General features: G+C 41.2%; 1 protein-coding gene and 13 non-coding genes across 14 annotated transcripts; 7 read left to right on the top strand and 7 right to left on the bottom strand.

Moving 5' to 3' along the window:
* The first annotated feature begins 950 nt into the window (after window positions 1–950).
* On the top strand, window positions 951–7,742 carry LOC115057493 (uncharacterized). The gene is made up of 10 exons (XM_029524646.1): window positions 951–1,069; window positions 2,199–2,372; window positions 3,299–3,324; window positions 3,871–3,877; window positions 3,975–4,112; window positions 4,883–5,047; window positions 5,140–5,313; window positions 5,950–6,123; window positions 6,201–6,247; window positions 6,616–7,742. Exons 1-10 carry the CDS (start codon window positions 951–953, stop codon window positions 7,161–7,163), a joined length of 1,572 nt encoding a protein of 523 aa, XP_029380506.1. The 3' UTR covers window positions 7,164–7,742.
* An 842-nt stretch (window positions 7,743–8,584) lies between these two features.
* Window positions 8,585–8,656, top strand: trnad-guc (transfer RNA aspartic acid (anticodon GUC)). Its single transcript has one exon. It is a non-coding gene; the product is annotated as a tRNA-Asp (tRNA).
* A 6,548-nt stretch (window positions 8,657–15,204) lies between these two features.
* On the bottom strand, window positions 15,205–15,275 carry trnag-gcc (transfer RNA glycine (anticodon GCC)). Its single transcript has one exon. It is a non-coding gene; the product is annotated as a tRNA-Gly (tRNA).
* Window positions 15,276–41,294: 26,019 nt separating this feature from the next.
* Window positions 41,295–41,366, bottom strand: trnac-gca (transfer RNA cysteine (anticodon GCA)). Its single transcript has one exon. It is a non-coding gene; the product is annotated as a tRNA-Cys (tRNA).
* Window positions 41,367–42,550: 1,184 nt separating this feature from the next.
* trnaa-agc (transfer RNA alanine (anticodon AGC)) lies at window positions 42,551–42,623 on the bottom strand. Its single transcript has one exon. It is a non-coding gene; the product is annotated as a tRNA-Ala (tRNA).
* Window positions 42,624–44,667: 2,044 nt separating this feature from the next.
* On the top strand, window positions 44,668–44,741 carry trnai-aau (transfer RNA isoleucine (anticodon AAU)). The gene has a single exon. It is a non-coding gene; the product is annotated as a tRNA-Ile (tRNA).
* An 875-nt stretch (window positions 44,742–45,616) lies between these two features.
* Window positions 45,617–45,690, bottom strand: trnat-ugu (transfer RNA threonine (anticodon UGU)). Its single transcript has one exon. It is a non-coding gene; the product is annotated as a tRNA-Thr (tRNA).
* A 1,434-nt stretch (window positions 45,691–47,124) lies between these two features.
* Window positions 47,125–47,207, bottom strand: trnal-cag (transfer RNA leucine (anticodon CAG)). The gene has a single exon. It is a non-coding gene; the product is annotated as a tRNA-Leu (tRNA).
* Window positions 47,208–47,734: 527 nt separating this feature from the next.
* On the top strand, window positions 47,735–47,806 carry trnap-ugg (transfer RNA proline (anticodon UGG)). The gene has a single exon. It is a non-coding gene; the product is annotated as a tRNA-Pro (tRNA).
* Window positions 47,807–48,334: 528 nt separating this feature from the next.
* Window positions 48,335–48,406, bottom strand: trnaw-cca (transfer RNA tryptophan (anticodon CCA)). Its single transcript has one exon. It is a non-coding gene; the product is annotated as a tRNA-Trp (tRNA).
* A 1,712-nt stretch (window positions 48,407–50,118) lies between these two features.
* On the top strand, window positions 50,119–50,190 carry trnap-agg (transfer RNA proline (anticodon AGG)). Its single transcript has one exon. It is a non-coding gene; the product is annotated as a tRNA-Pro (tRNA).
* Window positions 50,191–51,067: 877 nt separating this feature from the next.
* trnan-guu (transfer RNA asparagine (anticodon GUU)) lies at window positions 51,068–51,141 on the top strand. The gene has a single exon. It is a non-coding gene; the product is annotated as a tRNA-Asn (tRNA).
* A 487-nt stretch (window positions 51,142–51,628) lies between these two features.
* On the top strand, window positions 51,629–51,700 carry trnad-guc (transfer RNA aspartic acid (anticodon GUC)). The gene has a single exon. It is a non-coding gene; the product is annotated as a tRNA-Asp (tRNA).
* Window positions 51,701–58,061: 6,361 nt separating this feature from the next.
* On the bottom strand, window positions 58,062–58,132 carry trnag-gcc (transfer RNA glycine (anticodon GCC)). The gene has a single exon. It is a non-coding gene; the product is annotated as a tRNA-Gly (tRNA).
* Window positions 58,133–71,540: the final 13,408 nt, after the last annotated feature.

The raw sequence follows: 71,540 nt of genomic DNA, 5'->3' as shown, positions 1-71,540 counted from the left end.
GGGAAACTGCTTCCCTCTGCTCGCCTCTGGATAACCACACGACCTGCAGCAGCCAATCAGATCCCTCCTCAGTGTGTTGACATGGTGACAGAGGTCAGAGGGTTCAATGACCCCCAGAAGGAGGAGTACTTCAGGAAGAGGTTCAGACATGAGGAGCAGGCCAGCAGGATCATCTCCCACATCAAGACCTCACGAAGCCTCCACATTATGTGCCACATCCCAGTCTTCTGCTGGATCACTGCTACAGTTCTGGAGGAGGTGTTGAAGACCAGAGAGGGAGGAGAGCTGCCCAAGACCCTGACTGAGATGTACATCCACTTCCTGGTGGTTCAGTCCAAACTGAAGAAGGTCAAGTACGATGGAGGAGCTGAGTCAGATGCACACTGGAGTCCAGAGACCAGGAAGATGATTGAGTCTCTGGGAAAAGTGGCTTTTGAGCAGCTGCAGAAAGGAAACCTGATCTTCTATGAATCAGACCTGACAGAGTGTGGCATCGATATCAGAGCAGCATCAGTTTACTCAGGAGTGTTGACACAGATCTTCAAAGAGGAGACAGGGCTGTACCAGGACAAGGTCTTCTGCTTCGTCCATCTGAGTGTTCAGGAGTTTCTGGCTGCTCTTCATGTCCATCTGACCTTCATCAACTCTGGAGTCAATCTGGTGTCAGAAGAAGAAACAACTCAAAAGTCTAAACCAATAAGGACTGAATCTAAAGCAACATGTCTCTACCAGAGTGCTGTGAATGAGGCCTTACAGAGTCCACATGGACACCTGGACTTGTTCCTCCGGTTCCTTCTGTGCCATGTGATCCTCAACCACTAGTACTGACGGAGGCGCATGGAGTGGGGCATGTTGGGGCTACACAGATGCAGAGGAATCTGGAAAATTGGTGGCATCCATTTTTGAAAGAAATGTGTAAATATCATGTAAATACTTGTCATGAGTGTACAATGTATAATGCTCGACCAGCAGTCGAACCACATCCTGGACGTTTCCCTCTTGAGACAAAAGCAGGGAAAGAGATCATCATAGACTACACAGATATGGTGAATCCGGCCCAAGGTTACAGGTATATGTTGGTATGTGTGGATGCGTATTCAGGATGGCCAGAAGCCATCCCCACAAAGCGGGAAGACAGTAAGTCTGTGGTAAAGTTTCTGGTGAACCATTACATTCCAAGACATGGTTTTCCAGAAAAGGTCCGGTCGGACAATGGCACTCACTTCAAAAATCACGATCTACAAAAGGTTGAAGAAATGCTCGGGTTAAAACATAACTTCGGTTCTGTTTACAATCCTCAATCACAAGGAAAAGTAGAAAGGATGAATCAGTCTATCAAAGGGAAGATAGGCAAAATTTGTGCTCAGACTAAGATGAATTGGGTAGATGCTTTACCCTTAGCTCTGATGTCAATCAGGAGCTCAGTCAGCTCATTAACAGGGTTTATCCCATATGAGTTGAAAACGGGTCAGCAGTTCCCGGGACCGGGAGCTGGAGTGCAGACCGTAGAGGAGGAAAGGAAAGGTTTGAAATACAAACCATATTATGACCAACTAACAGCTTTGGTGTCAGCTTTTTCCAAACAGGTGACTGAACCGGAGAAAGGTGGAGAGGAAAAGGAGCCCTCAACAGCAGAGTGGGTCCTCCTGAAAGTGCTCAAAAGAAAGTGGTCAGAACCAAGGTGGACTGGCCCCTACAAAGTCGTGGAACGGACGTCCCACGCAGTGAAACTCCAAGGGAAAGGTGACACTTGGTATCATTGGAGTCAGTGTGCCGCAGCAGAACCCCCTGCTCGAACACTGGAAGAGATAGCAAGTTGCAAAGAGTAGAAACTGAAAGACTTGAAAAGGGGGAACAAGTTCTCTTAGCTGTAGCATACAGCTGATACCTTTTAGTTTTTTTTTTTTTTTTTTACTATTAGCAAAGTGCGGACGGTGGTCCTGTGAAAGGTGAGAAGGTTTAAAGCTCCTATAGGTGATTATTCTTGCCTAGAGTATAAGTGAGAAGACAATAGTCCAGGATCTAGAAAGATAGCTTGCATTTACATATACATTCCATTTTAAGTAGATTTAGCGGGATATTAAGATGTTTACTAGATTGAGAATAGAGCCTCATCATGATAAGTGGTGTTGGCTGGGAGTGATTACATTAACAGGTGTGATTGTTGTATCTTTAATGTTTTATGAATCTTCCTTCAGGGACGCAGACCAGACCCCACCACTGAACCACTCCAAACGCAGCACTCAGAGCACAGACTGCATCGACAGATATGGAGGCATAGAATTAAAGTACACAATGGGACAGAACACGGGGTTCCAGTTCGACCTGTGCTCTGTAATAAACTGTGGAAACAAGGAGGCGAACTGGAGGGGGTATGATGTATATTTATGTATGTTAACAAATAAAGGCAGGTGGTGTCCAACCTGGGATTCTGTGCTCACCTGGACGGGTGTTAGTTGGACACCTAGACCCTGCAAGAAAGGGAAGTGGTGTGCGAGAGATAAGGTAAACTTGCAACGACAAACATATCAATCACACCAAGGCTCACACGAGCATAACCCCATATTGCTCAGTGTATATAACCTGACACAGAACCCTCTCCCCCGTGGCCCCTGCAGCACAACAGACGGAACAGCTTATTTTATCTTAGGAGTACATCATCCTGGCACAGACACCAAAGGGTTAATTAAAATCACATTCTTACAACCGCCTCCTCCAAATAAAACTAGTACGACTACACCGCAAACCGACACAGCCTCGACTCCAGCGATGACAGTGCAAAAGGAAGGTATAATTAGCATTGACTACTCTAAATTGACACGCAGTGATATGATTAAAATTGCTACAGGATATGGTGACAGAAACTTATGGCTAGATTGGATTGCCGCTACAGCAAGCTCAATGAATATGTCAAACTGTGTAGCCTGCTCTTCAGCTAGACCTACTATGTTCACCACGCCAGCCCCTTTATTCCCGGAGGAAGATCCAAGAGGATTTAATTGCATGATTAACATGACCATGTTTGCCGAACCTAGTGGATGCCGCACACTTAGCTCAGTATTTCCTGTTGTAAAAAATCACACTGTCCCACCAACCTTTACTCCTAAAAAGAATAACTATACCTGTTTCCACAGAAACCTGTCCTCAGGCCAAGTGACGGACATGGGACATATGCAGATGGATTGGTGCAACCACCTCATCAATATGACCACCTGGGCAAACGCAAGTACAATGATAATAGCCAGAGGAGATCTGTTTTGGTATTGTGGTGATAAGACTCTCCATTTGTCTCTCCCAGCATCCTGGAGTGGCACATGTGCCATGGTGAGACTGGCAGTTCCCCTGGTCCTCCTTGGCAGTAGGGACACAGGGTCTGCACACAATAGAAGAAAGAGAAATACATTCGAAATTGGCACTGGGTCAACCACATACATGGACTCCATAGGCATCCCTAGGGGAGTGCCAGATGAGTATAAACTGGCTGATCAGGTAGCCGCAGGATTTGAAAACATACCCATATTATCCGCCCTATTCCCTATTACTCCTAATAAAAATGTTGACAGAATCAATTATGTTCATTACAATGTCCTTAGACTTGCTAACGCCACTAGAGATGCAGTGAGTGGACTGTCAGAACAGCTGGCAGCTACCTCATTAATGACAGTGCAGAACCGCATTGCCTTAGACATGTTATTGGCAGAAAAAGGGGGCGTATGTTCTATGTTTTAGGGATTGTGCTGTACTTTTATTCCCAACAACACCGCTCCGGACGGTTCGGTGACAAGAGCACTGGAAGGGCTACGCACCCTCTCACAAGAAATGCACGACAACTCAGGTATCAATAACCCAATTGGTGGTGTGTTTGAGCAGTGGTTCGGTAAGTGGAAAAATTTGGTGGTCTCGGTATTGCTCTCCCTGATTGGAATGATTGCTGTATTAGGCTTGTGTGGATGTTGTTGTATCCCATGCATTAGATCTCTTTGTGAACGCATGATAGTAGCAGCAGTGGAGAAGAAGAGTCCTTATCCTCCCCCTCCTTATCAAATGGCTCAGATTGAGACAACTGCTCTACTTGGGAACCCGAGCCAAGACTCTGAGTCGGAGGTCGAGGTGTAAGTGGTCTCATGTTTAATGAGACCAAAAGGGGGACTGTTGGGATATTGTACATATTAAAAGTATGTATTCAGATAACAGTTAATTACCAGTATGCCTTTTTGTATTAAGATGTGTGCTTCCAAGCTTGATGTGTTATGAAGAATATGTAGTTGCTTGGATGGTGGAAAAGTACAGAGTGTCCGTTAGAAATGAACATACAGAAGACACATGGTTTGAAGTAGATGTCCTTGTAAAGTGTGTGCGTCAGAAAATGACAGAGAGTGTGCGTACTTGTGACAGAAAGGAAATATCTCTCACAGACAGACAAAGAGGAGTCAGATAGCAGCGAGGTTAGGTCAATCAGAGAGAAAACAGGTGCACTGCACGCAGATTCATAGCAGACCAATCAGAAGTGGAAGACGACGCGGGGACATCGACAACGGACCAATCAGAAGAGGACAACGGCTTGCGTGCACATTTTATCTGAACTGTTACGTCTTATATACTGGGTCAGGGAAATACAGAGTGTGAGACTTCGTGAACTGACACACATTTGTTGGTGTTAGGGAAAGAAGTTTCGACCCAGAGCTCTGTAAGCTTTATTTCTTCTGCTGGATTAAATAAATACTTGAATTGAGACCGAATATCTTCTCCTATTCTCTTCATAAAAGAACGCGCTGGAGACGGCTCACACATAGAGTACGTTGTTTAGTAGATTGAGCAGACTGTTCTCCAACAGTTTCTTTAATAATTTCTTATTTTTCTGATTCCTCTTCAGTCTGAGTGGCTGTAACCTCTCAGACAGAAGCTGTGAAGCTCTGTCCTCAGTCCTCAGCTCCCAGTCCTCTAGTCTGAGAGATCTGGACCTGAGTAACAACAACCTGCAGGATTCAGGAGTGAAGCTTCTGTCTGATACACTGAAAAGGCCACAGTGTGAACTGAAAGGACTCAAGTTAGTTTATTCATGTTTTGTATTCACATCTAAAATCTCATCTTCCTTAAATTTTGTCAGTAAATAGTTTTTCTTCCTTAATTCCTTTTCAGACTGAGTGGCTGTAACCTCTCAGACAGAAGCTGTGAAGCTCTGTCCTCAGTCCTCAGCTCCCAGTCCTCTAGTCTGACAGATCTGGACCTGAGTAACAACAACCTGCAGGATTCAGGAGTGAAGCTGCTGTCTGCTGGACTGAAGAGTCCACACTGTGAGCTGGAAACTCTCAGGTCAGAATTCATGTTTTTGTCAAGACTTTTGATTTAGTTTATTATTTATTTTATTTAAATAGAGTAAAATTAACTGAAGAGGTTTGTAGATTTGAGAGATTGTCATCAGTATAAAATAATAAAAATCAGTATGGACCTGAATGCTCCATAATGAATCACTGATTTGATTCAACACCTGGAGAACACACTCAGTGAAATCAATCACACACATGTTGCTCAGCCAACAGGTGCATGCTGGGTCATGCTGGTGTCCTCCTGGTGAATTCTCCAGTGGTGTTTTCTATGTTCACTGAGGATCATTTACTTTTAGGGAGGTGGACACAACCTTTCTGCTGCTTTTGGCATCTGTCACAGTTGTGATGATGGAGTTCTCATTCAGGAAAATATTTAAGGGGCTCAAAGACACCAGAGGTTGAGTGGACTGCTGATATGATGCTCTGTAGATGAATGAACCTGGTTGAACACAGAGCAGAATCAATGCATCACTATACTGTGTTTGTGTTACTGTCTTTACTTTAATCAGTGTGTTTGTGGTTCAGCTGTTGTGTTGGTCTGTTGTGGTTTATCTGTGTTTTCTGTCATTGTGTTTCTTTATTCATAGATTGTGTCATAGATTCAAATTTCGTGTGTGTTCAGTCTGTCAGGATGCCTGGTCTCAGAGGAAGGCTGTTCTTCTCTGGCCTCAGCTCTCAGCTCCAACCCCTCCCATCTGAGAGAACTGGACCTGAGCTACAATCATCCAGGAGACTCAGGAGTGAAGCTTCTGTCTGCTGGACTGGAGGATCCAGACTGGAGACTGGACACTCTCAGGTCTGGACAGCTCTGAGGAACTCTGCTTCATGTTTGATGGTGGATCAAGTTGATCCTGACTCTGTTTCTTCCTCCAGGGTGGACCATGGTGGACCACAGAGACTGAGACCTGGTCTGAGGAAGTGTGAGTGTGTTTTCACTTTGATTCATGAAAACTCAGCTGCTCATGTTACACTAGATTTTTACATTTCTGACTGAAGTACAAAGATGAGTTTCATTCAGGATCAACACTTCATGTGTTTATTGATGTGGATCTCCATCAGCCGTCATCTTTGACTCCACAGCAGAAAAACAGCAGAACATTGCTGACATCTTGACTCTCATGTTCAGTAACTGTTGATGTTCTAACTGGATTGTTGGCTTTTCATTTAAATGTAGTCAAACATTGTTCACAGCTGATGAAATGTAAGTTTGAATGATTCACTTTCAGTAAAGTTGTTGATAAATGAACAGATGTTAACTGCAGCTGTTGTTTCTTGTTCTCTGCGTCAGATGTCTGTGAACTGGAACTGGACACAAACACAATCCAGAGAAACCTCCAACTGTCTGACAACAACAGGAAGGTGACACGTGTAGCAGAGGATCAGTCATATCCTGATCATCCAGACAGATTTGATAACTGGTGTCAGCTGTTGTGTAGAAATGGTCTGACTGGTCGCTGTTACTGGGAGGTCGAGTGGAGTGGAGAGGTTTATATCTCAGTGAGCTACAGAAGAATCAGAAGGAAAGGAGGCAGTGCTGACTGTTTGTTTGGATATAATCAGTCCTGGAGTCTGTTCTGCTCTGATGGTGGTTACTCTGTCTGGCACAACAGCAGAAAAAAATCCCTCTCCTCCTCCTCTGTCTCTAACAGAGTAGCAGTGTATGTGGACTGTCCTGCTGGCTCTCTGTCCTTCTACAGAGTCTCCTCTGACTCACTGATCCACCTCCACACCTTCAACACCACATTCACTGAACCTCTCTATCCTGGTTTCTGGATCTGGTCTGGTTCAGTGTCTCTGAGGAAGTTGTATAGAAAGAGACTTGAAACTAGAAACTGAGACACTTCACTGTTGGCTTCACTTCTCAGCTCTGGAGTCTCCGTCAGTTGCAGATTGGAGACAGATCTGGACTTTTCTGTCTAAATCTCTGTGTGTACCTGAAACTCCATCAGCCTGCACACTCATTACTTTTCCTTTGTGTTTTGGTAGTTTTCTGTAACCGAGATTTTTTGCCTTCAGGCTAAAAAGGGATGAAAGCATATGATGGTTCATCATCACAGCAATCAGCTGCTGTTCAAGCCAGTCTGGTTTTTCAAGGGAGCCTGAGATGGTACTTCCCACCCAGAACACTCCAGGATTCATTCAGAGCCTTAATCCAACCCTTTTGGACCAGGCTGCTCCCACAGTGACTGTTTGCTCTGTCACTGAAACAGGAAAAGTCATTTCCACCTCCTGCTTTGGAGCGTTATAACAGCTCTGCAGCAAGCTGAGCTCTCTGATCTGTACATGTGAGTCATGAAGGCCAGCACGTATTTTGGCCTGTGAGCTGTGAAGCATCGGACACAAAGACAAACAAAGACAACACATGATGCCCTGAGAGACGATACCTGAGCAGGAGAACTAATCACTGCATGTACAGCTGCTTCTTATCTGGAGTTTTTTTCTGTCATCTATAATAAAGTAGAAAAGAGACACAGCTCCACAGTAACAGAGGTGTGCTGCTGTAACGCTGAGTGCTGGATTCATGTTCAGTTTATGGTTTTAGAATCAGTGATGCATTCATGTAGAAACATCAGTTTAATGTTGCTGATTTAATCAGTTTATATTCTGCTGACCAGACTGAATCAATAAAGTTTTGTTTCAACACGTCATCGTTTAAATGTTGGTTGTATTTTGCATTTGTCAGCTGAATCCACAGAGTGACTGAAATGATGAAGTAAATCCAGGAAAGGAAAAACATTTGGCTCTGAATCTCAATGTAGATTTGAACAAAGAGCTCCAGCTGAAGAAAACAATGCTGTCTGTTTCCAGATGATGAAGAACTCAGTTCTCAGTTGATGCTCAGTTATCTCCATCTAGTGGACAGATGGTAGAAGTTGATTCCTGAAAAGAGGAAGTGACTTCCTCAGATCAAACTGTTGAAGGAGAACGAGCAGCTTCTTCCTCACTGACTCACTCAACCTCTGTCTCCTGGGTTTGGATTTAGGTCTGGGTCTGGGTCTGGGTCTAAGACCAGGTGGGCCTGCTCAGAGTCTCTGTGTTGGATGTGAGCTGCTGAAATCTCTGAACACCATGACACAGATAATATCAGTCTGATGTGTCATCTGTAATCCAGATGTTGTCAGCAACAAACAGATGTTCCTGACAGAAGCTGTGCTGATGATGATTCTGGATAGAAACTGGGAGGAAATAACTTTATTCTCTCTTTGTTTTTCCACGGAGGAAGTGAAGTTACACCACGTGATGTCGTTCTTTCCAGCTCCTCGTTAGTATAGTGGACAGTATCTCCGCCTGTCACGCGGAAGACCGGGGTTCGATTCCCCGACGGGGAGAGCACGTGTGTTTTTCTTTAATAGCTCAGTGACAGAAGTTAACTCTCTCTGGTCAGCGGCGTCCTGCTCGCAGACAGCAGTTTTATTTTGAAAATCAACCGGATTCTCTTGGCTTTAGAAAGTCCAACTTCCTGCCTGTCTCATGTAAAGACAGAACAGCAGATCTGAGTTAGTTAGATCAACTCGGAAACTACGGTGGCTGGTAAGTGCAAAACAAAATTACTAAGTGCGAAACACTTTTACAAAGCGTGAAACAAATGTACATGTTGGGAAACATTTTTATCTTTTATTCAACAAAATTACATAATAAAAACACTCTTACCACAGACAAAATAAATTTATATTTTAAAAAACAAATTTAAAAGTGGCAGAACACTTGTACAAATCCCGAAACAAATGTCCAAACGACAGAATCTTCCGGAAGGGGAATGTACCAAATGCCGGAAGTGATCCAGAAGAAGATTGACTGTGAGCTCAAAAAGTTTGTATCGGTTTGTGTGGTGGGAAAACTTTGCAGAGTGAAAGTTTATGGCAGCATGGAGTAAATGATGTTTTGGCCGTTTTGTGGAAACAACTTGAGCCAATTTACGCGGTTGTGTTTTCCGTGCGGACGATCTGTAGAATGTTTAACGTTGATGAACGGACCAGACGGAAGGAGCACGCGCACAGGAGACATCTAATAAACAGCCGGAAAATGCTAAACAAGCTAAGTGTAGCATCGCGCTAACTAGCTGAAGCCGCTGTCAGACATGCAGTGAATTAAAGTACACCGTTTCATGGAGGACAGAAAGTCAAAGTCAAAAGAACTGTGGGCCGAAAGGAAACAGGTCCAGGTACGTGTGTGGATATATCTGTAAAATATGGAAGTAAATATGTGTGTGTGTGAAATGAATGATATCTTTTTGTTATTTTAGCAGATAAACATGGATTGATGGCGCCACATGGAGCTGATTTAAAAGCTCAGAGAGGGAAAACACTCCCATTATATACAGATCCGGAGGTAGCAGCACCTGATCTACTGAAGCAAGCTGTCCAAGAAATGAGAACATTTAACAAGAAGATGGATGAAGGAGCAGACCTTCTTTTGTGTCCAGACTGTTTGTTTTTACTACAGAGGTTGATACATCAGACTCTGATTCTGAAATTGTCATCACATCGAGGAGCACAGCTGAATTCAATGCAGCTGACACTGTGGTACGTTCATTTTTACATTTTGTACTTTCAGTTTTTTTATTTATTTATTGATAGGATATGCATTTGGTTTCAAGCATTAAGTCTAAGAACCAAGTCTTGATTATTTGGCATTTACTATTCCAGTCAGACACCCTGATAACCTTTCACCATTGATATATACTGTATGTGGTGAGGGAACAATAATGGAAGCTGTTTAAAGTTGCTGACAATTGTGTGCTTTTCTTCTCAGGTTTTTGAACCAAAAAAACACAGTTCTCCCAAACGCAAACCTGAAGATAAAGGGTAGGTATTAGTTTTTACAAAAGAAGTCATTTGTCTTTAAGTTGTTGATGTGATTGTGATATAATTTATAAGAAAATAATCTCTTATTTATAAATCTTATGGTTCCTCTCTACCTCTAAATGTCACTCAAAGCTCTGTTATACTCTGTATCATAAAGTTCATCAGTTTATCAATTTCATCATGTTTCAGAGATTCATCCACAGCTCAGCCTGGACAGGTATTAAGGCAGATTATGGCAGCCTGATGTTCTTTGCTTTCAGTGTGTTGTTTCAGACATTTTTATTTGTTTTTCAGACAGTAATATCTGACACTGAGGATCTGGATCCACCTGAAACAAATCCAGTCAGGAGGACTTGCTACGGGTAAGTTAAAAAAACAACAGCGACTCACTTAATTTTAATTTTACTTTATTGATTACATGGGAAAGATATTTGCATTTGTAAGATGTTCAACATATTCTGAAACCTGTGACATGCTGGTAAAATTCACAGATGATGCTGTTTTTGAAGAAGGAATTGACACAGGTGGGCCGAGACGAGAGTCTTTAACTCTACTGAAGAAACATCTGAAAGACCGGCCCATTTCTGATGGACCAGAAGGACATCAGTTCTTGGTGTACAATGCAAATGGTATGAACAGGGTTAGATGTAAACAATACTAATGGTTAATGATCATTAACTTTATATATCACATGACATATGCTTTGTTGCTTGAACTATTTTTCAAAAACGTGTTTCATCTCAGATTGAGAATGTTTCTTCAGTGGATGCTCTGTGAGAATGCATCATGAGACGCAGCACAATGTTACAGACAGCAGGCTGTCTGAGACTTGTTGCTACTGTTGAAGAAAAGAAAGAAATCGTGTCAGACTCCCTCTGATGGTACATTATTGACTGCAACCCATCTGGAATTGACAGGTAAGATCATATTTGTAATGATGTGATTTTTATTTTTTTGTATTTAAGATATTTTAGTTTGAAATGCCTCATCATCCCCCTCTGTGGTTTATTAAGAATGTATATTTTTTAGCTCTGAGTCAGTGTGTCAGAATGTGTGCCTTAGTTTAGTATAATTGCTGTGTGATGTCTGTCTCCCCTTCCTCTGTCTTATGCCAATCAAAAGGTGCTCATGTCATTCCAGTCTTGTGTTTGTGTGCGTAATTCTTGCAGTCTGTAGAGTAACAATTACCCTGCCAAGTGCAAAGCAAGACACAGAGTTCTTCTTTAAATCAGTAATGTTCAACACACAACCATTTTTACTCATTTCTATATGTTTGGGTGGATAGTCATTTTAGAAAACATTGAAGTTTCTTTAGGTCATTTAAATGTGAAACAATGTTTGTGGTGACTTTTTAGATTCAAAGATGGTCTTTCAGCTCTTCAGTTTCTGACTGCACTGCAGCAACAGCCTACTTTGCTGGCCCCTGTCCTGTGCCACTCTGAAAAGCCACTCACTGGTCTGGAACTTGAGACTCTTCAAACCTGACCTCAGTCCATCAGGAAGTAACAGGAGACTTAAAGAAAGTCAAACTTTGGGCTACTGGGCCGACTGTGTCTTTGATTGTGAAGGTTTGTAAATCAAATTTTTTTTTAGAATTTGTTGAGAAAATACATTGCCAAGATGTAACTGAAGGTTTTCTTTGCAGAAGGTCAGGCTGCTGTGTCTCTGGAGGATGTTTTGATGTTTGCAGCTGGGCTGACTTCACCTCCCCCGTCCGGATTGGAACCATCGCCAAGAATAGAGTTCCTGGATGACTCTCCATTCCCAGTTCCCAATACATGTTCAAACACATTGAAATTAGCACTCCTAGATTCACACACAGTGTTTAAGTCACACATGAACCTGTAACTGTAACTTGTAATTGGTAACTGGATCACCCCTCGAGACCAGACTCCGAAAAGGTGTTTTTTTTTGTTTTCCCTCACAGTTCAGATTTTCACCGTTAAGTTTCAGACAAAACACATTATTTCAAGAAGTTTTGTATTCCATACTGACAAAAATATAGGACTCATTACTTTGCTATAATTTTTATCAATTCATTTCAAACTCAGCAAAAATGAAGCTGTGACACTTGGTGTTCAGACAGACTGCAGTGTTCCACCACTCCAAATCAGATTTCATAGCTTGTCGTTCACTTTTCCTTGTGATGTTTCCAAATGATTCTGGTACCTGTTCATCTGAAGAAATGAAACAATGGGAATGCAAATGTTATGTTTACAATCAATAAAAAATTGCAAATATTTCCTTCTGATTGCATCTGTGATAGATTGGTTATGAGTTTTTTCCAAACTATTTTAAAACAGGAAAATTGCATGTTTTTCAGTCATGGCAATATTTGATTCAATTCTGTGTTACTTGTCTAATACCAAATCACAGCACAGTCATCTCATGGCTCTTGACATGTATATTTAAAAATTAATTTAAAAATTAAATAAATAAATAAAATAGAAATAGGACAGAAACCCCAATGAGTAAGCACTTGATAATGCAGGAAGGTAAAATTCCCTTTGTCACTGACTCACAGCTGAGCAGTTTCTTTCAGCTTCATGTACAGTTCTGTTGCAGACTCCCAGTTCTCTGGCTTCTGTAGTTGTTTGTGCTCCATAACAAAGTCAAAGTCCTCCTGCATGTTTGAGTCCCCACATGGAGCTATTGACAGGCTCGCCTCTGGAACAGCATCCGAATCAGCTGGTTCAATCTCAAATCCAGTCTGTGGAGCCAAATCTGTGTTAGATAGAATAAATAGCATTTATATTATTTATTTACATTTAAGGGATAAAATAATAAAACCAACATGGAAATATCAATCATCACCAATATTACCTGTGTGGTCAGCAGCACAGTTCATTGGACATGACACTGTTCTGGAAGTGTGAATCCTGTGACTGTTCCACAGTCTCACACACTCATCCAACATCACCATAGCAACATCTCAGAAGGCACTGATGCTCATGGCTCCCGTTGAAGTATCCAGCAAACAACTCCATCCAGAACTAAGACCTGTAGAAATGGATAGAATCGGAAGAATATATATATTATTAGTAGAAGTGGGACTCCATTAAAAAAATCTAATTCATTAAAGGCTTTGTAATGAATGAATTGAAATGAAAAAGTTAAAGTCCCAGCCTCAATTATTATATATGTTTAGAGGAGTTCATCTGAGATAGAACATAAAGATAAAAATCAAATGAAAGGTCAGTCATAATAAAATGACTTCATGAAGGCCACTTACCTTCCCCTTCTAAATATGGCCCACCAGGATTCAACACGCTGCTTATTCGTGGATGAGCCATACATGTGGCTGGACGGCCCAGAGCAGCAGTCATCATGATGGAGGCGTAGGGGAGACTGAATGGCAGCCATAATGCCATTCTCCGTGCCACAATCAGTCCTCAGTCTCATGAGAGGAGATTCTCAGCGATCACTGTTGGCTTCTTGTTATTTGTCGGTCCACATTGGAGCCACAGCACTTTAGGTGAAAAAATCCATCCATGCGTCCTGAGAGAGCCAGTTTATCAGAACCATCTGCATGCCACATACAGTTCGCTCCCATTGAGGAGCAGCTTCTTCTTAGAAACCTTCTGCGTGCTCTCTCATTCATCACATCATCTCTCTTCACTCGAAGATTGGACTTTTGTCTGAGTACCTGCCACATCGTCCGATAGCCAAACAGTTGTCCAGGTCCACGAAGTTCCAACCTGATGGCGTTTGGAGAGGAATCATCCTTTTAAGAGTCCGCAGGCTGATGTTTGCACCGTGTAAACTTCACATCATGCTTCAGTAGATCAGGTGCTGCTACCTCCGGATCTGTATATAATGGGAGTGTTTTCCCTCTCTGAGCTTTTAAATCAGCTCCATGTGGCGCCATCAATCCATGTTTATCTGCTAAAATAACAAAAAGATATCATTCATTTCACACACACACATATTTACTTCCATATTTTACAGATATATCCACACACGTACCTGGACCTGTTTCCTTTCGGCCCACAGTTCTTTTGACTTTGACTTTCTGTCCTCCATGAATTGTTTATATGATGTTCATGGTTGTTCTGCTGGAATGAACGGAGTTCCGTATCAAAACAGAAAGTTAGCAGCAGCTAAAACAATCAGCAACAAATGTGCATTTAGCATAAATATACGCCTAAAATAAAAAAAATAAAAAAACTAGCAACGCATACTAACTAAACGCGTTGCTATTCCGTGAAGACAACGATTGGCTGCAAAATGAAACGGTGCACTTTAATTCACTGCATGTCTGACAGCGGCTTCAGCTAGTTAGCGCGATGCTACACTTAGCTTGTTTAGCATTTTCCGGCTGTTTATTAGATGTCTCCTGTGCGCGTGCTCCTTCCGTCTGGTCCGTTCATCAACGTTAAACATTCTACAGATCGTCCGCACGGAAAACACAACCGCGTAAATTGGCTCAAGTTGTTTCCACAAAACGGCCAAAACATCATTTACTCCATGCTGCCACAAACTTTCACTCTGCAAAGTTTTCCCGGCACACAAACCGATACAAACATTTTGAGCTCACAGTCAATTTTCTTCTGGATCACTTCCGGCATTTGGTACATTCCCCTTCCGGAAGATTTCTTTTGGAAATTTGTTTTCTAAAATGTGAATTTGTTTTGTCCGGGGTAAAAGTGTTTTTCTTATGTAATTTTGTTTAACAAAATGTAAAAATATTTCCCAACATGTAAATTAGTTTCACGCTTTGTAAAAGTGTTTGGCACTTTGTAATTTAGTTTTGCACTTACCGGCCACCGTATCAAACAGAGCAGGAACACTAAAGTAAGGGGCGGGGGGTGAAAACGACAGGAGGGTTAAAGAGCAGATTCTCTCTGAGGGGACGGATGTTGCCACAATACACAGTGTGTGTGCCATCACATGTGGAAGATGTGTGCAGACTGAAGCCTTGGTCTGCCACCAGCTCAGAGGGGCTGCACTTCTACTGACCACCAGGGGGCTCCACTGGTTGTTTCACAAAGTCACAGTGTGTTGGAGTCTATCAGGGTATTTTCCAAGCAGCATTGTGTTTCTAACATCTGGATGTTGGTAAAGAGTTACTCTGCATTGGCCGGGAATCGAACCCGGGCCTCCTGCGTGGCAGGCGAGAATTCTACCACTGAACCACCAATGCTTATTTATTGAGTTTCACCATGACGTCACGATTCTCCAGGCATCAGCAGCCTTCAACACTTGCTGCATGTTCAGAAGTACTTCCTGCATTTTATAACGTGGCAACTAACCCGATCAGGGGGAGTCTTATTTTTTCTGTTTTTCTCACACAGGTTCAAAAACAAGCTCCTCCGCTGAGTGAGACGGCAACATTTTTTTTTCCAGATGATTATTGTAATTTCTGTGTTTATGTCCAACAATGTATTTACATTAAAGCTGATATCTTTCTATAATAATCCATCATGGACTGCTGGACACTTTCATATCAGTAAATCCACCGTGTTTTAAAGAAGTTCAGAGTGTTTCAGAGTTTCTGACATGATACAGACAGACAGATCCAACAAAGCATTTAAATGAACTGAGAGCTCAGACCAGCAGAGAGAGCACACACACACACACACACACACACACACACACACACACACACAGTGGACGAGGTGCGCGATTCCAAAAATGAGCGAAAGCTGGAAAAGAAGCATTTTAATAAGAAGGGAAAACAGACATCTGAGTATGTGGGAGGAACAAACCAACCGATTTGATTTTAGTTCAATTTAACGCCACTTATTTGTCTCACAGCTGATTTGTGTTTCACTTCATTCGTTCGCGAGACAAGCGTGAGCATCTTTGTGCGCATGCGCCGTTCCGTCTGGCTCTTTGACGCTTCCGTCTTTGATCTCCAGTGACGTCACACAGCCTCATAGAGGTGAGCAAACAGTTGTTGATGTTGTCAGTGAAACATTCATTCATCCTCAGAGTCATCTGCTTCTACCGATCTCCATTTTCATTTCCAGCCACTCAGAGAGACAAGAACACACACAGACACACTCTGACTAACCAAACCATTCCAGGAACAATCAGGATGATTCTGGCTCAGGGTGTGACAGGTCCGGGGTTCAAATCCCAGATGAGCCCTTTGTCAGCTGTTGTAAGAAGTGAAAAAGCCTCCTAAATGTGGAGGGAGGCCGACTCTGTCAGAGAGCAGTGTGCATTCTAGCTTCCTTTAGCTGTCAGCCTCTGATCATCAACTCTTCAGCTTCTATGACTTCAACAATTCCTTCTGAATGCAGTCTGAGGCAGTGATTGTGAAACTTTCATTCAGACAGAGATCCCACATTCAGAAGAAAACAGCCACACACAAACAAAGTCATCATGAACAGCCTACATGGAGCCTAAATGAAAAGAAGCAGGAACTAAAGTGTGAAAATAATGATGAACAAAGTGTCACACAGAGAGGCTGCAGCCTGGTGTGGACTATAACGTCAGAAAATGGATCAGTCTGTGACACGGAGCACTAAAGTTGGAAGGCTGAGTTCAGCTTCAGCTTCTTTCATGTTCTCCCTGTGAAAGAAAGAAGGTGAACATGAGCTTGATATGAGAACACAGCAGTGTGCATCATGGTGCTCATGTTCATATAGAAAGAAGGAGGAAAAGCAGCAGCTCTGGTTTGCTGTTTCACTCCCTTTCCCTCCCCGCTATGAGCTGTCACTCACCCACAGCACATACTGTAGACTGGTTCACAGTCAGACTCATGATTCATGACTCATTGGTTCAGAGTGGAACTCATGAGTCCCAGTTCAGCAGCAGCACATTCACACACTGAGCTGAGAGTCTGCTGCACGACTCCGCTAGAACATTATTGGACTGTATTATATCACTATATCAGTCATTCAATTAACCAACCAACGAATCAATCCTTACTTTAAACTTTAGTTTATTTATACAGCCCCTTTCGAACAAAAAACAACGTTCCACAAAGTGCTTCACACATTAAAAAAATAATAATCAGGATGAGACCCCCAAACAGGCCACATCATCATCCACACACACATAAATACATACACACAGACATTCAGATTAAAACAGGATGTTATGTTTGTCTCCTAAAAATAATTTAGTACACTGATTAAAAATTGTCCTTTCCAAAGATGAACTACGCTACTGCAGTGTCCTCTCTTGAGTTCTGCCCTTTCAGCATACTTTTATTTACTGACAAAAATTTTTTGCCATATGTGGATTAAAAAAAAAATATATATTTTAGATAAGAACACAAAAAATATATATGCTTCATTTTAATGAAGGAAAGAAAACACAGATTTAAAAAGTGCTGACTGACAGTCACATGTTTCACAACAAAATGACATCTTTTATATAGTAATGCTTCTAGAAATGTTCCCAAAGCAGCCCAAAGGGTCCAGAAGAAGCTGAACCTAAACCCCAGGTGGAGTTTGGAGGAGCTGGCTGAGAGGAGAGGAGGACTTGAGGAGTCTCTGGGATCATGGTGGACTGGACTCTGTTCTCAGACCAGTTCTGATTCCTCTGTCAGTCTCTGCTGGATGAAGCTCTCCTCTCCACCTCCCAGGAACATGGTCCAGAGTCTGGACAAGCTGCTGCTGCAACATCTGGATCATCAGGAAGCAGCTGATCCTCCATCAACACACAACTTCCTCTTCACAGCCACCACTTCCACCTGTGTAGAGAAGAAGAGAGCAGATCCATCAGTGTTTCCTGACTCTGTCCATCAGCTGTCAGTCAGTGATGCAGATCCAGCATAAAGACCTGCAGGGACTTCAGTCCTGTTCAGTCCAGATGTGCAGCAGCTGCTTCCTCTCAGCTCATGTTAACGTGTTGGAGTGAACACACTGAGCTGGAAACTCACAGACCTCAAGTCTGCTGACTCAGCACATTTCTCTGAGTCCACAGTGGAGATAAAGAGCTGAGTCATGAAGGTTCATCACTTTACTGATGATTTACTGAAGGTCCATTTAAACTGAGAGACTCAGACTGACAGACAGACAGACAGACAGACAGACAGACAGACAGGATTCTGGTCTGCAGAAAGACCACATGGTGACAGTGTGATGAAAGAAGATCAGTGATGTGCAGCTTTCAGTCAGACTGATCTCAGAGCTGTGACTGATGAACCTGATCAGAGAACAAACAGTCTCAGCTCAGATCTGACAGTTTGATGGACGAGGACCAGAATCTGAACATCTCTGAGTTCTTCAGCTGGAATCTGCTTCATTTGATGGTCACATGATCACAACAGTCCTCTGACTGATCTGATTGGCTGACTGTTTTCTCTCTGTCTTTCTGTCTAATTCTGAAATCTTTTTCTGTTCTCCTCTCACAGCTTCACTGAGGAGTTTGAAGGTTCACAGGAAACAGGAACCTGTGACCTTCTTATTGTGGGGTGACAGCATGAACCACTAAGCTGCAGTGCTTCCAGATTCAGAATCTGAACGTCTCTGAGTTCTCTCATGATCACAATAGCTGTTTGACTGATCTGATTGGCTGACTGTTTTCTCTCTGTTTTTCTGTCTAATTCTGAAATCTATTTGTTCTCCGCTCACAGCTGCACAGGAAACAGAGTCTTTGCTCAGATACTGGATTTAAACAATATTACTGAAAGGAAGATGAACTGAGTCCAACTCTACTGACCTCAGAGTCTCCAGTCTGAAGTCTGGACTCTCCACAAGATCAGACAGATCCTCCAGGTCTGAATCCTTCAGGTTGTTTTGACTCAGGTCCAGTTCTCTGAGATGGGAGGGGTTGGACTTCAGAGCTGAGACCAGAGAAGAACAGCTGATCTCTGACAAATTGCAGCTCTCCAACCTGAGTGAAGAAGAAAAGATGTGACTTTAGGAGACAAAGTTCCTGCTTGAAAGTGTTTTGTCATCTGTTCAGAGCGAATTATGTTTTAGTGAAGGGACTTGTGGAAGGTGATTTTATTTCTGTGGTTTGGGAAAGAAGGCAAAATACTTTTTTTGGTTGATTGTTTTGTTTAAAATGTACCATTATGACTTGAGAAAAGGAAAATAATGTATCTGTGTATGTATATATACAGATATGAGAGTTTAGGTTGTTACAACAGCCACTGGATGATTAAATATGTCTTATAAATCCATGTGGTTTGGACATTTTTATGAATGACTAACATACAAATATATATGAATATATGATGTCCCCTTTCAAAAATACAAGACAGTGATAAACTGCATGCAATTAAAAAGTCTTCAATTTAATAAAAATCTGTTTTCCAAAGTTAAAACTGCAAACTGCAGTTCTCCAACCGAAGTAAAGAATAAAAGATGTGACTTTAGGAGACAAAGTTCCTGCTAGAAAGTGTTCAATGTTTCATCAAATCAACACATGATTCACAACATCTGGAACATTTTCACTTAATTCAGCAGTGACCACGTTTAACATGCTGAGTTTGGTCTGAATCTTTCAGTCTGCTTGAGTCACATGACTTTGTAGTTGTGTTGGAACAGGAAAACACTGAATATTAGTGCTGTACACAAAGAAAAAAAAACAAAACAAAAAACTCATTTACTATGATTCAGAATCAATTCAAAATGTCCCAAAATCAATTTAAAAAATAAAACAATGCTGACAAAGACGCTGTCTGACGTCACCACGGAGCTGGTTCTGGAACATACACATGCACCAAAACAAGGAGGAAACTACAATAATGGAGGAAAGAGAGATTCAACAGGCCCCGTCCTCGTTGCAGGCAAAGATTCTGACTCATTTTGGTTTTTACCGAGCTTGACATGACTTATTTTATAGCTTGCTGCTCAGAGTAGCAGTTTTGGTCCACACACATTTGAAAAGGCACTTTCCTTAAAATTTAAAAGGCAGCATGTTTAACTGCTCTTTTTTTTTTTAAAGAGACACTTTTATTTTTGCTATTAAAGCAATATGTGATATTGTATTAAACAACAGTTACAACAATTCCATCTGAGCATGGATAAATGTTTAAAACTTAATAAATGTGAAAAAGAAACTTTAATGTCTCCATTCGTCATTTTGTCTTGCAAAGCAGACTGGAGCAGATCATGAGGATCCTTTGCACATCTATAGATTCAAGCAGATATCATTATGAATCAAATTGTTTTGAATCAAAAATCATTTTGAATAAAGAATCAATTTTGAATCGAATCAAAGCCCCAAAAATCCAAATCGAATCAAATTATTTGAGAGTGAATGATTCCGACCCCACTGAATATATATTTGTCCATGTAAGTGAAGAAAAATAGTCATTGTAATACAATATTCATTGAAACACTGAAAGACTTATTATTTATTTTTTTTAAGTTTTAAATCTGTAGTTCAACATTTCTCTGCCACACTGACTGGACTAAACCAGAGAAGAAGAAAACAGACGTCAGCATGAAGATCCTCAGTGTGGATCAGTATAATATCAGCCTGATGTCTGCAGGTCAGAGTCACCACAACTGTAACATCATATTAATCTGAGAGCAGAAATAAAACATGAGTCTGACCTCAGAGTCTCCAGTCTACAGTGAGGACTCTTCAGAAAACCACACAGATCCTTCAGTCCTGAATCCTTCAGGTTGTTCTCACTCAGGTCCAGTTCTGTGAGATGGGAGGGGTTGGACTTCAGAGCTGAGACCAGAGAAGAACAGCTGATCTTTGACAAACTGCAGTTCTCCAACCTGAGTAAATAATAAAAGATGTGACTTTTGGAAACAAAGTTCCTGCTTGCAAGCGTTCAATGTTTCATCATTCTTTTCAGAACTGAATGTTTAGAAAGGAGAAGTTGAGAAAATGAAATTCAAACAGCTGAACCAACAGGAAGCAGCTTCACAACAGTCAAATACAAACAGTGACAAGATTTAATGAGAAAATGAAACAACACTGTAAAGAACCTGAACTGACTCAAACTGTCAACATTGTGAATATAAACTGTGTGAAATTCAAAATGTTATGTTCAAATGAGTGAAATTCCGTTTTCAAAAGTTATTTTCAACCATTTAACAGTTTAAATGTTAAAACCTGAAGAGGATTTTCCCTCATAAATATAAACCTGTCTGCAGGTCAGAGTCACCACAACTGTAACATCATATTAATCTGAGAGCAGAAATAAAACATGAGTCTGACCTCAGAGTCTCCAGTCTGCAGTGAGGACTCTCCAGAAAACCACACAGATCCTTCAGTCCTGAATCCTTCAGGTCGTTGTTGTGACTCAGGTCCAGTTCTCTGAGATGGGAGGGGTTGGACTTCAGAGCTGAGACCAGAGAAGAACAGCCGATCTCTGACAAACTGCAGCTCTTCAACCGAAGTAAAGAATAAAAGATGTGACTTTAGGAGACAAAGTTCCTGCTGGAAAGTGTTCAATGTTTCATCAAATCAACACATGATTCACAACATCTGGAACATTTTCACTTAATTCAGCAGTGACCACGTTTAACATGCTGAGTTTGGTCTGAATCTTTCAGTCTGCTTGAGTCACATGACTTTATAGTCGTGTTGGAACAGGAAAACACTGAATATTAGTGCTGTACCCAAAGAAAAAAAACAAAAAACGATTAATATAAGAATCACAATTCTCATTTACTATGATTCAGAATCCATTAAAAATTTCTCAAAATCGATTTAAAAAATAAAACAATGCTGACAAAGACGCTGTCTGACGTCACCACAGAGCTGGTTCTGGAACATACACATGCACCAAAACAAGGAGGAAACTACAATAATGGAGGAAAGAGAGATTGAACAGGCCCCGTCCTCGTTGCAGGCAAAGATTCTGACTCATTTTGGTTTTTACTGAGCTTGACATGACTTATTTTATAGCTTGCTGCTCAGAGTAGCAGTTGTGGTCCACACACATTTGAAAAGGCACTTTCCTTAAAATTTAAAAAGGCAGCATGTTTAAGAGCTTTTTTTTTTTTTTTTTTTTTTTAAAGAGACACTTATTTTTGCTATTAAAGCAATATGTGATATTGTATTAAACAACAGTTACAACAATTCCATCTGAGCATGGATAAATGTTTAAAACTTAATAAATGTGAAAAAGACACTTTAATGTCTCCATTCATCATTTTGTCTTGCAAAGCAGACTGGAGTAGATCATGAGGATCCTTTGCACACCTATAGATTGAAGCAGAAATTACTATGAATGGAAGTTGTTTTGAATCGAAAATCATTTTGAATAAAGAATCAATTTACAATCGAATCATAGCCCCAAAAATCCAAATCGAATCGAATATTTGGAGAGTGAATGATTCTGACCCCACTGAATATATATTTGTCCATTTCAGTGAGGAAAAATATTTCCTGTCATTGAAACACTGAAGGATTTTTATTATTATTTTTAGTTTTAAATCTGTAGTTCAACACTTCTCTGCCACACTGACTGGACTAAACCAGAGAAGAAGAAAACAGACGTCAGCATGAAGATCCTCAGTGAGGATCAGTATAATATCAGCCTGATGTCTGCAGGTCAGAGTCACCACAACTGTAACATCATATTAATCTGAGAGCAGAAATAAAACATGAGTCTGACCTCAGAGTCTCCAGTCTGCAGTGAGGACTCTTCAGAAAACCACACAGATCTTTCAGTCCTGAATCCTTCAGGTTGTTGTTGTGACTCAGGTCCAGTTCTCTGAGATGGGAGGGGTTGGACTTCAGAGCTGAGACCAGAGAAGAACAGCTGATCTCTGACAAACTGCAGTTCATCAACCTGAGTGAAGAATAAAAGATGTGACTTTAGCAGCAGAGAGAGGAGGGCAATCAAAAACATACATTTGATTGACAGCTTTACCAGCCAATGGTGACGTTTGTTGGAGGCTGAAGTGTGCGACTTAAGTTTGACTGGAGCCCCCATCTGTTAGCTCTGGCAGGTAAGTCCACTCTAAAACCAGTCAAACTGTCAACTACACAACCTCCAAAAGTTCTACACACAAAACATAACTCATCATTAATGATATATTTGAAGAAACATGAATAGCTGAATGTGGAAATCATACTCAAATATGCAGAATCTATTCTGATCTATGTCATCTTTAATGGAGTATAAGGATGGGTTCAAAATTAAATATATAAATAAATTGTTGATTTTCCCGATTCTGACTGATCTTCATTTGAATGATCTGATATCAGTCCACAAAATCCTGAGACTGATATTTAACATAGCTGGGAGATCAGCGAGGCAGACGGAGCAAACATGTTTCCTGCAGCAGAGAGAGGAGGGCAACGGGGCAACTGCTCCCCCAGCAGACCAGCCCTTAGAGCCAATCCTTATCTTAGTGTGGAACCAAACCACTGCAGCTGATTGGACTAAAGCTTTGCTACACAATCACAGCAAAATGGATGTTTTCCTGAGGTGGTGATGTTTACATTAGGTATGTTTGGAGCCACCTTATTTCCACTGCTGCAGTGTGTTGGTCATGCACATTCATGTAACTGCTTTGGGGTCAGTGGTTAATGTAAACATTATTATTCTAATAATGGACCAGGTGGGAAGGTTCCTTGGAAAATGAAAGCATTAGTTCTGACAATCTGTTTGATATTCAAACTAAATTGGCATTATGACTGAAATATTCCAAACTCAACCAACAGAGCCATGTTACATGTGGATGCAATTAATATTCTATATTTATAATTTCTCTGATATTTTCATTCATCAATGATGTGATATTACAGATATTATAAACAAACTGTTCCTAAAGCAGAGAGATAAACGGTCTCTGGATGTTTGGAGGAAGCCAAAATGAAGAACCTACTGTCTTAATAAGAACACTTACAGTGTGGAAGCTTACATTAAGAATAAGTGAACTAAAAGACAAAGATCATTATGGACAGTTGTGTTCAGGAACACTTCCATTAGTCCCAGAAACAGGGAGCTTTAATGCCACACCTGAGGAAGACCGGATTTGTTCACTATGCAAACTGGATGAAGTAGAAAGTCAGATCCATGTTTTGTTTTTGTCATAGTCCACTCCTGGTTCTCCCCTCCACCACCCACTCTACCTGCCTGCTTACCTCTCTTAATCAGGATAAACAGACTCATCTGTTCCTCCCAGACTCCCCTTAACCAGCTCCTCCACTCTGCCTCTCTGCCAGATTGTCTTTGCATTACGCTCAGCTTTCCCGACGGACCTCCTGGGGCCTAACCTGCCTTCGGCCCCAGACCACTACTCCTCATCTCTGCCCCGGTAACCTGACCTGCTGCCTGTCTGTAGACTCTGCCTCTGCCTGCCGTCTGTTTGGGCTATTGCACGTAGTCAATAAAGTTCTCAGCTGTTCCAGTCTAGACTTGTGCCATTCTTGGGTGAGAGAGCGAACCCATCACAGTTTTGTTGTTCTGTGTATGAGCACCTCAGAGTTGTTTTTGTTGGCAAAAGGGTTTATATTTGTGTTGATTTCTTTGATTTTGGATGATTCTAAGAAACATTGAAATATGATTTTAATATTTAAAATGAATATACGATGTCCCCTTTCAAAAACATTACATTAATGTTTTCCATTCCAATGTTATTTTGAATTAAACTTTTTCAAAAAATATTTTCAACCATTTAACAGTTAAATGTCTAAAACCTGAAGAGGATTTTCTCTCATAAATATAAACCTGTCTGCAGGTCAGAGTCACCACAACTGTAACATCATATTAATCTGAGAGCAGAAATAAAATACGAGTCTGACCTCAGAGTCTCCAGTCTACAGTGAGGACTCTCCAGAAAACCACACAGATCCTTCAGTCCTGAATCCTTCAGCTTGTTCCAACTCAGGTCCAGTTCTCTGAGATGGGAGGGGTTGGACTTCAGAGCTGAGACCAGAGAAGAACAGCTGATCTCTGACAAACTGCAGTTCTTCAACCTGAGTAAAGAATAAAAGATGTGACTTTAGGAGACAAAGTTCCTGCTTGAAAGTGTTCAATGTTTCATCATCTGTTCAGAGCTGAAGGTTTAGAAAGTAGAAGTTTAGAAAATGAAAGTCAAACAGCTGAACCAACAGGAAGCAGCTTCACAACAGTCAAATACAAACAGTGACAAGATTTAATGAGAAAATGAAACAACACCTGAAAGAACCTGAACTGACTCAAACTGTCAACATTGTGATTTGAACACATCAGAAATAACCAAACAGCAGTCAGCCAAACTTTATTTCTATCTCTGATTCTGCCACATATGATCTCTTGTATAACGCAGAGATGATCTTCTGGTCAGGGATGGAATTTTGGGTGGAGGCATTTCCCTTGCACTTTTTTGTATGGAGTCAGAACAATCTCATAATGAATGAACTCTCGTGGGGGCTTTTGTACTCATATTTTGCAGTGTCGTAGTCGTATTTCAGTTTTGTACTCGTATTTTGGACTTCACAAATGTTATGTTGAGGCACACTTGTAAGATAAATTTACGGAGCACTCAAATTGCTGAATGTGCAGTTATGAAATCTGTGTGTTGAATTTTGAGACTGATCTGACGTTGCAGTTCAACCAACATCACCATTGGCTGATAAAGCTGTCGATCAATCGCATGGAGAGACTCAACCTCAACCTGTCAGTAACATTTATCTGACTATCCCCTTGTTGTAAATCATGCAATGTCACTGAATAAGTGGAAGCATCCAGCTTAGCAAAGTTAAATGTTTGAATGAACATAAACTATGTGACCGTATGTTACATGCCACTTTTGTGAAAGGTGTTGTTTATTGTTGCCATAGTGACGACGGTCGCCAACGGTTTAAGTGTGGAGAAATGTAAGGGGCCACATGAATGGCTGATGAATCTGTCAATCAAAAACATACATTTGATTGACAGCTTTACCAGCCAATGGTGACGTTTGTTGGACGCTGAAGTGTGCGACTTAAGTTTGACTGGAGCCTCCATCTGTTAGCTCTGGCAGGTAAGTCCACTCTAAAACCAGTCAAACTGTCAACTACACAACCTCCAAAAGTTCTACACAGAAAACATAACTCATCATTAATGATATATTTGAAGAAACATGAATAGATGAATGTGGAAATCATACTTAAATATGCAGAATCTATTCTGATCTATGTCATCTTTAATGGATTATAAGGATGGGTTCAAAATTAAATATATAAATAAATTGCTGATTTTCCCGATTCTGACTGATCTTCATTTGAATGATCTGATATCAGTCCACAGAATCCTGAGACTGATATTTAACATAGCTGGGAGATCAGCGAGGCAGACGGAGCAAACATGTTTCCTGCAGCAGAGAGAGGAGGGCAACGGGGCAACTGCTCCCCCAGCAGACCAGCCCTTAGAGCCAATCCTTATCTTAGTGTGGAACCAAACCACTGCAGCTGATTGGACTAAAGCTTTGCTACACAATCACAGCAAAATGGATGTTTTCCTGAGGTGCTGATGTTTACATTAGGTATGTTTGGAGCCACCTTATTTCCACTGCTGCAGTGTGTTGGTCATGCACATTCATGTAACTGCTTTGGGGTCAGTGGTTCATGTAAACATTATTATTCTAATAATGGACCAGGTGGGAGGGTTCCTTGGAAAATGAAAGCATTAGTTCTGACAATCTGTTTGATATTCAAACTAAATTGGCTTTATGACTGAAATATCCCAAACTAAACCAACAGAGCCATGTTACATGTGGATGAAATTAATATTCTATATTTGTGATTTCTCTGATATTTTCATTCAGAAATGATGTTGTGATATTACAGATATTATAAACAAACTGTTCCTAAAGCAGAGAGATAAACGGTCTCTGGATGTTTGGAGGAAGCCAAAATGAAGAACCTACTGTCTTAATAAGAACACTTACAGTGTGGAACCTTACATTAAGAATAAGTGAACTAAAAGACAAAGATCATTATGGACAGTTGTGTTCAGGAACACTTCCATTAGTCCCAGAAACAGGGAGCGTTAATGCCACACCTGAGGAAGACCGGATTTGTTCACTCTGCAAACTGGATGAAGTAGAAAGTCAGATCCATGTTTTGTTTTTGTCATAGTCCACTCCTGGTTCTCCCCTCCACCACCCACTCTACCTGCCTGCTTACCTCTCTTAATCAGGATAAACAGACTCATCTGTTCCTCCCAGACTCCCCTTAACCAGCTCCTCCACTCTGCCTCTCTGCCAGATTGTCTTTGCATTACGCTCAGCTTTCCCGACGGACCTCCTGGGGCCTAACCTGCCTTCGGCCCCAGACCACTACTCCTCATCTCTGCCCCGGTAACCTGACCTGCTGCCTGTCTCTAGACTCTGCCTCTGCCTGCCGTCTGTTTGGGCTGCTGCACGTAGTCAATAAAGTTCTCAGCTGTTCTAGTCTAGACTTGTGCCATTGTTGGGTGACAGAGTGAACCCATTACAGTTTTGTTGTTCTGTGTATGAGCACCTCAGAGGTGTTTTTGTTGGCAAAAGGGTTTATGTTTGTGTTGATTTCTTTGATTTTGGATGATTTTAAGAAACATTGAAATAAGATTTTAATATATCAAATTAATATACGATGTCCCCTTTCAAAAACATTAGATTAATGTTTTCCATTCCAATGTCATTTTGAAATAAACTTTTCAAAAGCTATTCTCATCCATTTAACAGTTTAAATGTTAAAAACCTGAAGAAGATTTTCCCTCATAAATATAAACCTGTCTGCAGGTCAGAGTCACCACAACTGTAACATCATATTAATCTGAGAGCAGAAATAAAACATGAGTCTGACCTCAGAGTCTTCAGTTTACAGTGAAGACTCTTCAGAAAACCACACAGATCCTTCAGTGCTGAATCCTTCAGGTCGTTCTCTTTCAGCTCCAGTTCTCTGAGATGGGAGGGGTTGGACTTCAGAGCTGAGACCAGAGAAGAACAGCTGATCTCTGACAAACTGGAGTTGTCAAATCTGAATAAGGAACAAAAGATGCAGATAAAATCATTGATAATCAGTCAGATATGTTCAGAAGACTTTAAATGAAATTTCCACCACATTCTGTCTGGATGTTTGAAGTGTTTCTTTAGTGTAATTGTCATTTCAGCCACTGGAGGCTGAAGTTCAGCAGCTCCTCACTCTAAAACAAATTGATTCCCTCAGCTGACCTGCGGCTGCAGTGGAATACAGGACATACTTGTGTGTAGGAATACAGCAGATGGCTGCTTCATAAATATGTGGCAGCAAAGGAAAGTTCTGCTTTGATGTGAAGATGAAGCTGTAAAATCTTCTAAATGAAGAACATTTCAACATGTGTGGGACTGTTTGTTTTCAAAGTGTGTAGAAGAGCTTTTTGATGTTGACTCCGTCCACAGCAGCTCATCACTCAGCTTCTGTACCGCTGCTCTGAACTCCATCTACTGCAGTAACACACTGACTGAGTATGACCACACCACAAAGAAACACAACTATCACTGTGCTGCACATGAACTGTGCTCAGTGCAGGGAAACCTGTGGTGGAGCTCCAATCCTTTGGAAATAACAGCTTTCAGAGCACAGGGGGGCCATGGCCACGTGTCTGAAAGCCCCATGAGGGCTGGAGTCTCAACAACACAACTGACTCTGGTCCTCAGCTCCACACCCTCCAAGTCTGAAGACATTTATTAGGACATTAGATTCAGCGGTGGATTAAAGATCTACCACAGTGGACTGACCTCAGAGTCTCCAGTCTACAGTCTGGACTCTCCACAAGATCACGCAGCTCCTTCACATCTGGATCCTGCAGGAGGTTTCCTCTCAGGTCCAGTTCTCTGAGATGGGAGGGGTTGGACTTCAGAGCTGAGGCCAGAGAAGAACAGCTGATCTCTGACAACCAACAGCATCTCACCCTGAAAAAGAACAAATCATGGAGATCAGATGACTGATAATCAGCATACCTTTCAAGTATCCCGTTTTGGCCGGGATTTTCCCGTATTTGAGCCTCCTTTTTCAGCCCCCTCTGGTTTTAGTATTTTCCCGTAAATGTCCTGTATTTAACCTGCATTTATTAGAAATAATAATAATAATAATACTCCGCCCATTCCCAGTCTGACCTCTGCCACCTGCTACACTAACCTACTGCATGTACTGTAGGTGTCGCAAGGTTAGTGTGACATTGTCAGACTAGAGGGACAACAATGCGAGAGAAAAAAAAATAACGGCAGGGAAAAACAAAGATAAGGCAGAAAACCAGCTCCTTTGTTTCCTGTCTGCCATTATTGGACATACTGATTAATCCAGGTGTGACTGACCTCAGTAGTCATAACAACAATGGTCAGACACACCTGGATTAATCAATATGTCCAATAATAAAAAACAGGAAACAAAGGAGCTGGCTGACGTTCAGGACATAGTGGAGCTGCATAAAGCCAGTTGCAGTTTGTAGGTGGTTGACAAGTGGTGATTTTAGCTTTCTTTGTCCATCTGTCTTAAAATGTACGGGATACTGGAGCTTAGTTGGGGTTGTGGGACGTCTCGCAGCAGGTGCCGGAAAATATCCCTTATTTTCAAATCCAAAACATGACAGGTATGAATCAGTCAGAAATGTCTTCATCCAGAACATCTCCATCTTCTCAAACTCATCACCCACTTTAACATCTCAAATGTTGCTGGTCCACATCAGACCTTGTTCCAATACAAAGACCAAGAGCAAGATTTTAAGATCCAGACAGAAACCAAGACTAAGGTCTCCCTTGGTCCTGGTTTCTGTCTGGAGATCAAACATGTGAAACCAACTCTTTGGTTCTTGGAAGACTTTTCCTAATTAATATATTGAAGTAAATTAAAGTTTTGGAAAAGACTGACAACTTTTATTATTATCAATAGAACAACTGGAAACATGAAACAACAGCTATTTTTAATAAAAGTGAATACATTAAAGTTAAATGTGAATATAAATTCTGGATGAAACAAATCTACAACAACTGAACAGACCTCAGAGTCTCCAGTTTACAATCTGGACTCTCCAGAAAACCACACAGATCCTTCAGTCCTGAATCCTGCAGGTCATTGTTGTGACTCAGGTCCAGTTCTCTGAGATGGGAGGGGTTGGACTTCAGAGCTGAGACCAGAGAACAACAACTGATCTCTGACAAACTGCAGTTCTCCAACCTGAGTAAAGAATAAAAGATGTGACTTTAGGAGACAACGTTCCTGCTTGAAAATGGTCAGCGTTTCATCATCTGTTCAGACCTGAAGGTTTAGAAAGTAGGAGTTTAGAAAATGAAAGTCCAACAGCTGAAACACCTAGAATTGAGCTCCGGCAGATAAGTCCACTCTAAAACCAGTCAAAACAGTCCGCAAACAAGCTTCAAAAGTTCTACACAGAAAACCAAACTTATCATGAATGACATATGGGAAGATGACATTTCTTGGCCTGACTTTGGACCAACACATGACATTTAACCCAGCTGTCAGTGTTTTAGCTCAGTCTGCAGGTAGAGCCCTGAACAAGTCTGAACACTGTGCTCATCTGGGAGTTCATACTTTCACTCTGTTCTATAATGTGTGTGTGTGTGTGTGTGTGTGTGTGTGTGTGTGTGTGTGTGTGTCGGACGATGCTTCTGCTGTCTGGGGATTCTGTGAATATTCTCTTTGTAATACTCAGCATCATAGAGCTATTGGTTATCTTACAGCAGTACACAGATTGACCTCAGTGTTGGCTCTTCATGGTGATTTGGGTTGGGAGCCCTCGAGTATCAGACATAAGAGACAAATGCTCCAGCTGTGGAACAGATCTGTGAAGCTGCCTGATCATAGAATTACTAAAAAGATATTTCATTCTGACACTTTGGCCCAATCCCAATGTTCACCCTATTCACTCCCACCAGTCCTCACCCCCCACCCCTTAACCTTCAAAAGGAAGTCACAAGGGGTATAGCTTTGCTTTTTCCCCAAGGAATTGGGACACCACTTACTATGTCACTGCACAATTTACATTCAAGCACGCAAGCGACTGGGTATTCCCAGCAGCGAGAGTGAGGGGAACAAAGAAAAGCTGTCCAGGTTCATTCAACTCTGCCTGCTAATCAAAGAAATGTTGGGAAAATAGGAAAGCAGTAACATGAGGAAGAGAACCAGCTGGATTCACTGGAGGTTTGGAAACCCATGAGGAGTGGTGATGATCCCAGGAGTACCAACGAGGAAAAAGGTGCCTGTATACTGGGACTCCATACCTGCCTGGGCTGGAGGAGCCCCACAACAGAGCTAACACAGTCCATCACTGTCCCCTCAACCATTTAACACACTGATCCACCATACGTCCACTCACACACACTGAACCCCGGAGGAAGTGGAACCAGCTGGGGGCGGGGACACACACACACACACACACTTTTTAGGGCATTGATGATTTAAGTTTTGTGTTGCCATGATTTGTGATAACTGGGTGAACTGTGTACTGTGATATGTTGTTTATGTCTGCCGATTAACCTTACGAGCAAATATTGCTTTGAGAGATTTTGATTTGTAGTGTGTATATTGGGTTACACATTACAGGTGCTTTTTTTTTTTTTAAATGAACCTCAATTTGATTTCTGTATTAAAACCACCTTTGATTTAGACTTAGCCTTGACATTCTCTACACACATATTATTTTGTAGGTAGGAGTAACAGCTAGCCGGTGAATTTCTTTAGGTTACCCACACACCTAAATGATGACATCAAATCTGACAGGACAATAGTGTCTTTTGATCCAGCTCCTGTCTCCTGTCTGCTGCCCAACTACAGAGTGTGTTTGTAACCATTTCTAGACCCGAAGCTAGAATGTTCATTCATCCACAGATCATCATATCAGCAGTCCACTCAACCTCTGGTGTCTTTGAGTCCCTTAAATATTTTCCTGAATGAGAACTCCATCATCACAACTGTGACAGATGTCAAAAGCAGCAGAAAGGTTGTGTCCACCTCCCTAAAAGTAAATGATCTTCAGTGAACATAGATGACATCACTACAAACCTATTCAGTTATAATTTAAATAAAATTGTATCAAAAAATTAAATCCAGTTTTAGTATTCACACAAACATGAACTCTGACCTGAGAGCTTCCAGCTCACACTGTGGACTCTTCAGTCCAGCAGACAGCTGCTTCACTCCTGAATCCTGCAGGTTGTTGTTACTCAGGTCCAGATCTCTCAGACTGGAGGACTGGGAGCTGAGGACTGAGGACAGAGCTATACAGCTTCTGTCTGAGAGGTTACAGAAACTCAGCCTGAGGAGGAATCAGCAAAACAAGTGATTAAAGAAACATGTTTTTGATTCTCAACTAAAAAAAAGATCCAGTTGATCTAGATGGATTTATTTTTACATACAGAACTTTGTTGGAGGCTTTGACCACTGGCAGCAGCCTCAGAAGAGCCTCCTCTGAAGCAGAGTATTTCTTCAGGTCAAACACGTCCAGATCTTTTTCTGATGACAGTAAGATGAAGACCAGAGCTGACCATTGAGCAGGAGACAGTTTATCTGTGTAGAGACGTCCTGATCTCAGGGACTGTTGGATCTCCTCCACCAGAGAACCATCATTCAGTTCATTCAGACAGTGAAACAGGTTGATACTTTTCTCTGGAGACAGATCCTCACTGATCTTTGTCTTGATGTACTGGACTGTTTTCTGATTGGTCTCTGAGCTACTTCCTGTCTGTGTCACCAGGCCTCGTAGGAGAGTTTGGTTGGTCTGCAGTGAAAGACCCAGAAGGAACCGGAGGAACAAGTCCAGGTGTCCATTTGGACTCTGTAAGGCCTTATCCACAGCACTCTGGTAGAAAATTAAAGGTTCAGGTTTGTTCCTAAACAGTTTTGATCGCAGGGAGGTTGTTTTTTTTTCTGACATCAGATTGACTCCAGAGTTGATGAAGGTCAGATGGACATGAAGAGCAGCCAGAAACTCCTGAACACTCAGATGGACGAAGCAGAAGACCTTGTCCTGGTACAGTCCTGTCTCCTCTTTGAAGATCTGTGTCAACACTCCTGAGTAAACTGATGCTGCTCTGATATCGATGCCACACTCTGTCAGGTCTGATTCATAGAAGATCAGGTTTCCTTTCTGCAGCTGCTCAAAAGCCACTTCTCCCAGAGACTCAATCATCTTCCTGGTCTCTGGACTCCAGTGTGGATCTGACTCAGCTCCTCCATCGTACTTGACCTTCTTCAGTTTGGACTGAACCACCAGGAAGTGGATGTACATCTCAGTCAGGGTCTTGGGCAGCTCTCCTCCCTCTCTGGTCTTCAACACCTCCTCCAGAACTGTAGCAGTGATCCAGCAGAAGACTGGGATGTGGCACATGATGTGGAGGCTTCGTGAGGTCTTGATGTGGGAGATGATCCTGCTGGCCTGCTCCTCATGTCTGAACCTCTTCCTGAAGTACTCCTCCTTCTGGGGGTCATTGAACCCTCTGACCTCTGTCACCATGTCAACACACTGAGGAGGGATCTGATTGGCTGCTGCAGGTCGTGTGGTTATCCAGAGGCGAGCAGAGGGAAGCAGTTTCCCCCTGATGAGGTTTGTCAGCAGCACGTCCACTGAGGTGGACTCTGTAGGATCAGTCAGGACCTCAGTGTTGTGGAAGTCCAGAGGAAGTCGACACTCATCCAGACCGTCAAAGATGAACACAACCTGGAAGTGATCAAAGCTGCAGATTCCTGCTTCTTTGGTTTCAGTGAAGAAGAGATGAACAAGTTCCACCAAGCTGAACTTCTTCTCTTTCAGCACATTCAGCTCTCTGAAGGTGAAGGGGAATGTGAACTCTATGTCCTGGTTGGCTTTGTCTTCAGCCCAGTCCAGAGTGAACTTCTGTGTTAAGACGGTTTTCCCAATGCCAGCCACTCCCTTTGTCATCACTGTTCTGATTGGTTGGTCTCTTCCAGGTGGGGGTTTAAAGATGTCTTCTTGTCTGATGGTTGTTTCTGCTCTGTCCTGTTTCCTGGATGCTGTTTCAATCTGTCTGACCTCATGTTCCTCATTGACCTCTCCAGTCCCTCCCTCTGTGATGTAGAGCTCTGTGTAGATCTGATTCAGAAGGGTTGGGTTTCCTGCTTTAGAGATCCCCTCAAACACACACTGGAACTTCTTCTTCAGGCCAGATTTGAGTTTACGTTGACAAACTTGAACATGACTTTCTGAATGAACAAAAACAAATTAAATTAAAAAAATTCAAACTACAAGGTTGATGTTTACTTAGGGAATAAGGAATAAGAGTATGATCATATTTCTCTCCGTCTCCTCAGACTTTAGTAAATGTCTAATTGATCCATCATGTTAAATCCTCTTACTGCTCAGACAGTCAGCCAGCTCCTCCTGCTTCATCCTCCTCAGGAAGTTCACTGTGATCTTCAGAAATGCCTCTCTGCTCCTCCTCTGCTCTTCATCCACCTCATCATCCTCATTCTTGATGAATTGTGGGTAATTTGGACTCAGACTCCTTTTGATTTTCTTCAGCTCGTTCTTCACAAAACAGACGATGTTCTCCTCCAGCAGCTGGAACACAATAACATCCTGTGTAAAGTTCACTCTCAGTATAAACTGATGGATCAAAGCATCAGATCATCAGTCAGCAGAGTTCAACTTTAGCTGCTGCTGTATCATCTGCTGCCACGTCTCTTTCCAGAGCTACACAGAAAGATTCAGACCTGCTGACTTCACTAAACTAACTTCACTGGTGTAACTTACTAAGTTTGACTTTAGATTCTGACAACACAGAGATCCTGATCATCACATGAAGACCAAACTGATACATCCCTTAAACAGATCAACTTAGGAAGTTTTCTAGCTAAGTTGATGGTCAAAGGAAGACTTTTCTTTAGGATTCACTGTAGATGAAAAAAAAAAGGAGCAGAAATGTTTTGTAAAAGTCTCCAACAGACCGTATTCATACAGAACATATCTGTTGAGGCTGATGGATTATTGCTCTGTGGTAAACTACAACTCCCAGTCCTCTCCCACCCCAAACCTGTTCAATCCCAATTCAACTCCTGTCTGTCACAGAGTAAAGCTCTACTGGTCTAAAGAGTGCAGCTTCAAACTCAAGTCTTTGTTGGTGTCTGTTGTAGTCACTGGATGAACATTTACACACCATAAATATGGAGTCCAGGTCTGTGTGATGATGTTTGTCAGACTGAACTCTGAGGAGAAAAGACACAAACACACAGTTTGTTCCAGAAGTTTTCTATGAACACCAGAGAAACTGATGGACAAACTTTGATACCTTTAATGAGTCAAACAACAACAAATGATCAGCTTTTACCTTTTTTCTTTGATAAAGTCATCCATAGACTGATCACTCTTCATGGACACACAGCTGGATACAGCAGACTGTTGTCTATCCTTAAAGTCAATAGGACGATCCATAGACCGATCACTCTTCATGGACACACAGCTCAGTTCAGGAGAATCTGGTCTTAACTTCTGGTAGCTAGAAGAAACAGAGTTGACATTAAAAGTATTAACCAAATAAATGGGCAGAAAATTATCAGTTTAAAATAAATCAGCCAAGTCCAGCTTTCACGAAAGTGAAGTATTTTGCATAGAGTATTACTGACATGTGCAAGTCAAATAATAATAATAATAATAATAATAATAATAACAATAATAAGAAGAAGAAGAAGACGACGACGACGTCAAATATAAGAAGAAATATATCTCTACATGCAGGCAGCACAGCAGCATTATGGTTAGTGCTGTTACTCCACAACAGCCATGTCCGTATGTCTGAGTGTGAGAGTGGCAGATTGTTTGTCTCTGTCTGTATCTGTGTGTTGGTCCTGTGATGGACTGGTGAATATGAATGAACGAATCTCCACATCCTGGTTGAGCTCCCAATGGAGATAAGGATAAAAAAACTGAAGCAGTAAAAAATGTAAGTGACAGTGAGAGTGAATAATGATGGAGCAGTGATCTGAGTGCTGAGCTCTGACAGATGGACAGTTAGAGATCCTCATCTCACCTCTGAGCTTTGGTCTGACTCTCATGTTCCCCACACAGAGTGGTTTTAGAGGGAGGGGCTCCCTCCTCTCTGTCCTCACACTGATTCATAGCTGAGCCTCCACCTTCACACAAACACAACAAAAAGATTCATTACAACAGGATTTACATAACAGGACACATAATCAGCATTACTGTCACTAATGTGTCATTAACTTAAGACTTTTACTCCCACCAACAAACTGTTTGACTTTTCTTTCTCTGTTATGATTTCAGTCAGATTGTGTTATAAACAGAGAACATTCCTGATTCATGTTAATCCCGATCTTCAATGTTATACATTGGCATTAACACTAAATTTCAAACAAACTCAGATCACCATTTACTTTTAGCAGTGCAAGTTGAATAGTTATTGAACCTTGACATAGTTGTGATCACCATAGCTTGGCACATTTGAATCTTCAGAATTTTAATGAAATACATTTTTGAGGGCCAAATGATTCCTTCCGAAGTCAAAAAAATAAAAAATAAAAACAAACAAACGTTACAACTAAACCAGTCTGTCCTGTCAGGAAACCCCAGATCAGGGGAGATGGTTCTCTCATCTGATGAAAACGATAAACCCTAAACATTTGTTTCTTTTACACATTATTTAAATACTGTGCCTCCACAACGTCACATAGAAATCAGTCTGATCTGTCAGTAATCTGAAAGTTTCAGAGAAATGTATCTCAGGTCTGATGGTGCTTCTTCTCTCTGTCCACTAGATGGTGGTATCTGACTGTAGGATGGGTTGATGGAGCTGATTTAATTCATGTCACCTTATTGAGCAAATAACTTGTGACAATGTAAAGATTTACCTCAATTGATTCCCAACAATAAAAACAAACCTTCAGTGCATTCACTGTATCTGGAAATGCTCAGACATTAACAGGAAGAGTTCAGTTTACTCATCCAAGTTCATCCAAAGTATCAGACCAGCTCTGACATGTTTGTTCTGTCATGGCTCAGCTAGGAAATAAAATTCAGCCGTATCAAGAAAGTTGATAAAAGTTTCTGCTTCACTTAAGATTAATTTGTGGTGACCACTTAAACACCTTTAAAAAAAAAATCTGTTTTAACTCTGGTGATTTAAAATCTTGAGTTTACTAAGTCTAAGAATCTTACTTTATATCAGAGCAAGAACAAAGTGAAGGAACTATTCACTGTTAATTCCAGATAAAATATTGATAGATTCAGTCTGTAAATAGGAAGAAAGGAAGGAAGGTAAATAAACAGCTCAGTGTGATCACTGTGATCCTGTTCACACATTTACAGATTCTCACCTGCTGAACTCACTTCAGGGAGACTTTCTGACACTTTCCAGCTTCATGTGAAGAGAAGAAGCTGCTTGTTCTCCCTCATCAGTCCTGGTGTCTGTTTGAGCTGAGGAAAAGTCACATCCTCATAACTTCAGGGTTCAATTATTAAAAGCTTTAGTGAGGTGAAAACTGTTCACCAAACCAAATCAGTGCCAGAGGACTCTTTGGGATGGTGGTGTGATTCTGCAACAACACCTCTAAAGTCCTGACCCTCAACTCAGCAGACGAAGATGTAAATGTGCTGCAACAATGTGAATTTCTAAGCATGGATAACATTTTTAAATATCAGTAAGCAGTTAAGAGTCTGCGTGGTTTCCTCTGGGTACTCTGGTTTCCTCCCGTTGTCCAAAGACATGCATGTACAGGTTAACTGGCGATGTTAAATTCACCGCAGGTGTGAGTGGTTGTTTGTCTCTGTTTGTCCTTATGTGTTGTCCCTGCAATGGACTGGTGACCTGTCCCCTTGCCCAATGTGAGCTGGGATTGGCTCCAGCAGTGCAGCAACCCGGATACGGATAAAAGCGGATGACGATGAATGAGAGTGAGTGAGAAAACAAATCATTCAGAGCCAACAACAACAACTATGTCATCCTGAGTTCAACCAACAGATGGAGCCATCAGAAATCTGAATTTCTTCATTACTTCAATCTCAATATTTGTATATATTTGTATATATAATTGTATATAATTGTCAAAGAGGACAATAACATGTAATGAAGAGGAAAATTATGTAAAAACAAGACAAAACATAAATGTCCAGGGGCAAGTGTTTCCTATTTTTTTGTATTTTGTTGTTTGCTTCAACTTTAAACCAACATCTCCTTTCATCATCACCTTCTTCTCTGCTGTCATCAGTTTAAAAAAACTCTTCACTTCCATGTCTTTTGGTTTTGTTATTAAAAAGCAACAGAGCTGAGACAATGCTTTCAGGAGACATAGACTTGAATATTACATGTTTTCAATCAGTGTTCTCATGGATTAAAGTGATAAACAATAAAAAATATCTTCCTAAGAAATTATTGTTGGCTCATCTTTGCTCTGGAACAATATGGAAAGATTTTACATCAGTGTTATTGAACCAGTTTTCTTCTTCATTACAGGAAACAAACATGATGTGATGAAGTTCTACTATCTGTCCACTAGATGGTGATAAACAATGTGGGAACATTTTACATTAAATCAGTCACAGTGTGGAGAAATCAAACAGTTTCTGCTGAACAAACTGGTCATATTAAAGTGCTGCCTTTGTTTCTTATTGTTTCTAAATGTATTGGAAGACAAATGAACCGAGGAAACTGAAGTCAAACTGAGTTCAGAGGCCTCTTAGCCAGCTGACCAGTTCTGAGGAACCTCCATCAATAAACTCAGATTATAATCAAACTGCTGCCAAAACTAACATAAACTCTAAATCAACAAGTACAATGTGATCACAGTGATCCTGCTGATCAGAAATATACAGATTCTCACCTGCTGAACTCACTTCAGGTTGATTTACACACATTCCAGCTTTGTGTGTTCAGAAAACATGTGGCTGCTCGTTCTTCACTTCATTACTCAACTTTTCTTCCGCCTTATAAAAAACAAACAGGACGTGATGAAGTTCTACTATCTGTCCACAACATGGTGATAACCACCACACATCAATTGACTGGTTTGCATTTAGTTTAGTATTTTTCTTTAGGAAAAATTTCATGATTGTATAAGTAAGCCAAAAAGTAAAAGCTCAATTTTACTGAAGAGGAAACAATGATTGATCAAACTGACAAAAGAAAACACACATTTTTTGAAAGCCCAAGTTCTGACCTAAATGAAACAAGATGAATGGCAGAAATAAAACTTTAGAAGAGAACACTGTTAGTCCTAAGAGACAGATTGTCGGGGAAATAAAAAAGAAGCGCAGGTTTCTGTTTATTTCTATAATGATCCTTATCATCGTTATAATTATTCAAGTGTATAGTGACTATCTTCCTGTCTTTTTGTCATGTTCTTCAACTCTTCAACAGCCCATCTCAGTTAGTAACTCTTCTTTATATATCTGAGAAGGTAGCTGGTTGAAAATGATCATCATGGTCTCAGATATGAGCATCAAACTGTCAGTTTTCAAATAAAATTTGTAAATATCAATTGCTAAAAAATAGGTTTTCAAAAGTTGTTGATCCAAACACAGTCTGAGCTCTCTGTGGAAAACTGAATATGACTTACAGTAAAATCTGATTCCAGAGCAGCTCTGAACTTTCTGTATCAGGTAGATCCTTCATCCTTTGATACTATCAGACATTACGGTCTGTTCTCAGCTCAGCTGGAGTTTTTCTCTGTTCGTCAAAGTGAACTCTGACCTCCATGTCTCAGTGTCTCAGTGTTACAGAAGTCCACTGTGAGTCTTCGTCCCTCCACAGTCCACAGGGACAAACTGACAGTGAAATAATAATAATGTTAACACTCACCGGCCTCAGCCTTCAGTTTCCCTGCTTCTGCTCCGAAAGCTTCAAAATGGAGGCTGAACTCTGAACACTTCTCCTCTCAGCTGCTGCGGTTACAGGAAGTCACACAACCCTGCATGGGAATGCGTGTGTTTGTTTCCTCTGATATGGGTGTTACGGTGCCTCATATTTCCCTTCTTCACTGAGTCTCCATTTCAACTTGTGTCCAAAGTGAGGTCTTCAAACTATATACTGTTTTTAAACCTGACTGGTAGGCCGAGTAATAAACAATCTGCATCATTCTTTATGCTCTTTCCTGAATGTTGTTGTCCCGTTCAGTAAAAAAAGGGAAGCGCTCACAAGCAGAAAGAAACATGGCGCCCCCTTTCCTATTGGTGGAAAAATGCACCACGTCAGCCAATCAAAAAATTATTAGGCAGGACGCAACAGTTGGTTGCTAAGGAGAGGAGAAAGATGTTGGAGTGACAGCAGTAAAACGATGGACAGAGATATCGACAGTGAGTTTTTAGATAAAAATAATAAATTGTGCAGCACCTCATTGTGAAATCTGATTGGTTTGTAAATATTTGTAGATCGATGTTCAAAGACCGCCTGAGACATTGTCTGAAATTTAACATCAATGGTTGTAAATAACTGACGTTTTCACAATTTATATTTACATTCTAAGTTATAAAAATGGTTTGTTAAACATGTCATGAAATAGCATGAGCATTAAGAAAGAAAAAGGAGAAATAATATAATATAAATAAAACATATGGTAGATATATATTCAAAACAATAAAATTTTTCAGAATCCATGATTTCATCCATTTTTATTTCTTATGGTGTTATTTATATGTTGCTAACGTTGATGTTAAAATTGTGAAGAATATACAGCCAGAGTAAATAATACGAATTGGTCATTTGTGTTTATGTCTAGGTTGATTGTGCATTGATTGTGCAGACGAGTGAAGGTGAGAGCTGTGTGTGTTTCTTCGTCCCTGTCAACTCAATATTTTCCTGTTTAAGGGCACAACAGCAGCATCCAGCTTCTCTGTCGGAGAGCAATGAAGTTCTACAGATCCGTCCAGTTCCTGAACTTTCAGAAGAGAAGATACCAAACAGCAGAATTTTTAATAACGTCTTTCTGATTCTGATCATCTCCGTTAGAGCATCATTGTGTAATTCAGTGTATGTGCAGTTTGGGACACTTTCATAAAACAGGGCAGAACCAGCAGATACATACATATACATCTCACTGCAGCACAATAAAGTCCTCTGTGAGTATTGTGACTCCCACAGTGTACATGACATCTGAGCAGCAATACTTCCACCTGCTGGAGATTTATTGTTACTACAGCTGTAAAATAAATCTATCAGAACATGAACTCAGTCTGTAGAATCCAGAAGATTAATGACACACTTTGTCCTGCTGTTATGGAATCAAATCCTACTTTAGGTTTTCTATATTTTAAACTAATGGGCATTGTTGGGAACAAACAGAAAAAGACAAAGGCAAGATTTTTCTTTTCTTTTAAAGATTTTTCTTTTTCTTTGTGCTTGCGTATGAAAGCATGTAGTCTCATGGTGGTGGCAGGGGGCACCCAGACTTGAACTGGGGACCTCTTGATCTGCAGTCAAATGCTCTACCACTGAGCTACACCCCCCATAAACACACACAGCCCATCACTGCAGATCAGCAGGTCTGACTGAAAACATACTGTAAAGTATGAACCACAGGGGTCAGACTGAGACTTCTGAAATGTTTCATAAATAGACTGAACAGGTGAGGGCTTTGGGACGGGGCTCACTGCAGCATCTGCTGTTGATAGCTGCAGAGTGATGTGCGCTTTCCTGTCAGTTCCTCCACAAAAGTCTCCATTAACTCCAGGAACAGTCGCTAAATTTAATTAAAAGGACACAAAGGCCACACTGTTGACACTGATCGAAGATTATGTTACAGCTTCAGCTGGTGTCTTCACTGTGACAAGTGTCTTGTCAGGATACTTCAAGTAACACAGACATCAAACTTCACACAGCTACAGGTGGTTCCATGGTGTCATCATGAGCACTCTGGACTCTAAATCTGTCATTCACAACAGTTTTAGATTTAACTAAACTCTTCATGATTGTACCACACAGCTTGGACAACTGGCAGTGGTGGGAGTCAAACCCACGCCTCTGAAGAGACTGGAACCTAAATCCAGCACCTTGGACCGCATAACCACATAACTTCACCCGTTTCACTGCAATAATGCCACATGTCTCACATTGTCTAACTTCTCAAAGTTGTGACTTTGGATGAAAGATACACTGTTACATGGATCAAAGGCAGCAGCTCTTCAGACTCACACATCATTCAAACCTTCAAGGAAGTGACACACTACGTTTGTCTTTGGAGCTTCATTAACAGAGTGCACTCTATTGTGGAGGTCATGAGAAAAAAATGGGAGGAGTCTTTGATCTCTGTGATGTCATTAGAATCTTTGTGACATCACAGAATCAGCATCTCCTTTGATGGAACAGGAAAAGGTCAGACCTTGATATAATCTTGTGAACCCACAAGCTTGCCTTTTTTCTTTGTGTATTTGTGTCAGACTTTCCTTCCTTTATTGTAGATACCTAACATTCTGGATCGATGCCCACATTCGTCACAAATCCATGTATGTGGTGTTATTAGCACCACGCTCTAACTTGATGAAGATTTGATACAACCATTTTGTGGACTGAACTTCCATCAAAGGCTTGCAGAGAAACAACACGGTAAAGCAAAGCACAAAACTGTCCTGAGGATCTGTCCCACATCGGTAACTCAAAGTGATGGTGGCCATTGGTGCAACTAAAAGTCTTGTGGAGAATGTGGGCATCGATCCCACTACCTCTCACATGCTAAGCGAGCGCTCTACCATTTGAGCTAATTCCCCTGTATTAGCATACGAGCATGCAAGCTAAGCTTTGGGAAAAGGCCCTTTAACATCATTCACCGGTGAAATCATTCACAGCCTTAAAGGCAGATATTTAGGATAATTCTAGCTGGAATAGCAGGCTACAACAGGAAAAGATCTGCATGTCTCTGTCTCGTGATGGGCTAATTTTTCAGCAAATTTTTCGGCTATTGTTGCGGTGTTATATTTACGGGGAAACATGTTCTCATCCTCTCCATGGGCCTGCTTTCAGACCTCCAACTCCGCTGGGTTGAAATAACTGGATCTCCATTGATGATGGCTTTTTATAGAGGTTATGATGCTGAGCTGCTTAAAGTGTCTGTCTTATAAACAGGACATCCTGCATCCAAACCCCAGCAGTGCTTCACTCTCGGTGGAGTTCCTGCTCATCACTTCCTGTATTACAGCTTTTGCTTGCAGTTTCTGGACAAGACAAAGTGGTTGTTGCTGTGTTGAGCAGATGCAAATGTGGTGATTGACCGCTTTTCATAGGAGACAAACTTTGGGAAGAGTCATGATGGTCAGGCACTGATATTGGCGACATAACACTCAGGGCTTGTCTTTGAACCCGGGACCTCTCACACCCGAAGCGAGAATCATACCCCCAGGACCAACGAGCCATTAGCTGCAATGCCTTAAAGGTGCTAAAGTGCATTCTGGTCTGGACTCCTGACAGTGTTTTGTAAAATTTGTTAACCAAACTCTTCCAAAGTGGATGAAAAATCTGTATAAAATGTGAATTTGACTTTTTCACAATCAAGGGGTTAGGACTGAAAACACTAAAGCCTGTGGCTCCCTGTGGTAGGAATGGACAGCAGTTGTTGGACTAAAGATAACTCAGCTGTTACTGAATCATCTGTAGCTCAGTCAGTGGAGCATCAGAAAGGAGCAGCTGCTTCGCTCTCAGTGGAGTTCCTCCTCATCACCTCAACAAAGCAGAAGGGTCATCTCTGCAGTTGTTCTCTGAAACCGTCTGTATCTGTATCGTAGAAGAAGTAAAAACAAATGGGAAAATAACACACAGTAACATTTATGTTTGTATGTGTTGTCCCCCTTCAGCAGGAAGTTTCTGTGGTCTTAGTAAAAGTTTGAAGAACAAAATGATCCTCTTAGATTCATGAGGATGAATGGACACAGTTCAGTCCATTCATCTGTAATACACAGCTCCCCAACCACGAAGGGACTCCAACCCTCAGTCTTCTGATCCGAAGTCAGACGCCTTGTCCATTAGGCCACGTGGTCACTGGGCCATGTTAATGTCCCATTGACAGTCAGTCAGCTCTGCCTGGATACAACAGTGGTCAGGGCTGTATGATGTATGTTTATACTGAAACTCTGACAGCACTCCTCCAGCTCACTTTTTTACTTTCTCTGGGTTCCAGGCCTCGTAGGCAGCGTTTCAGTCACATAATCTGACCAATAATCTGACCAATCTTTTTCTCAGTAGGACACAGAGGGCTGCTGTACCACCCCAGTGGAATCAATTTTTCATTAAGGATTTGTATTATAAAAAAAAAAAAATGCTGGTTTGGTTCGCAAGTGTTGTCAGATCTTGCTACAGTCTGCAGAGCCAAGCAGGATCTGACAGGAATCGTCCTACTCGTTGTCTATTCCTTTTTCTAGGAAGGTGAAAGGCAGATTGGAGTTTGTGCTCCAGTGCTTTTGATCCAGTGAGACATTTATAAGCAGTTAGAGCACATTGAGTTGAGGAGGTGAAACCAAGCAAAGATCCAGATAGCAGATACCAGGTCCATCCACAGCTAATGATCAGCTGAAAGCTAAAGGAAACAGTCAAAGTATGGAACAGTCAAAGCTCCATACACAGCAACTGTCCTGCTTCTGTTTAACGAGATTAAACCAAGATTAAACCAAGAGATTAAACCAAACCAGATACTATCCAACAAAAACAGCTGAGGACAGTGCTGTGGACTTGAGCCGGTAACAGGCTGAATAATTTCACAGCCAATGCTGTCAGCTGGTTAAAGATTTGTAAAAATAAGCCAAAAAAAAACACTTTCACACAGGCCGGTTAGCTCAGCTGGTTAGAGTGTGGTGCTAATAACGCCAAGGTCATGGGTTCAATCCCCATACTGGCCACATGCAGTCTCTCAGACCTTGATGTTGTTTTGTAGACTTCAATGCAGCCTGAAGTCTTTTTCCAACCAGTGGAACTGCCCCCTGGTGGTCATTAGAAGTGCAGCTTAACTTATCAGATACAACAATAACACAAAGTTACAATGATCAGAGCAAAGACTGCAGATTGATCATTTCCTTTGTAACAGTTTAGTGATTAGTTTCCAGCTGGCATTGTGCACCATGCAGGGGATGTAGCTCAGTGGTAGAGTGCATGCTTTGCATGTATGAGGCCCTGCGTTCAATCCCCGCCATCTTCAGCGTTGATAATGAAGCACAGGAAGTACTTATCTTGCGCAACACCCTGATCTCTCAACTATCCACTCAGCTTGGCGCAATTTATCCTGTGTAGTCATCCTACCAAATTACCAAAGTGAACACAAGTGTACATGTGATGGCAAAACAGCAGCCATTGAAGTCCACTTAAAAGCAAACTCCGAATGCTTTGGCCTCTTTTTTTAAACTCACGTCAAAACATCATTATGAAGTTACGTCAAGTACATATAGAGCAGGTCTAGACTGCTCTGCCTTGAGTGGCCTTTTGCACAGGAAGTGCTTATCATGTGCAACACTCTGATCTCTCAAATATCCACTCAGCTTGGAGTGATTTATCCTGTGTAGTCATCCTACCAAATTACTGACTGAACACAAATGTACATGTGATGACAAAAAACAGCCATTGGGGGAAGAAGCTGCATCGCCTGAACAGGGACTTGAACCCTGGATCCTCTTTGATAGGACAGTGTCAGCTCTCTCTCTCCCTCTCTCATGAAATATGGCACCTCACATCTGATTGTCCAGGCAGGAAAAGGAAAAGCCTTCTTTTATCTAAAAGATCAAGGTACTGCTGGGATTTGAACCCAGGAGCTCCTGTTTACAAGACAGGAGCTTTGACCAGCTAAGCCACAGCACCACACTGATGTACATAAGAGGATCTGGTGATGGAAGTGCAATGTGTAAAATGCAGTTGAGGTTGATGGTAAAGTAGCTTGTTTTAATGTAGGTTAATGGGAAAATGGGAAAGACACTTATTGACACCATTGTTGTTTCCATCATCCACCTCTGGGTTTTGGGCCCAGCACTCTTCCACTGCTCCACTGCTGCTTCACACTCAGCTGTGAACCGAACCAATGAGATCCCCGGCATCTCCAGCGGTGATAATGAAGCACATTGTCAGGAGGGACACGTCACAGGCTCCAGTGGAGCGGTAATTGAGGGATCAGAGTGTTGGAGAGCAGAACTCTTTCCTGTGCTTCAGATACACTGTTTGCTTCTGAGCTGAACATTAATAATCAACAAATGAATGATCAATAAGCTTCACAGCTGTTCTGAAGTGTAGCAGACTTTGTGTTTACATCTGAATCACATGTGATTTTGGAAATTCTTTGAAGCAGCTTCAAAGGAGGAGTTTCATTCTGTGAGTATTGTGACATCATCAGGTGACGTATCAAAGGCAGCAGCTCTTCAGACTCACATCACAATAAGTTTTGTGTCTTATTTGGCAGAAACTGCAAGCAAAAGCTGTAATACAGGAAGTGATGAGCAGGAACTCCACTGAGAGTGAAGCACTGCTGGGGTTTGAATGCAGGATGTCCTGTTTACAAGACAGACACTTTAAGCAGCTCAGCATCATAACCTCTATAAAAAGCCATCATCAATGGAGATCCAGTTATTTCAACCCAGGGGAGTTGGAGGTCTGAAAGCAGGCCCATGGAGAGGATGAGAACATGTTTCCCCGTAAATATAACACCGCTGCAGCAGCAAAGGAGAAACAGCATGAGAAGCATTTACTACTCAAGTCAACGTGTAAGTTTGGATGTACTCTTCAATTGATTTTACATTTAACTTTAAGAGATCGTAGTTTACAGTTATAAATATAAATGGGAATAAAATCAGATTTTCATTTCATCATCAAGAGGATGACTCTACATGCACACTTGTTCTTGGTGTTTTCACTAATTGTTAAATAAAAAAATACTATTTCATTCATCCAAGCATAATTAGTTGTTATGTAATATATATTTTCTGTGTGGCTTAGTCTTAAAATTATAATGGTTGTGTGATCAACTCCTGCCTGAAATTTGCTTAAAAATTTGCCCATCAAAGTGAGTCCACAATACTCAAAGACTGCCTGATTAGATCGCACAGAGGCTCAAAATTTGCATTTCCTCATACGTGTGGAGTGGACAAAACCAGGTTGTTTCAATTTTCCAAGGACAAAATGGCAATATTTCGACATGTCAAAGGAATTTTGGTCTTTTAAAAGTTTGGGCGGTCAAAAGTAGACCAAAAGAAATTTGTCCCCAAACACACCTTGCTGCAGTTGAGGTGAAAGAAAAGTGGTCTCTGTCAGAAGTGGGATTTGAACCCACACCTCCAGGGGAGACTGCGACCTGAACGCAGCGCCTTAGACCGCTCGGCCATTCTGACAACAGAAGCTGCAACAATAGCCGAAAAATTTGCTGAAAAATTAGTCCATCTCGAGACAGAGACATGCAGAACTTTTCCTGTTGCAGCCTGCTATTCCAGCTAGAATTATCCTAAATATCTGCCTTTAAGGCCATGAATGATTTCTAAATATCTTTGAAACCTGTTGATGGTGAACTCAGAGGTTGTTAAAGGGCCTTTTCCCAAAGCTTAGCTTGCATGCTAGTATGCCAATACAGGGGAATTAGCTCAAATCGTAGAGCGCTCGCTTAGCATGTCAGAGGTAGAGGGATCGATGCCCACATTCTCCAAAAGACTTTAAGTTGCACCAATGGCCACCATCACTTTGAGTTACTGATGTGGAATAAATCCTCAGGACAGTTTTGTGCTTTGCTTTACCGTGTTGTTCAGTCCACAAAATGGTTGTATCAAATCTTCATCAAGTTAGAGCGTTGTGCTAATAACACCACAGTCATGGATTTGTGACGAATGTGGGCATCGATCCAGCTACCTCTCACATGCGTGTCAAGGGCTCGTTGGTCTAGGGGTATGATTCTCACTTTGGGTGCGAGAGGTCCGGCGTTCAAATCGCGGACGAGCCCTTCACATAATGTGTCCAATAACCTGCACCCCTATTCAACTATCGTAAGTATAGTATTAGGCAGAATGTTAGGTATCTACAATTAAGGAAGAAAGTCTGACCCAAATACACAAAGAAAAAAGGCAAGATTTTGGGTTCACAAGATTATATCAGGGTCTGACCTTTTCCTGTTACATCAAAGGAGATGCTGATTCTGTGATGTCACAAAGGTTCTAATGACATCACAGAGATCAAAGACTCCTCCCATTTTTTTCTCATGACCTCCACAATAGAGTGCACAATGTTAATGAAGCTCCAAAGACAAACGTAGTGTGTCACTTCCTTGAAGGTTTGAATGATGTGTGAGTCTGAAGAGCTGCTGCCTTTGATCCATGTAACAGTGTATCTTTCATCCAAAGTCACAACTTTGAGAAGTTAGACAATGTGAGACATGTGGCATTATTGCAGTGAAACGGAAAAACATCAGAAAAACACGTCCCGCTGCACCACAGAGGATGTGAACGTTTACCAAAAGTGCAAACAGATGAGCTGACCCTGACGTGAGTTGAACACGCAACCTTCTGATCTGGAGTCAGACGCGCTACCATTGCGCCACAGAGTCTCTCAGAAGCGCACAACTGTAGGAGTTGAAACGCAGCAAAACATATTAAATGACCAAAATAAAGATTTGAAGAAGGAAATACACATAACAGTCTGTGTTTTTTGTCAATTTTTTGGAGGATTTTTTGCAGTTCCTCATCAGAGACTGGCAGCTGGACACACATGTCAGGATGGCTCAGTGGTCTTTTGGAGCCCACTGAGAGACGTGCTGTGTTTAATCTACTTTCTCTTATCCAGCATACATCGACCAACAATGACTGCTAGAGTCAAATATTCTAACATCAGTTTGAACCAACATGAAACTAGCTGAGGTTTAAATAGTGTAACTACAGCTGCTGGTCATTAAGTCTCTGTGGGGCAATGAAGTCCCAGTCTTCCACAAGACAGGCAGAGATCCTGTCCACAAAGGAGTTTAAACAAAGAACATCCCTGGGTGGGCTTGAACCACCATCCTTTCAGATAACAGCCAAACACATTATACATTGCACCACAGAGACATGTTGAGAAAATGAAAGTGATGAACTGTGGATGGCAGCCTGGCATTGTGCATCAATTTGGAGAGCAGCAGCGGTCAGGTGGACAGGTTTCCTTCAGCAGTTCTGCCCTCTGTGAATACACCTGTTTGGTCACACCCTGTGTTGTTATTGTTTTCACCAGCTTGAGGAATTGGTTGTCACATTTGTTGCTGCTAACAACCTTTTCAAAAGAAAAGCTGTCACAAAAAGAACAACAGCATCAAACGCACGAGTGTTGAGCACAGAGACTTTCGATTTGCAAAGTTTAACAGGCTGTTGATGGTTTCCGTTTTTAACAGATGCCCCTTGACAAGCAGAGAGATAAGAACTCATCTTCCTTTCTTTTGGCTGGAACTACAAAGCCTCTTCAGTTTTCAACAGCATTGTCATCCATTGGAGGACTGTTTGGAGCTTCATCAGCCTCCTCACCAGGGTGAGCATTCTGGGAAGTAGTGGAGTCAGGGTCAGGTCCTATGACAGTTGTTGCATCAGCTACATCATCCATTTAACGTTTTTGTTTTGCAGAACGAATCCTCATGTTTCCCTCAATGAAGGAAAGATTGGTTGGCACGAATGGGGAGGTTTTCATGGCTGAAAAGCCAATTTTTCATGTTTTTGAACTCTGCTTCAACAGCAGCAGAACTTCCACTGATGCTGGTGATTCAGAAGAGTCAGAGTCAGTCGCGATGGTACGTAGAAGTTGTTTTGCATGTTCCACAGATTGTGACTTAAGAAGCTGTGCTATTGACCTCACAAAGAAATCTTTAACACCATGTGTTTTATTTTTCAGGCCGTCTCACTGGCAGATCATCTTGATGCAGTGTGCAACATCTACCCTGACAGAACATGGGGGCAGTTTTGAAGGTTGATTCCCAAGCAAGACGTTAAACCTATTCAGATCAGCCAAATCAGAAAAGCCAATTTAGATTATTTTATTTGTATCTTTAGTTCAGATGTAGCAAAGCGCAACAATGCTGTCAATAAGGATCTTTCCCATTTGGGTTACTTGAAGTGATGGTGGCCACTGATGCAACACTCCGTAGCAGCACCACTCTGATGTATAGTGATGTAAAGTGATTAAAATACCCCCAACCCCATCAAAGGAGATGCTGATTCTGTGATGTCACAACAGTTCTAATGACATCAAAGGGATGAAAGAATCCTCCCACTTTTTTGTCATGAACTTCACAGCCAGCATGGCTCGTTGGTCTAGGGGTATGATTCTCGCTTAGGGTGCGAGAGGTCCTGGGTTCAAATCCCGGACGAGCCCGTCTGTTGCCTTTCAGTCAATAAGGGTGCTAACTGTTACACTACGGAGCTGTATTTTCAGATCCTCTGTACATCTTTGTGGTGCTGACATAACATGATGTTCTATCCCTGATGTACAGGGATGTATTTTGGATCTGAAAATACCCCCAACATACGTGGCTGACCATCATGAGTCTGAACAAGGTTTCTTTAGCATATAATAAACTGTCACATTAATGTCCTGAATGTGCTGTGTGTAAATAATGAGATTCACAAGATTATATCGGGATCTGACCTTTTCCTGTTCCATCAGTAACCATCAAAGGAGATGCTGATTCTGTGATGTCACAAAGGTTCTAATGACATCACAGAGATCAAAGACTCCTCCCACTTTTTCTCATGAACTCCACCATAGAGTGCTGCCTGGAACTCCCCGTGCAGGTTCAAATCCTGCCAGCAACAGTTTGTTTTTTTTAATGGACCAAGCTTCCCATTTGGGGAGAGATGCAGCATGTTTGAGAATCTCTGTTATCTGCACAGCCTTAAAATATAACACAGCTGAGTGCTGTTGTTCGGACTCTAAGAGGATGAGAGCACTCACTGGTGCTCAGTTATCATTATCAAGACCGGTGATAGGGACACACCTTTAGTTCCACTTCCAGGTCATGGAAGCAATAATGAGAAGTCATTTCTACTGTGTTCTGTGCTGAAATAGCTCATTTGGGGGAGCGAACAAAAGGACGCACAACAGCTGCTGAAACCCAGGATTGAAACAGGGACCTTTAAATCTTTAATGTAACGCTCTCCCAAACAGGCAGGATCTCTGTGAGACACAAAAGGAGCAACATTTAGGATAATTATAGCTGGAACAGCAGGCTGTAACAGGAACTGGTCATCATGTCTCTGTGGCGCAATCGGTCAGCGCGTTCGGCTGTTAACCGAAAGGATGGTGGTTCGAGCCCACCCAGGGATGATCTTTGTTTAATTCACTGGTATTATAGTTCACACATGGAAGAACGGAGGGTTTTTAAGTTGATGCTCAGTTATCTCCATCTAGTGGACAGATGGTAGAAGTTGATTCCTGAAAAGAGGAAGTGACTTTTCCTCAGATCAAACTGTTGAAGGAGAACGAGCAGCTTCTTCCTCACTGACTCACTCAACCTCTGTCTCCTGGGTTTGGATTTAGGTCTGGGTCTGGGTCTGGGTCTAAGACCAGGTGGGCCTGCTCAGAGTCTCTGTGTTGGATGTGAGCTGCTGAAATCTCTGAACACCATGACACAGATAATATCAGTCTGATGTGTCATCTGTAATCCAGATGTTGTCAGCAACAAACAGATGTTCCTGACAGAAGCTGTGCTGATGATGATTCTGGATAGAAACTGGGAGGAAATAACTTTATTCTCTCTTTGTTTTTCCACGGAGGAAGTGAAGTTACACCACGTGATGTTTCTCCGTCCAGCTCCTCGTTAGTATAGTGGACAGTATCTCCGCCTGTCACGCGGAAGACCGGGGTTCGATTCCCCGACGGGGAGAACACGTGCATTTTTTTCTATAATTTTCTTTAATAGCTCAGTGACAGAAGTTAACTCTCTCTGCTCAGCGGCGTCTCGCTAGCAGACAGCAGTTTTATTTTGAAAATCAACCGGATTCTCTTTGCTTTAGAAAGTCCAACTTCCTGCCTGTCTCATGTAAAGACAGAACAGCAGATCTGAGTTAGTTAGATCAACTCGGAGTAGTTAAGTGCGTGCACCCCAACTCTAAACTACGGTGGCCGGTAAGTGCAAAACAAAATTACAAAGGGGGAACAAGTTTACAAGTTTGAGAAACATTTTTACATTTTATTAAATAAAATTACATCAGAAAAAAACTTTTACCACAGACAACATTAATTTATATATATATAAAAGACTAATTTACAAGTGGCAGAACACTTGTACAAATCCCGAAACAATTTACATTTTAGAAATCAAATTCACAAATTGCGAAACAAATTTCCAAACGACAGAATCTTCCGGAAGGGGAATGTACCAAATACCGGAAGTGATCCAGAAGAAGATTGACTGTGAGCTCAAAAAGTTTGTATCGGTTTGTGTGGCGGGAAAACTTTGCGGAGTGAAAGTTTATGGCAGCATGGAGTAAATGATGTTTTGGCCGTTTTGTGGAAACAACTTGAGCCAATTTACGCGGTTGTGTTTTCCGTGCGGACGATCTGTAGAATGTTTAACGTTGATGAACGGACCAGACGGAAGGAGCACGCGCACAGGAGACATCTAATAAACAGCCGGAAAATGCTAAACAAGCTAAGTGTAGCATCGCGCTAACTAGCTGAAGCCGCTGTCAGACATGCAGTGAATTAAAGTGCACCGTTTCATTTAGCAGCCAATCGTTGTCTTCACGGAATAGCGACGCGTTTAGTTAGTATGCGTTGCTAGTTTTTATTTATTTTATTTTAGGCTGAGAGTTATGCTAAATGCACAATTGTTGCTGATTGTTTTAGCTGCTGCTAACTTTCTGTTTTGATACGGAACTCCGTTCATTCCAGCAGAACAACCATGAACATCATATAAACAATTCATGGAGGACAGAAAGTCAAAGTCAAAAGAACTGTGGGCCGAAAGGAAACAGGTCCAGGTACGTGTGTGGATATATCTGTAAAATATGGAAGTAAATATGTGTGTGTGTGAAATGAATGATATCTTTTTGTTATTTTAGCAGATAAACATGGATTGATGGCGCCACATGGAGCTGATTTAAAAGCTCAGAGAGGGAAAACACTCCCATTATATACAGATCCGGAGGTAGCAGCACCTGATCTACTGAAGCAAGCTGTCCAAGAAATGAGAACATTTAACAAGAAGATGGATGAAGGAGCAGACCTTCTTTTGTATCCAGACTGTTCAGAGGTGCTCCATGTGCCTGGGTCAGAATGCCCATTCAAACTGGCAGAATATAAAAAGGAAATAGGAAAGGCACTTTTTTCATTTGCCTAGAAACACACTTTAGAGGAGGTTTGTGGATCTCTTCATTCAATATTTTTACATATTTATTTACTCTGATGTAGCATAATTAATAATGTGTTGTTTGTTTTTACTACAGAGGTTGATACATCAGACTCTGATTCTGAAATTGTCATCACATCGAGGAGCACAGCTGAATTCAATGCAGCTGAAACTGTGGTACGCTCATTTTTACATTTTGTACTTTAATTCCGTTTTTTTTTTTTTTTATTTATTGACAGGATATGCATTTGGTTTAAAGTGTTAAGTCTAAGAACCAAGTCTTGATTATTTGGCATTTACTATTCCAATCAGACACCCTGATAACCTTTCACCACTGATATATACTGTATGTGGTGAGGGAACAATAATGGAAGCTGTTTAAAGTTGCTGACAATTGTGTGCTTTTCTTCTCAGGTTTTTGTAACAAAACAACACAGTTCTCCCAAACGCAAACCTGAAGATAAAGGGTAGGTATTAGTTTTTACAAAAGCAGTAATTTGTCTTTAAGTTGTTGATGTGATTGTGATGAACATGTGGGAGAAAATACCATACATGTAATATCATTTATAACAAAATAATCTCTTATTTATAAATCTTATGGTTCCTCTCTACCTCTAAATGTTACTCAAAGCTCTGTTATACTCTGTATCATAAAGTTCATCAGTTTATCATGTTTCAGAGATTCATCCACAGCTCAGCCTGGACAGGTATTAAGGCAGATTATGGCAGCCTGATGTTCTTTGCTTTCAGTGTGTTGTTTCAGACATTTTCATTTGTTTTTCAGACAGTAATATCTGACACTGAGGATCTGGATCCACCTGAAACAAATCCAGTCAGGAGTACTTGCTACGGGTAAGTAAAAAAAACAACAGTGATTCACTTAATTTTAATATTAATTTATTGATTACATGGGAAAGATATTTGCATTTGTAAGATGTTCAACATATTCTGAAACCTGTGACATGTTGGTAAAATTCACAGATGATGCTGGTTTGGAAGAAGGAATTGACACAGGTGGGCCGAGACAAGAGTTTTTAACTCTACTGATGAAACATCTGAAAGACCGGCCCATTTCTGATGGACCAGAAGGACATCAGTTCTTGGTGTACAATGCAAATGGTATGAACAGGGTTAGATGTAAACAACACTAATGGTTAATGATCATTAACTTTATATATCACATGACATACGCTTTGTTGCTTGAACTATTTTTCAAAAACATTTACCTTGCCAAGTGCAAAGCAAGACAGAGTTCTTCTTTAAATCAGTAATGTTCAACACACAACCATTTTTACTCATTTCTATATGTTTGGGTGGATAGTCATTTTAGAAAACATTGAAGTTTCTTTAGGTCATTTAAATGTGAAACAATGTTTGTGGTGACTTTTTAGATTCAAAGATGGTCTTTCAGCTCTTCAGTTTCTGACTGCACTGCAGCAACAGCCTACTTTGCTGGCCCCTGTCCTGTGCCACTCTGAAAAGCCACTCACTGGTCTGGAACTTGAGACTCTTCAAACCTGACCTCAGTCCATCAGGAAGTAACAGGAGACTTAAAGAAAGTCAAACTTTGGGCTACTGGGCGGACTGTGTCTCTGATTGTGAAGGTTTGTAAATAACATTTTTATTTTTTATGATTTGTTGAGAAAATACATTGCCAAGATGTAACTGAAGGTTTTTCTTTGCAGAAGGTCAGGCTGCTGTGTCTCTGGAGGATGTTTTGATGTTTGCAGCTGGGCTGACTTCACCTCCCCCATCCGGATTGGAACCATCGCCAAGAATAGAGTTCCTGGATGACTCTCCATTCCCAGTTCCCAATACATGTTCAAACACATTGAAATTAGCACTCCTAGATTCACACACTGTGTTATGGACTTGTAACTGTAACTTGTAATTGGTAACTAGATCACCCCTTGAGACCAGACAAACGAAAAGGTGTTTTTTTTTTTTTTTTCTCTCCACACAGTTAAGATTTTCACTGTTAAGTTTTAGACAAAACAAATTTCAAGAAGTTTTGTATTCCATACTTACAAAAATATAGGACTCATTACTTTGCTATAATTTTTATCAACTGATTTCAAATTCAGCAAAAATGAAGCTGTGACACTTGGTGTTCAGACAGACTGCAGTGTTCCACCACTCCAGATCAGATTTCTTAGCTTGTCATTCACTTTTCCTTGTGATGTTTCCAAATGATTCTGGTACCTGTTCATCTGAAGAAATGAAACAATAGGCATGCAAATGTTATGTTTACAAACAATAAAAAAATTGCAAATATTTCCTTCTGATTGCATCTGTGATAGATTGGTTATGAGTTTTTTCCAAACTATTTTAAAACAGAAAAATTGCATGTTTTTCAGTCATGGCAATATTTGATTCAGTTCTGTGTTACTTGTCTAATACCAAATCACAGCACAGTCATCTCCTGGCTCTTGACATGTATATTAAAAAATTAATTAATTTAAAAAATAAATAAAAAAATAGAAATAGGACAGAAACCCCAATGAGTAAGCACTTGATAATGTGTAAAGGGAAAATTCCCTTTCTCACTGACTCACAGCTGAGCAGTTTCTTTCAGCTTCATGTACAGTTCTGTTGCAGACTCCCAGTTCTCTGGCTTCTGTAGTTGTTTGTGCTCCATAACAAAGTCAAAGTCCTCCTGCATGTTTGAGTCCCCACATGGAGCTATTGACAGGCTCGCCTCTGGAACAGCATCCAAATCAGCTGGTTCAATCTCAAATCCAGTCTGTGGAGCCAAATCTGTGTTAGATACAATAAATAGCATTTATATTATTTATTTACATTTCAGCAATAAAATAATAAAACAAACATGGAAATATCAATCCATCACCAATATTACCTGTTTGGTCAGCAGTACAGTTCATTAGACATGACGCTGTTCTAGAAGTGTGAATCCTGTGACTGTTCCACAGTCTCACACATTCATCCAACATCACCATAGCAACATCTCAGAAGGCACTGATGCTCATGGCTCCCGTTGAAGTATCCAGCAAACAACTCCATCCAGAACTGAGACCTGTAGAAATGGATAGAATCAGAAGTAATATAGATTATTATTAGAAGTGGAACTCCATCAAAAAATATCAATTAAAGGCTTTGATATGAACGCGTTCAAGTCACAGCCTCAATTATTATATATGTTTAGAGGAGTTAATCTGCGATAGAACATAAAGATAAAAATCAAATGAAAGGTTCGTCATAATAAAATGACTTCATGAAGGCCACTTACCTTCCCCTTCTAAATATGGCCCACCAGGATTCAACACGCTGCTTATTCGTGGATGAGCCATACATGTGGCTGGACGGCCCAGAGCAGCAGTCATCATGATGGAGGCGTAGGGGAGACTGAATGGCAGCCATAATGCCATTCTCCGTGCCACAATCAGTCCTCAGTCTCATGAGAGGAGATTCTCAGCGATCACTGTTGGCTTCTTGTTATTTGTCGGTCCACATTGGAGCCACAGCACTTTAGGTGAAAAAATCCATCCATGCGTCCTGAGAGAGCCAGTTTATCAGAACCATCTGCATGCCACATACAGTTCGCTCCCATTGAGTAGCAGCTTCTTCTTAGAAACCTTCTGCGTGCTCTCTCATTCATCACATCATCTCTCTTCACTCGAAGATTGGACTTTTGTCTGAGTACCTGCCACATCGTCCGATAGCCAAACAGTTGTCCAGGTCCACGAAGTTCCAACCTGATGGCGTTTGGAGAGGAATCATCCTTTTAAGAGTCCGCAGGCTGATGTTTGCACCGTGTAAACTTCACATCATGCTTCAGTAGATCAGGTGCTGCTACCTCCGGATCTGTATATAATGGGAGTGTTTTCCCTCTCTGAGCTTTTAAATCAGCTCCATGTGGCGCCATCAATCCATGTTTATCTGCTAAAGTAACAAAAAGATATCATTCATTTCACACACACACATATTGACTTCCATATTTTACAGATATATCCACACACGTACCTGGACCTGTTTCCTTTCGGCCCACAGTTCTTTTGACTTTGACTTTCTGTCCTCCATGAAACGGTGCACTTTAATTCACTGCATGTCTGACAGCGGCTTCAGCTAGTTAGCGCGATGCTACACTTAGCTTGTTTAGCATTTTCCGGCTGTTTATTAGATGTCTCCTGTGCGCGTGCTCCTTCCGTCTGGTCCGTTCATCAACGTTAAACATTCTACAGATCGTCCGCACGGAAAACACAACCGCGTAAATTGGCTCAAGTTGTTTCCACAAAACGGCCAAAACTCCATGCTGCCATAAACTTTCACTCCGCAAAGTTTTCCCGCCACACAAACCGATACAAACTTTTGAGTTCACAGTCAATCTTCTTCTGGATCACTTCCGGCATTTGGTACATTCCCCTTCCGGAAGATTCTGTCGTTTGGAAATTTGTTTCGCAACTTGTACATTTGTTTTCTAAAATGTAAATTTGTTTTGTCCGTTGTAAACGTGTTTTTCTTGTGTAATTTTGTTGAATAAAATGTAAAAATGTTTCCCAACATGTAAATTAGTTTCACGCTTTGTAAAAGTGTTTGGTACTTTGTAATTTAGTTTTGCACTTACCGGCCACCGTATCAAACAGAGCAGGAACACTAAAGTAAGGGGCGGGGGGTGAAAACGACAGGAGGGTTAAAGAGCAGATTCTCTCTGAGGGGACGGATGTTGCCACAATACACAGTGTGTGTGCCATCACATGTGGAAGATGTGTGCAGACTGAAGCCTTGGTCTGCCACCAGCTCAGAGGGGCTGCACTTCTACTGACCACCAGGGGGCTCCACTGGTTGTTTCACAAAGTCACAGTGTGTTGGAGTCTATCAGGGTATTTTCCAAGCAGCACTGTGTTTTTAACATCTGGATGTTGGTAAAGAGTTACTCTGCATTGGCCGGGAATCGAACCCGGCCCTCCCGCATGGCAGGCGAGAATTCTACCACTGAACCACCAATGCTTGTTTAACGATTGAATGGTTACATGGTTATGGTTACCACGTCACGAATCTCCAGGCTTCAGCAGCCTTCAATACTTGCTGGCATGTTCAGAAGTACTTCCTGCATTTTATAACACTTTCATATCAGTAAATCCAGCGTGTTTTAAAGAAGTTCAGTGTTTCAGAGTTTCTGACATGATACAGACAGACAGATCCAACAAAGCATTTAAATGAACATTAAACGAAGTAGAAGGCAGAACAGACATCTCAGTATGTGGGAGGAACAAACTGTGAAATTGACAGTTTTGATTTTTATTTCAATTTAATGGCACTTATTATTCTAATAACAGTTGATGTTTCACTTCATTCGTTCACGAGATGAATCGTATGCTTCTTTGTACACATGCGCCTTTCCGTATAAATCGAACACGAAAGAATTATTTGTTGTTGTTGCGTGGGAGAGCTATGAAGGACAGGAAATGCCTCCATGATCTCCAGTGACATCACACAGTCACGTTTTGAGGTGAGTAAACGGCTGTTAATGTTGTCAGTGAAACATTCATTCATCCTCAGAGTCATCTGCTTCTACCGATCTCCATTTTCATTTCCAACCACTCAGAGAGACAAGAACACACACAGACACACTCTGACTAACCAAACCATTCCAGGAACAATCAGGATGATTCTGGCTCAGGGTGTGACAGGTCCGGGGTTCAAATCCCAGATGAGCCCTTTGTCAGCTGTTGTAAGAAGTGAAAAAGCCTCCTAAATGTGGAGGGAGGCCGACTCTGTCAGAGAGCAGTGTGCATTCTAGCTTCCTTTAGCTGTCAGCCTCTGATCATCAACTCTTCAGCTTCTATGACTTCAACAATTCCTTCTGAATGCAGTCTGAGGCAGTGATTGTGAAACTTTCATTCAGACAGAGATCCCACATTCAGAAGAAAACAGCCACACACAAACAAAGTCATCATGAACAGCCTACATGGAGCCTAAATGAAAAGAAGCAGGAACTAAAGTGTGAAAATAATGATGAACAAAGTGTCACACAGAGAGGCTGCAGCCTGGTGTGGACTATAACGTCAGAAAATGGATCAGTCTGTGACACGGAGCACTAAAGTTGGAAGGCTGAGTTCAGCTTCAGCTTCTTTCATGTTCTCCCTGTGAAAGAAAGAAGGTGAAGCTGAACCTAAACCCCAGGTGGAGTTTGGAGGAGCTGGCTGAGAGGAGAGGAGGACTTGAGGAGTCTCTGGGATCATGGTGGACTGGACTCTGTTCTCAGACCAGTTCTGATTCCTCTGTCAGTCTCTGCTGGATGAAGCTCTCCTCTCCACCTCCCAGGAACATGGTCCAGAGTCTGGACAAGCTGCTGCTGCAACATCTGGATCATCAGGAAGCAGCTGATCCTCCATCAACACACACCTTCCTCTTCACCACCACCACCTCCTGTGTAGAGAAGAAGAAGAGAGCAGATCCATCAGTGTTTCCTGACTCTGTCCATCAGCTGTCAGTCAGTGATGCAGATCCAGCATAAAGACCTGCAGGGACTTCAGTCCTGTTCAGTCCAGATGTGCAGCAGCTGCTTCCTCTCAGCTCATGTTAACGTGTTGGAGTGAACACACTGAGCTGGAAACTCACAGACCTCAAGTCTGCTGACTCAGCACATTTCTCTGAGTCCACAGTGGAGATAAAGAGCTGAGTCATGAAGGTTCATCACTTTACTGATGATTTACTGAAGGTCTATTTAAACTGAGAGACTCTGACTGACAGGCAGACAGACAGACAGACAGACAGGCAGATTCTGGTCTGCAGAAAGACCACATGGTGACAGTGTGATGAAAGAAGATCAGTGATGTGCAGCTTTCAGTCAGACTGATCTCAGAGCTGTGACAGATGAACCTGATCAGAGAACAAACAGTCTCAGCTCAGATCTGACAGTTTGATGGACGAGGACCAGAATCTGAACATCTCTGAGTTCTTCAGCTGGAATCTGCTTCATTTGATGGTCACATGATCACAACAGTCCTCTGACTGATCTGATTGGCTGACTGTTTTCTCTTTGTCTTTCTTTCTAATTCTGAAATCTTTTTCTGTTCTCCTCTCACAGCTTCACTGAGGAGTTTGAAGGTTCACAGGAAACAGGAACCTGTGACCTTCTTATTGTGGGGTGACAGCATGAACCACTAAGCTGCAGTGCTTCCAGATTCAGAATCTGAACGTCTCTGAGTTCTCTCATGATCACAATAGCTGTTTGACTGATCTGATTGGCTGACTGTTTTCTCTCTGTTTTTCTGTCTAATTCTGAAATCTATTTGTTCTCCGCTCACAGCTGCACAGGAAACAGAGTCTTTGCTCAGATACTGGATTTAAACAATATTACTGAAAGGAAGATGAACTGAGTCCAACTCTACTGACCTCAGAGTCTCCAGTCTGAAGTCTGGACTCTCCACAAGATCAGACAGATTCTTCAGTCCTGAATCCTGCAGGTCGTTCCCTCTCAGGTCCAGTTCTCTGAGATGGGAGGGGTTGGACTTCAGAGCTGAGACCAGAGAAGAACAGCTGATCTCTGACAAACTGCAGCACCTCAACCTGAGTAAAGAATAAAAGATGTGACTTTAGGAGACAAAGTTCCTGCTTGAAAGTGTTTTGTCATCTGTTCAGAGCGAATTATGTTTTAGTGAAGGGACTTGTGGTAGCTGATTTTATTTCTGTGGTTTGGGAAAGAAGGCAAAATACTTTTTTTGGTTGATTGTGTTGTTTAAAATGTACCATTATGACTTGAGAAAAGGAAAATAATGTATCTGTGTATGTTTATATGCAGATATATGAGAGTTTAGGTTGTTACAACAGCCACTGGATGATTAAATACGTCTTATAAACCCATGTGGTTTGGACATTTTTATGAATGACACACAAATAATTAATAAATGAAATGAACCACAGACTAAAATCTGCATACTAACATACAAATATATATGAATATATGATGTCCCCTTTCAAAAATACAAGACAGTGATAAACTGCATGCAATTAAAACGTCTTTTTCAATTTAATAAAAATCTGTTTTCCAAAGTTAAAACTGCAAACTACAGTTCTCCAACCTCAGTAAAGACTAAAAGATGTGACTTTAAGAGACAAATTTCCTGCTTGAAAGCATTCAATGTTTCATCAAGCCAACATGATTCACAACATCTGGAACATTTTCACTTAATTCAGCGGTGACCACGTTTAACATGCTGAGTTTGGTCTGAATCTTTCAGTCTGCTTGAGTCACATGACTTTGTAGTTGTGTTGGAACAGGAAAACACTGAATATTAGTGCTGTACCCAAAGAAAAAAAACAAACAAAAAAACTCATTTACTATGATTCAGAATCAATTCAAAATGTCCCAAAATCGATTTAAAAATTAAACAATGCTGACAAAGACGCTGTCTGACGTCACCACAGAGCTGGTTCTGGAACATACACATGCACCAAAACAAGGAGGAAACTACAATAATGGAGGAAAGAAAGATTCAACAGGCCCCGTCCTCGTTGCAGGCAAAGATTCTGACTCATTTTGGTTTTTACTGAGCTTGACATGACTTATTTTATAGCTTGCTGCTCAGAGTAGCAGTTTTGGTCCACACACATTTGAAAAGGTTCTTTCCTTAAAATTTTAAAGGCAGCATGTTTAGCTGCTTTTTTTTTTTAAAGAGACACTTTTATTTTTGCTATTAAAGCAATATGTGATATTGTATTAAACAACAGTTACAACAATTCCATCTGAGCATGGATAAATGTTTAAAGCTTAATAAATGTGAAAAAGAAACTTTAATGTCTCCATTCATCATTTTGTCTTGCAAAGCAGACTGGAGTAGATCATGAGGATCCTTTGCACACCTATAGATTTGCAGCAGAAATGACGATGAATCGAATTGTTTTCAATCGAAAATTATCTTGAATAAAAGAATCAATTTTGAATCGAATCATAACCCCACAAATCCAAATCGAATCGAATTGTTTCCAGAGTGAATGATTCCGACCCCACTGAATATATATTTGTCCATGTCAGTGAGGAAAAATATTTCCTGTCATTGAAACACTGAAGGATTTTTTTTTTTTTTTTTTTTTTGAAGTTTTAAATCTGTAGTTCAACATTTCTCTGCCACACTGACTGGACTAAACCAGAGAAGAAGAAAACAGACGTCAGCATGAAGATCCTCAGTGTGGATCAGTATAATATCAGCCTGATGTCTGCAGGTCAGAGTCACCACAACTGTAACATCATATATAATCTGAGAGCAGAAATAAAACATGAGTCTGACCTCAGAGTCTCCAGTCTGCAGTGAGGACTCTTCAGAAAACCACACAGATCCTTCAGTCCTGAATCCTTCAGGTCGTTCAGACTCAGGTCCAGTTCTCTGAGATGGAGGGGTTGGACTTCAGAGCTGAGACCAGAGAAGAACAGCTGATCTCTGGACAAACTGCAGTTCATCAACCTGAGTAAAGAATAAAAGATGTGACTTTAGGAGACAAAGTTCCTGCTTGAGAGTGTTCAATGTTTCATCATCTGTTCAGAGCTGAAGGTTTAGAAAGTAGAAGTTTAGAAAATGAAATTCAAACAGCTGAACCAACAGGAAGCAGCTTCACAACAGTCAAATACAAACAGTGACAAGATTTCATGAGAAAATGAAACACCTCAAAGAACTTGAACTTACTGAACCAACCACTGCAGCTGATTGGACTAAAGCTTTGCTACACAATCACAGCGAAATGGATGTTTTCCTGAGGTGGTGATGTTACATTAGGTATGTTTGGAAACACATTATTTCCACTGCTGCAGTGTGTTGCTCATGTACATTCATGTAACTGCTTTGGGGTCAGTGGTTAATGTAAACATTATTATTCTAATAATGGACAGGTGGGAAGGTCCCCTTGGAAAATGAAAGCATTAGTTCTGACAATCTGTTTGATATTCAAACTAAATTGGCATTATGACTGAAATATTCCAAACTCAACCAATAGATGCCATGTTTACATGTGGATGAAATTAATATAAACTGGATGAAGTAAAAAGTCAGATCCATGTTTTGTTTTTTGTCATAGTCCACTCCTGGTCTCCCCTCCACCACCCACTCTACCTGCCTGCTTACCTCTCTTAATCAGGATAAACAGACTCATCTGTTCCTCCCAGACTCCCCTTAACCAGCTCCTCCACTCTGCCTCTCTGCCAGATTGTCTTTGCATTACGCTCAGCTTTCCCGACGGACCTCCTGGGGCCTAACCTGCCTTCGGCCCCAGACCACTACTCCTCATCTCTGCCCCGGTAACCTGACCTGCTGCCTGTCTCTAGACTCTGCCTCTGCCTGCCGTCTGTTTGGGCTGCTGCACGTAGTCAATAAAGTTCTCAGCTGTTCCAGTCTAGACTTGTGCCATTCCTTGGGTGAGAGAGCGAACCCATTACAGTTTTGTTGTTCTGTGTATGAGCACCTCAGAGGTGTTTTTGTTGGCAAACGGGTTTATATTTGTGTTGATTTCTTTGATTTTGGATGATTCTAAGAAACATAGAAATAAGATTTTAATATTTAAAATCATATACAATGTCCCCTTTCAAAAACATTACATTAATGTTTTCCATTCCAATGTCATTTTGAAACAACTTTTTGAATAAGATATTTTCAACCATTAACAGTTAAATGTCTAAAACCTGAAGAGGATTTTCCCTCATAATATAAACCTGTCTGCAGGTCAGAGTCACCACAACTGTAACATCATATTAATTCTGAGAGCAGAAATAAACATGAGTCTGACCTCAGAGTCTCCAGTCTACAGTGAGGACTCTCCAGAAAACCACACAGATCCTCAGTCCTGAATCCTCCAGGTCGTTCTTACTCAGGTCCAGTTCTCTGAGATGGGAGGGGTTGGACTTCAGAGCCTGAGACCAGAGAAGAACAGCTGATCTCTGACAAACTGCAGCCCTTCAACCTGAGTTAATAATAAAAGATGTGACTTTAGGAGACAAAGTTCCTGCTTGAAAGTGTTCAATGTTTCATCATCTGTTCAGAGCTGAAGGTTTAGAAGTAGAAGTTGAGGAAAATGAAAGTCAAACCAGCTGAACCAACAGGAAGCAGCTTCACAACAGTCAAATACAAACAGTGACAAGATTTAATGAGAAATTACAACAACACTGTAAAAAACCTGAACTGACTCAAACTGTCAACATTGTGATTTGAACACATCAGAAATAAACCAAACAGCAGAGTCAGCCAAACTTTATTTCTATCTCTGATTCTGCCACATATGAACTCCTGTATAACAATCTGAGTTCTGGCAGGTAAGTCCACTCTAAAACCAGTCAAACAGTCTACAAACAAGCTGCCAGAAAGTTCTACACAGAAAATCTAACTCATCATTAATGAGATATTTGAAGAAACATGAACAGTTGAATGTGGAAATCATATCTTAACCCTCCTATTATCCTCGGGGTCAATATGACCACATCCAATTTTTATCATTCCAAAAAATATTAGTTGACTTTTTTTTTTTTGGCTTCATATTTCATGACTTTTCCAAATTTGATGGGTAAATTGATTCAACATTAAATATTATGCAGACATTATTCAATGTGTTGAACACATATTGAACACATTGGTATCCTCTGGGGTCAATTTTGACCCCAAGCTGTTTTAGCTGTGTACATAAACTGGTCTGGCCTGTGTGTGACCCATGTGGACCTAACATTCCACACCCTATAGGTGCAGATTGATACTTTTAAGTCTGATACATGACATGGGGGGTCATGAATGTGTGTGTGTGTACAACGTGCTGTGGAGGGCAGGGTTTTCCCCGTCAAAGACATTGGTAGTTCATTCAAAATAAGGGAGGAGGAGCAAACATATAAAAGCTTGCTGTCTATCCAAATCATTCCTCATTGTGCTGTGTATACTGCAGTCTGCCTACGCTCTCTCTCTATCTCTCTCTCCCTCCTCCTCTCCCCCCCTTGAAATGGTCTCTGGGAAAAGGTTACTGTCAGGATGTTGGAACAGCTCTTTGACAGTGAAAGTCCACACAGAGGATTGTGTTGAGGAGGACCCTGATTTGGAGCCATTGTCATCTGATGGGAATGAGAGTGTTGACCCTCCTGTTGTCACTCAACCACCAGCGACACGACCCCCCTCCAAAATGAAAATATTGGTCCCTTCTCCACTTCAACAGCAGGATAGACTTAGTGCTGCTAATATTATCAAAATGGTTCCAGGCCCAACCAGATATGCAGTCAGCCGTGTTGAAGATGGGGACATTGGGAAGACTTGGATGTAGTTGACTTGGAAGCCTACATTGGCCGTGCTCATTTGGCAGGAGTTTACAAATCAAAAGGTGAAGCAAGCAAGCCTTTGGAACGGCTGAGACTGGAAAGGCAATATTTCCAGCAACCATGTCTCTGAAGACATTCCAAGTTTGTCCCGTGTCATACGCTTTGATGACAAACAAACAAGGCAGGGCCGAGTTGTACATTGTATGAATTACATGAATTACATTGTACCAGTACAATTGTATGAATGTAGTGGAATGTTGATATCGCATTTGCATTGCAAAAGACAATACTTTGATATATATTTAAATAAATTGCTGGGTTACGCTCCTTCGATTCCTGGACTGTTCGCCACTCCAGGACAGGTATGCCTACCCCAACTGCACCTTCGAGGACCGAAACGAAGATTGAAAGAAAAAAGGGGAGAGGAAGCTTGTGCTATGCGAGTGGAGGGGAACCACAACATTCTTTGCTTAGTCAAATGGACGGATCAACCGAGCAAGTCACAGCTTTTTGCTTCCTTTGCTGGACCAGACACTGTGCAGACAGATTCAGCCCGGTACAAAGACCACCAAAAACCATAACTGAAGCTGAGAGGCCTTACCATTGCTGTAGTTGTAACTATAGATGGGGTGGATTTGTTGGACTCTATTTGCATCAAAATACAAGTTCTCCATGAAATCCCCACCATGGCACATTACATGGTCTGACAACAGCATCATCCTAGCTGGATCTGACAATCTGTTTGATATTCAGACTAAATTGGTATTATGGCTGAAATTTCCCAAACTGAACCAATAGAGCCATGTTACATGTGGATGATTCTATTCTGTTGGCTAAGAAAGAAAAAATGTTCACGTTATGCTGAACATTGTTCCAAAACGGTGCTGGAAGTGGAGACTAATGGAGAACCAAGACAAAACACAAGTGGAGCATTTTAGGCCAAGTTGAATGTTGTTAATCTTGGGACAGTATGCTGTCCTACACTGATCAGTATAAATGTCCTGACGTTGGACCAACACATGACATTTAACCCAGCTGTCAGTGTTTTAGCTCAGTCTGCAGGTAGAGCCCTGAACAAGTCTGAACACTGTGCTCATCTGGGAGTTCATACTTTCACTCTGTTCTATAATGTGTGTGTGTGTGTGTGTGTGTGTGTCAGATGATGCTTCTGCTGTCTGGGGATTCTGTGAATATTCTCTTTGTAATACTCAGCATCATAGAGCTATTGGTTATCTTACAGCAGTACACAAATGGACCTCAGTGTTGGCTCTTCATGGTGATTTGGGTTGGGAGCCCTCGAGTATCAGACATAAGAGACAAATGCTCCAGCTGTGGAACAGATCTGTGAAGCTGCCTGATCATAGAATTACTAAAAAGATTTTCATTCTGACACTTTGCATCACCATCCCTGGGCCAGTGAGCTGAAATATTCTATATGAGAGATTTATGAAATCTTTCTTCATTTGTGCTGCTCGTGTGATGATTGACTTTTTCTTTGCAAAGAAAATAAAAACTTGTCGGCTGGAAAAAGTCTCTATTTCATTCTTCACCAGCAACAGAGAATTTCCACAACAGAAATGACACAAATGTGTCTACAGCAGTGGACTAACAATGGTCAGTGGAACTCCTCTAATGGGCTGTTGTCACAAGGAGCTTTGTGAACACTCCTACAGAGGTTAAATACCTGGGTCCAACTCCACTGTCTGTCAGACTAGTGAGGACTGATGAACTGATGAAGCCCCTGAGATAAGAGGCCAAACATCTTCTTAGACAAACCTAAGTGCAGTTGCTTTCAATTCACGTAAATAAATAAATAAAATTAACTACAGACTAAAATCTGCATATTAACACACAAAGAGTCATTAATATAATGTTACCCTAAAAATATGTTTTCCAAAGTTACTTTCAAACCATTTAACAGTTTAAATGTTCAAACCTGAAGAGGATTTTCCCTCATATAAACCTGTCTGCAGGTCAGAGTCACCACAACTGTAACATCATATTAATCTGAGAGCAGAAATAAAACATGAGTCTGACCTCAGAGTCTCCAGTCTACAGTGAGGACTCTTCAGAAAACCACACAGATCCTTCAGTTGAATCCTCCAGGTACTTCTGACTCAGGTCCAGTTCTCTGAGATGGGAGGGGTTGGACTTCAGAGCTGAGACCAGAGAAGAACAGCTGATCTCTGACAAACTGCAGTTCATCAACCTGAGTAAAGAATAAAAGATGTGACTTTAGGAGACAAAGTTCCTGCTTGAAAGCGTTCAATGTTTCATCATCTGTTCAGAGCTGAAGGTTTAGAAAGTAGAAGTTTAGAAAATGAAAGTCCAACAGCTGAAACACATAGAACTGAGCTCCGGCAGGTAAGTCCACTCTAAAACCAGTCGAAACAGTCTGCAAACAAGCTGCAAAGTTCTACACAGAAAACCAAACTTATCATGAATTATATATTTGAGAAACATGAAAGTTGAATGTGGAAATCATACTTAACCCTCCTATTATCCTTCAGGTCAATTTGACCACATTCAATTTTTATCATTCAAAAAATATTAGTTGACTGTTTTTTTTTTTTGCTTCGTATTTCATGACTTTTCCAAATTTGATGGTAAAAATTGATTAAGCATAAAATTATCATGAAGACATTTTTCAATGTGCTGAACACATATTGACACATTGGTATTCCTCTGGGGTCAATTTGACCCCAAGCTGTTTCAGCTGTGTAAAACTGGTCTGCCTGTGTGTGACCCATGTGTGACCTAACATTCCCACACCTATAGGTGCAGAATTGATACTTTTAAGTTGATACATGACATGGGGGGTATGAATGTGTGTGTGTGTAGAACGTGCTGTGGAGGGCAGGGTTTTCCCCGTCAAGACATTGGTAGTTCATTCAAAATAAGGGAGGAGCAAACACATAAAAGCTTGCTGTCTATCCAAATCATTCCTCATTGTGCTGTGTATACTGCAGTCTGCACGCTCTCTCTCTCTCTCTCTCTCTCACTGTGCAGAAGATTCAGCCCCGGGACAACACACCAAAACCATAACTGAAGCTGAGAGGCCTTACATTGCTGGTACCTGTAACATATAGATGGGGGGGATTTGTTGGACTCATTTGCATCAAAATACAAGTTCCCCATGAAATCCCACCACTGGCACATTTACATGGTCTGGCACAGCATCATCCTGCTGGATCTGACAATCTGTTTGATATTCAAACTAAAATGGTATTATGGCTGAAATTTCCCAAACTGAACCAATAGAGCCATGTTACATGTGGATGATCTTCTGTTGGCTAAGAAAGAAAAAATTTCACATTATGCTGAACATTGTTCCAAAACGGTGCTGGAAGTGGAGACTAATGGAGAACCAAGACAAAACACAAGTGGAGATTTTAGGCCAAGTTGAATGTTGTTAATCTTGGGACAGTACTGCTGTCCTACACTGATCAGTAAATGTCCTGACGTTGGACCAACACATGACATTTAACCCAGCTGTCAGTGTTTTAGCTCAGTCTGCAGGTAGAGCCCTGAACAAGTCTGAACACTGTGCTCATCTGGGAGTTCATACTTTCACTCTGTTCTATAGTGTATGTGTGTGTGTGTGTGGTGTGTGTGTGGTGTGTGTGTGTGTCAGACGATGCTTCTGCTGTCTGGGGATTCTGTGAATATTCTCTTTGTAATACTCAGCATCATAGAGCTATTGGTTATCTTACAGCAGTACACAAATGGACCTCAGTGTTGGCTCTTCATGGTGATTTGGGTTGGGAGCCCTCGAGTATCAGACATAAGAGACAAATGCTCCAGCTGTGGAACAGATCTGTGAAGCTGCCTGATCATAGAATTACTAAAAAGATATTTCATTCTGACACTTTGCATCACCATCCTGGGCCAGGGCCAGTGAACTGAAATTAATATTCTATATGAGTGATTTATGAAATCTTTCTTCATTTGTCTGCTCGTGTGATGATTGACTTTTTCTTTGCAAAGAAAATAAAAACTTGTCGGCTGGGAAAAGTCTCTATTTCATTCTTCACCAGCAGCAGAGAATTTCCACAACAGAAATGACACACAAATGTGTCTACAGTGTGGACTAACAATTCAGTGGAACTCCTCTAATGGGCTGCTGTGTCACAAGGAGCTTTGTGAACACTCCTACAGAGGTTAAATACCTGGGTCCAACTCCACTGTCTGTCAGACTAGTGAGGACTGATGAACTGATGAAGCCCCTGAGATAAGAGGCCAAACATCTTCTTAGACAAACCTAAGTGCAGTTGCTTTCAATTCGACACGTAAATAAATAAATAAAATTAACTACAGACTAAAATCTGCATATTAACACACAAAGAGTCATTAATATATAATGTTACCCTAAAAATATGTTTTCCAAAGTTACTTTCAAACCATTTAACAGTTTAAATGTTAAACCTGAAGAGGATTTTCCCTCATAAATAAATAAACCTGTCTGCAGGTCAGAGTCACCACAACTGTAACATCATATTAATCTGAGAGCAGAAATAAAACATGAGTCTGACCTCAGAGTCTCCAGTCTGCAGTGAGGACTCTTCAGAAAACCACACAGATCCTTCAGTCTGAATCCTCAGGTCGTTCTGACTCAGGTCCAGTTCTCTGAGATGGGAGGGGTTGGACTTCAGAGCTGAGACCAGAGAAGAACAGCTGATCTCTGACAAACTGCAGTCTCAACCTGAGTAAAGAATAAAAGATGTGACTTTAGGAGACAAAGTTCCTGCTTGAAAGGTTCAATGTTTCATCATCTGTTCAGAGCTGAAGGTTTAGAAGTAGAAGTTTAGAAAATGAAAGTCCAACAGCTGAAACACATAGAACTGAGCTCCGGCAGGTAAGTCCACTCTAAAACCAGTCGAAACAGTCTGCAAACAAGCTGCAAAGTTCTACACAGAAAACCAAACTTATCATGAATTATATATTTGAGAAACATGAACAGTGAATGTGGAAATCATACTTAACCCTCCTATTATCCTTCAGGTCAATTTGACCACATTCAATTTTTTCATTCAAAAATATTAGTTACTGTTTTTTTTTTTTTGCTTTCGTATTTCATGACTTTTCCAAATTTGATGGTAAAAATTGATTAAGCATAAAATTATCATGAAGACATTTTTCAATGTGCTGAACACATATTGACACATTGGTATTCCTCTGGGGTCAATTTGACCCCAAGCTGTTTCAGCTGTGTAAAACTGGTCTGCCTGTGTGTGACCCATGTGTGACCTAACATTCCCACACCTATAGGTGCAGAATTGATACTTTTAAGTTGATACAGACATGGGGGGTATGAATGTGTGTGTGTGTAGAACGTGCTGTGGAGGGCAGGGTTTTCCCCGTCAAGGACATTGGTAGTTCATTCAAAATAAGGGAGGAGCAAACACATAAAAGCTTGCTGTCTATCCAAATCATTCCTCATTGTGCTGTGTATACTGCATTCTCTCTCTCTCTCACTGTGCAGAAGATTCAGCCCCGGGACAAACACACCAAAACCATAACTGAAGCTGAGAGGCCTACATTGCTGGTACCTGTAACATATAGATGGGGGGGATTTGTTGGACTCATTTGCATCAAAATACAAGTTCCCCATGAAATCCCACCACTGGCACATTTACATGGTCTGGCACAGCATCATCCTGCTGGATCTGACAATCTGTTTGATATTCAAACTAAAATGGTATTATGGCTGAAATTTCCCAAACTGAACCAATAGAGCCATGTTACATGTGGATGATCATTCTGTTGGCTAAGAAAGAAAAAATTTCACATTATGCTGAACATTGTTCCAAAACGGTGCTGGAAGTGGAGACTAATGGAGAACCAAGACAAAACACAAGTGGAATTTTAGGCCAAGTTGAATGTTGTTAATCTTGGGACAGTACTGCTGTCCTACACTGATCAGTATAAATGTCCTGACGTTGGACCAACACATGACATTTAACCCAGCTGTCAGTGTTTTAGCTCAGTCTGCAGGTAGAGCCCTGAACAAGTCTGAACACTGTGCTCATCTGGGAGTTCATACTTTCACTCTGTTCTATAGTGTGTGTGGTGTGTGTGTGTGTGTTTGTGTGTGTGTGTGTGTGTGTGTGTGTGTGTGTGTGTCAGACGATGCTT

The sequence above is a fragment of the Echeneis naucrates genome, chromosome 2 (genome assembly GCF_900963305.1).
Source record: "Echeneis naucrates chromosome 2, fEcheNa1.1, whole genome shotgun sequence".
In the NCBI taxonomy this organism is placed as follows: domain Eukaryota; kingdom Metazoa; phylum Chordata; class Actinopteri; order Carangiformes; family Echeneidae; genus Echeneis; species Echeneis naucrates.
Note: the sequence above shows the minus strand (reverse complement) of the source record. Positions and strands in the feature narration are given on the sequence as shown.

Excerpts from the sequence above, each read along its gene's own strand:
- LOC115057493 (XM_029524646.1), top strand. The coding sequence starts at position 951 with ATGTATAATGCTCGACCAGCAGTCGAACCACATCCTGGACGTTTCCCT. Across the intron at positions 1,070-2,198 it reads AATCCGGCCCAAGGTTACAG|GGACGCAGACCAGACCCCAC; the intron begins GTATATGTTGGT and ends ATCTTCCTTCAG. Across the intron at positions 2,373-3,298 it reads AAGGAGGCGAACTGGAGGGG|CATCCTGGAGTGGCACATGT; the intron begins GTATGATGTATA and ends TGTCTCTCCCAG.